The sequence below is a fragment of the Sebastes fasciatus genome, chromosome 17 (genome assembly GCF_043250625.1).
Source record: "Sebastes fasciatus isolate fSebFas1 chromosome 17, fSebFas1.pri, whole genome shotgun sequence".
Taxonomy (NCBI): domain Eukaryota; kingdom Metazoa; phylum Chordata; class Actinopteri; order Perciformes; family Sebastidae; genus Sebastes; species Sebastes fasciatus.
The window spans coordinates 32,729,139-32,793,916 of NC_133811.1; the positions used below are offsets into that span (position 1 = coordinate 32,729,139).

General features: G+C 50.3%; 1 protein-coding gene across 1 annotated transcript; it reads right to left on the reverse strand.

Moving 5' to 3' along the window:
* Positions 1 to 9,368: 9,368 nt before the first annotated feature.
* LOC141753762 (PHD finger protein 14-like) lies at positions 9,369 to 60,475 on the reverse strand. The gene is made up of 4 exons (XM_074612305.1): positions 60,402 to 60,475; positions 53,476 to 53,597; positions 35,281 to 35,398; positions 9,369 to 11,851 (listed from the first exon to the last, which is right to left on the reverse strand). Exons 2-4 carry the CDS (start codon positions 53,556 to 53,558, stop codon positions 11,777 to 11,779), a joined length of 276 nt encoding a protein of 91 aa, XP_074468406.1. The 5' UTR covers positions 53,559 to 53,597; positions 60,402 to 60,475; the 3' UTR covers positions 9,369 to 11,776.
* Between the last annotated feature and the right edge of the window lie 4,303 nt (positions 60,476 to 64,778).

Sequence of the window (64,778 nt, forward strand, 5' to 3'; positions counted from 1 at the left end):
GTGCTCGGGGAGCGAGGAGCCGGTGGTTCTGTGCTCGGGGAGCGCGGAGATGGTGGTTCTGTGCTCGGGGAGCGAGGAGCCGGTGGTTCTGTTCTCGGGGAGCGCGGAGATGGTGGTTCTGTGCTCGGGGAGCGAGGAGCCGGTGGTTCTGTGCTCGGGGAGCGCGGAGATGGTGGTTCTGTGCTCGGGGAGCGAGGAGCCGGTGGTTCTGTGCTCGGGGAGCGCGGAGATGGTGGTTCTGTTCTCGGGGAGCGAGGAGCCGGTGGTTCTGTGCTCGGGGAGCGCGGAGATGGTGGTTCTGTGCTCGGGGAGCGCGGAGATGGTGGTTCTGTACTCGGGGAGCGAGGAGCCGGTGGTTCTGTTCTCGGGGAGCGCGGAGATGGTGGTTCTGTGCTCGGGGAGCGAGGAGATGGTGGTTCTGTGCTCGGGGAGCGCGGAGATGGTGGTTCTGTGCTCGGGGAGCGAGGAGCCGGTGGTTCTGTTCTCGGGGAGCGAGGAGCCGGTGGTTCTGTTCTCGGGGAGCGAGGAGCCGGTGGTTCTGTTCTCGGGGAGCGAGGAGCCGGTGGTTCTGTTCTCGGGGAGCGCGGAGCCGGTGGTTCTGTTCTCGGGGAGCGAGGAGCCGGTGGTTCTGTTCTCGGGGAGCGAGGAGCCGGTGGTTCTGTGCTCGGGGAGCGCGGAGATGGTGGTTCTGTGCTCGGGGAGCGAGGAGCCGGTGGTTCTGTTCTCGGGGAGCGCGGAGATGGTGGTTCTGTGCTCGGGGAGCGAGGAGCCGGTGGTTCTGTGCTCGGGGAGCGCGGAGATGGTGGTTCTGTGCTCGGGGAGCGAGGAGCCGGTGGTTCTGTGCTCGGGGAGCGCGGAGATGGTGGTTCTGTTCTCGGGGAGCGAGGAGCCGGTGGTTCTGTGCTCGGGGAGCGCGGAGATGGTGGTTCTGTGCTCGGGGAGCGCGGAGATGGTGGTTCTGTTCTCGGGGAGCGAGGAGATGGTGGTTCTGTGCTCGGGGAGCGCGGAGATGGTGGTTCTGTTCTCGGGGAGCGAGGAGCCGGTGGTTCTGTGCTCGGGGAGCGCGGAGATGGTGGTTCTGTTCTCGGGGAGCGAGGAGCCGGTGGTTCTGTGCTCGGGGAGCGCGGAGATGGTGGTTCTGTTCTCGGGGAGCGAGGAGCCGGTGGTTCTGTTCTCGGGGAGCGAGGAGCCGGTGGTTCTGTTCTCGGGGAGCGAGGAGCCGGTGGTTCTGTTCTCGGGGAGCGAGGAGCCGGTGGTTCTGTTCTCGGGGAGCGCGGAGCCGGTGGTTCTGTTCTCGGGGAGCGAGGAGCCGGTGGTTCTGTTCTCGGGGAGCGCGGAGATGGTGGTTCTGTGCTCGGGGAGCGCGGAGATGGTGGTTCTGTTCTCGGGGAGCGCGGAGATGGTGGTTCTGTTCTCGGGGAGCGCGGAGATGGTGGTTCTGTGCTCGGGGAGCGAGGAGATGGTGGTTCTGTGCTCGGGGAGCGAGGAGCCGGTGGTTCTGTGCTCGGGGAGCGAGGAGCCGGTGGTTCTGTACTCGGGGAGCGCGGAGATGGTGGTTCTGTTCTCGGGGAGCGAGGAGCCGGTGGTTCTGTTCTCGGGGAGCGAGGAGCCGGTGGTTCTGTTCTCGGGGAGCGAGGAGCCGGTGGTTCTGTTCTCGGGGAGCGAGGAGCCGGTGGTTCTGTTCTCGGGGAGCGCGGAGATGGTGGTTCTGTGCTCGGGGAGCGCGGAGATGGTGGTTCTGTGCTCGGGGAGCGCGGAGATGGTGGTTCTGTTCTCGGGGAGCGAGGAGATGGTGGTTCTGTGCTCGGGGAGCGCGGAGATGGTGGTTCTGTTCTCGGGGAGCGCGGAGATGGTGGTTCTGTGCTCGGGGAGCGCGGAGATGGTGGTTCTGTACTCGGGGAGCGAGGAGCCGGTGGTTCTGTTCTCGGGGAGCGCGGAGATGGTGGTTCTGTGCTCGGGGAGCGCGGAGATGGTGGTTCTGTGCTCGGGGAGCGAGGAGATGGTGGTTCTGTGCTCGGGGAGCGAGGAGATGGTGGTTCTGTTCTCGGGGAGCGAGGAGATGGTGGTTCTGTGCTCGGGGAGCGAGGAGATGGTGGTTCTGTGCTCGGGGAGCGTGGACGGAGCCGGAGATAGATGGAGGTGGAGAGTTACAGTATGTGAAGCAGCAAAGTAAGATTTGCTTTCATGGTGACATTTAGCAGAAGATTTGAGAGTGTTCTTATTCTGTGTCTCCGTTTTAATTGCTGGGGATAATTCCTGAGATAACATCTCCTCCATGTGCTGAAGATGTTTGGATGACCTTTTCCAGCTTTACTTTAATGACAAACTGTGCTGCTTTATAGCTGCGGCTGCTGTCTGTGTGCACTAGAGAGCGTGGGTTGTGTAACCACACACAGCTCAGTGGTGTGTGATGTATATACTGTCTCTGCAGAGCTTCTGACAGCAGCCTCTCTGCCTCCACACACACATCAACGATCACTGAGTCTCTACTGTACGGACGCTGCTGAAACCACCACAGAGCAGCTGCAACCTCAAACTGATAGAAAGTGAGTGTTAAAACAGACCAAACAGGGACTACTAAAAGACACAATCAGCAACGAGTGTCCAGATAATCAGAGAGGCATTGGTATTGATTAGTGATTAGTGATCAGTACATTTACATATCATATATATATATATAATATGTAAATGTATATATTCCGTGTGCTTCATTGAAGATGTGCCGGCTCTCTGCTGCAGTCAGTGATTGATCATCAGATCCTCTCTGGGAGGAAGGACCCATAAAAACATGGAAAGAAGTTTATAGCACCAGAAGTGCACCAAAATATATTTCACAAATTCAATCTGTTTAAAAAGTTTTTTTGTCCACGTGCGTGCGTGCGTGCGTGCGTGCGTGCGTGCGTGCGTGCGTGCGTGCGTGTGTGTCCACCACGTGTTGGATGTTCACCCACCTCAGTTCTTCCTCTCATCAGACCAACAACCTGTAATCGTGTGTTCATGTACCTGCAGCCTTTCTGACAGATCCAACAAGCAGCAATCAGACCTCTGAGGCAGACGGCGTTATACTTAACGTACATTTACACAGTAGATTCCCTCCTTACTGTACACACCGTACAGCTGCTGGTTACATGTAACGGCTCAAAGAGAAGCACATTCCTTTAATTATGTAAAAGAAAACTAAAAACCCTCTTTCCTCTGCGTGTTTAATAACTGATGTCCTCTGAATCAGGTGAATCTGATGGTGCAATAACATATATCTTTATGTTTAGGTCCGACCGTCTGGGTCATAAAGGCAGATTCTGCCTCAGATATGATGTTCAATATCATTCAGTTTATTTACATTTTGTTTATTTACATTTTGTCTCTGAAGTGAGTTTGAACTATATATATACATATATATCTATATATAGATATATATGTATGTGTATATATATATATAACCCTAACCCCTGTGAGTCAATAGAAAAAGGAAAGACATCTGGAAAGAGGCTCGTCCTTGGTACACGTCAAATTTACACCCACATAAAAAGGTAAATAGCCTGCAAGGCTGCACAGATACAAGCTGCTGATTGTCCTTCCTATTACAGCTTTATGGAAGGTGTAATTCATACAGACATCAGACACCAGTGAGCCTCAACCTGGAACCGTCTCCCTCTCATCAGCTCATATACAGTATACCTCCAAAACACCTCCGCCAGTAACAGAGCCTATAGAGGAGAGGAGAGAAGATGGAGGGTTATATATACTGTATATATATATATATATATGCTGCTCACGTTATCTGCTGCTGCAAACGGAGGTTTCCTCTTTTTCTACTTCTGTTTTATGTGTTTCTTATTTTCAGTGAAATAATGTTTAATCAGGGCTGTAAATCCACCGTCTGAAGAGCTGAAGAGCAGCGATCTGCAGTAAACTGTACACACACACACACACACACTGAGTGAGTGATGTGTGTGGTATAGGGCCAAGGCTCACGGTTGGGGGGGGGGGGGGGGGGGGGGGTTGGCCACACAGTTTCCCTCCATCTCATAAAACATCGTCCTCAGAGGACGCTGCTGCTGAGCACTGCAGACCAGCTCCTCCATTCTTCTCCATCCTCCAAGGACACGCGCACACGCACACGCACACACACACACACACACACACACACACACACACACACACACGCACACACACACACACACACGCACACACACACACGCACACACGCACACACACACACACACACACACACACACACACACACACGCACACACGCACACACACACACACACACGCACACACACACACGCACACACGCACACACACACACACACACACACACACACACTGATGTCACCTTTCCCTCTCGTCTGCTGTCCAAACACACAAACACATCGCTGCTCCACTACACAGGGGTTGAACCGCTAGATATATATATATATGTATATATATATATATATATATATATATATATATATATATATATATATATATATATATTCGGGTTCAACCCCGATTCATATCATATATATATATATATATATAACAGCCAACAACATTATATATATACTGTATATCTATATGTAATATTGGTTTGGAGGGACTGTCCAGATGAGGGTTAAAGGGACATGTCAAACTCATTTCCAGGTTCATACTTGTATTTTGTGTTTCTACTAGAGGTGAGGCGGTTCGGCAACCTTTATTATCAAAAGAGACATTTTTAGCCAAAAAAATAATAAACAAATCAGTCTGCAACCACAAAACGTATTTGAGCCTCATAATGAAGGTAACAAAGTCTATTAAAGGGACTCTATGTGAGAATCCTAAATGTCTTGTTAACAGCTTCACCTGTCTCCGTTAAGTCAACTAAAGTCAGCGTCCTGTTGCTGGCGCTTGTGCTCGCTCTACATAGACATGAAGGAGCATCGCTCACAAGACACGGGAAACCTCTGTTGGTCTGGAGGAGCTGCAGCAGTTATTTCTGCACAAACGTCCACTGAACATTCACTAGATATTCTCAGAGCTAAACTAACTCTTCTGCAGTGTGGAGTGAGCAGCATGCACGTGAGAGGTGGAGAGAGAGAGAGAGAAGGAGCACGGTGTGTGAGTGAAGGCAGGCAGAGGAGCAGAGGAGCAGAGGAGCAGAGACTCCGGTCCTGGAGACCAAAGCTACGGTCTCCTCCGCGTCCTCCGACCGCGGCCAACACTGTTTAACAGCTTCACTAGATACAACCAAGAGGTTTTCATCAGGTGCTTTACAAGGTGGACATCAAAACAATAAAGGATAGAATCATGTGTTCATCTACACCTGAACAGGTAACATCACAGAGCTGTTTTCAGTAGTGTACTTGTGTTTAACCTCACATCGTTTAGTTGCTTCTCTATGAATCCTGTTTCTTTGGTTTCAGTTACCTGGGCTGTTGATGAGCTGACTTCCTGGTTGGAGAGAAAGAGGCGGAGCTAAAGGCTGAGGATGTTAAAACCTGGAGCCGGCCGGTCGGGCCGAACCATCTGCTGCCGTGTCACGGGGGGTGTGTTTCAAGATTCCAGAGTTTTACTTTCCATTTGCATTCTGAGCAGTTTACTCCGAGTCAGTTTTAACAATAGAACAAGTAGAAAAGACACGAGGTAATTACAGTACAGAATATAAGAAGCACATTCAACTCAACACAATGAATAAATAGATTATTAAAACATCAAACAGCCTCGGTGTAGTCAATAAATAGACTAAACTACCCTCTGCAGAGGAAGGATACCCCCACAATACTAATATACAGTATCTTTGGAAAAAATGCTGACTATATTTCAGAGGATTGTTCTGAACGAACTAACGGATGGATGCAGCGGTAGACCAGCTGCTCTCCTGTATTCTGAGAGGGATGGTTACTGGTTTTGTTAACGGAGTCTGGTGGCGTTGGAGGGAGCAATAGAACAGTCTGGGGGTCAAACTATTCTAACTATAGTATACTCTTAAACTGATATTGATTTGTTAGGTGGCCTTCTTTTAGATGTCTACAGTATGTATATTTTCTGCTGCTCTCGTCCAGCAGCTTCACCTCGCCGTTAGAGACGCCGTTATATCGCCGTCTTCACCTGACTGGTCTGGTCATTTGACCTCTCAGAACGCCGGAGTACAAACCCACTTACATCCAAACTAACCCTTTCGGTTATTTCCAAACTTGGCATCGGACCACAGCGACATTACTTTAGACTTGACTTGCTGCAGACACCTCTGATGCTATAATGAAATACGACTGCATCAATACTGTGTTTCATTGTTTTATAGACGTACAGTGACTCAGGCTGTTTATACGTCGGTCATTACCTGCAGCGTGTTCAGAGCCAGCCTGGCCTTCAGAGGGAACATTAGATCATCTAAAAGCCCTTTAATGCTTCACTTGTCTCCAGATAAAAGCCTGATTTAAACTCATAGGCATGTGGATTTCTTTTATTCAAATGACTAAATGTCTGGACTTTATATTTCCTGTCTATTTGAAGATTGTATTTCTTGTATCTGCTCTTTGAAAACGTTTTCCCACCTCGTGCATCCAGAGATCCATAATGCAGAGCCAACAGGTCGGTGTCTTGGTGGCTTGTTTCAGAGTCAGGCCGAGGTTACTCCATCTCACTTTAGGTCTCGTCCTGCCAGTTTGTTGGAGTACTCTTATTAAATCGCCATACTGTTGTAGCTCTCTCCATGACCTGCCAAGGATAAAAAATCTGTTTACTGTAAATTGCACCCCGCTCCCTCTCAAATACCATCTGCTGCCCGAACCGCGCCTCGCTCACAACCTCTAAAAATAGCCCTCCTGATTGGCTCCTGAGGAGACGGGGGGTCCACAACAGCCTCAAACCCTCAGCGCTGCTTTCTGACGTATGGCTGTTTTCATCTCCTCTAGTCCGACATTAAACGCACCAATCTGCTTCATGTCTAATGAAACGGGGGGTTTGCAGTCAGGTGGGACCGACTGGAGCCAGCTCGTCTGTTTCTACACGTTGAAAGAGAAGTTACCTTCTAATGAAAGATATTACATTAAAGGCTTCTCTTATACAATCAGCATCATGACATGTGTGTTGTGTGATGGTTGTGTGATGGTCGTGTGATGGTTGTGGGGATGCACCGATACCGGTATCGGGTATCGGGTCCGATACTGTGCTCATGTACTCGTACTCGCAAAACGGCTCTGATACAACGGCAACGATACTACTTTACGGCAGCGTGACGTTAACCTCTCGTCACCATCTTTGGGGTCCTATCGCACGCGCTCACGCTCCACCTCCCCGACGGTGCGGGCGAGACGGGCCGGTGGTGCGCCTGAGCGCCGGCCCTCACTTTCATTCTGTTCGGGGTTTTGTTTGCACCCTCTGACTCGCGCGTGCATCTGACTCCTTGGTCCGTGTTTCAAGACGGGTCAGATGGGTTGCAGACATCGCCGCAGAGGACAGTCCGCCCCGGTGACACTTTGTCCACGGCCCCGGGAAGCACCTTCGCCCCGAGCCTTTCCAAGCCGACCCTGAGCCGGTGGTGGCGCGCCGCCTCGTATGCCTGCCTCCCCAGCCTGCCGTGTGTCGCTCACACCCTCCAGCTGGCTGGTTGTGAGGATGTAACACGGATGTGAAGACCCAACAGAGTGAAGGTTGTCTGTGTTGCCGTGAAGCAGCTCTGCTCTCTCTCTGTATTATTGTGATCATCAGGAGCTGTTTAGTATGCTGTGGGTGTAAATGGGAGATTGGCGGGGCACTGGGTGGCAGAGCGGGCCACTCTGTCATTAATGTGCCCATCGCTGTTATCATACGCCTAATGACATCGCTCTCAGACGGCATGCTGGGAGGCTGACTGCGGGGAGCCCAGCTCAAACGTCTGCAGGCGCCGACGCCTCCCGTCATCAATCCTACACGTCTCTTCTCCAAAAATGTGAGACCTCCCGATAATGTCTTTCACGGTTCAGGAGTCTTACAGGGCTTCCCTCCCGCCTGGCCTCGGAATGGGCAAATTAATAGTTCCTTTGAAACAAACTGGAATTACACCCCTCGATGCCTTAATGTCAGAACGCGAGGAGCGCTGACGTCCCGCGTCTGACTGCTGATGGAATATGAAGATGTGAGAACGTCTCTGGAGGGAGGACGCTGTTTAGATATGCAGGACCCCCCCCCCCTCTCCCTGCTCAGCGTGGACCTGTACAGTACCACTGTGTGATCTGTGTGAACGGAAGGATGGAAGTGTTTAATCCTCAGCATTAAGAGGGAAACCCTTCGGCCCTGTAATGCACTGTGAGACTGAATAATGTCACGAGTCATTATCCAGCACCGCCTGACGATAGATCATTTATTAGAGAGCTGTTCACATCAACAAACACTCTGAAAGGACAATACGTCTCTCTGGATGTCTGCTGTCTGCAGCCGGGTTAAATACATAAAGCTACAGAGGTAGACCAGCGGAGACGGAACCACCTGGGACACCATACCGACGTCTCCGCCTTCATTCTCCACTGACGAATAATCTATCAGTTTAAGCAAAACCCTTTTCTACTTCTTCTTCTTCAGGCGTCACACTGTGAGCTCTACTGATGGAATTATGTAATAGTATAATATAATATAACAGTAAATGCACTTCTATGGATAGAAACTTAGAGGTACACTTTTAAAAAGTGTCTCTGTGGACTGGACTTGGATGAAATCCTCCTAAAACAGGAGTTCTTTGGGTCCTGACCCAGCCCTCATGACCAGAGGTGAGAGGAGGAACGAAGACTGACCGGTAGATCGAGAGCTTTGCCTTCCGGCTCAGCTCTCTTTTCATCACAACGGTGCGGTAAAGTGAATGCAATACCGCCCCCCCGCTGCTCCGATTCTCCGTCTCCAATCTCATGTTCCATCGTCCCCTCAAGACCCCGAGGTACTTGAACTCCTTCACTTGGGTTAAGGACTCATTCCCTACTCGGAGTAGGCAATCCATCGGTTTCCTGCTGAGAACCACGGCCTCAGATTTAGAGGTGCTGATCTTCATTCCGGCCGCTTCACACTCGGCTGTGAACCGATCCAGTGAGTGCTGGAGGTCACAGACCGATGATGCCAACAGGACCACATCATCTGCAAAAAGCAGCGATTAGATCCTCAGCACACCGAACTGCAAACCCTCCTCTCCTCGACTACGCCTCCATATCCTGGCCATGAATATCACCAACAGGATTGGTGACGAAGTGCAGCCCTGGTGGAGGCCGACCCCCACCGGGAACCTTTCTGTGCTGTTATTCTGGATGTTCTACATCAATAGAACTGAGACTTTAACTGCTATCGTTGGTTCACTACTAAACAGGCCGAGAACCACCTCGATCAATAGATTTCAAACATGTAACGTGCATCGAGTATCAGTGATAGAGAAGCAAAAAGACGTTCGCAGTTCAGATTTATTGGCACTTTAAGGGTTAATTCCACATTAACTGTGAGAGTGACTCTTCTCTGGCCTGACAGCAGTCTCTGGTCACATCTAATGATCTGCCAGCTCTCTGATAACAGTCATGGAGGCTAAATGTAATCAGCACTTCAGATCAATTTTACGTTACTCTTAATCTGCCGTATTTAGTATCAGATTACATGTGGTAGTTGGTTTGAGAGAATTAAGCCTCGGCCACACCGAGAACGTCAGCAGCGTGGCGGCTGCGTTACCTGTTTTATTTAGACGTCCGTGTTAACCAGTTAGAGCAGCCACACTGACCGCGTGAGCCGCGTCTCATCTCGGCTCGGCAGCGTCTCTTTTAGAGATTCGAGGTCTCGTCTATTTTTACCGCGAGCCGCGCGTATCACAGCAACAACAGACAGTGAAGGTGATCTGTTGACTGTATATTAACATAATATCAGCAACATTACATCATTAAATCAACACTTCCTGCTTTCATTTCAAAATAAAAGCCCTCAAGTGTTTTTTTCCGTTGACAGAATTCCTTCATTTGTTAACACGAGGCTTTTATTCTGAAATATGTGCAGGACAGTGTTGTAGAACATGCAGTGACTTGCAGAGCTCCATGAATGAATACAGTACGGAGATTTAATTGTGGATTATTACTATTATTTATTAATTACCACACCTTTCTGAACCTTTCTGTCTAAAATAAATATAAATTACGTTTATAATGAAGTGAAACGACCATTATGAAAGGAGAACTCTGTAGAAAGAAAGGGCAGCAGCAGAAACGCTGCTGGTGTGAACACCCGACGCGTGAATCACGCAGCCGCCGCGCACGCGACGCAGCCGCCAGGCGCAGCTGACGTTCCCAGTGTGGACGAAGCGTTCGGCTATGAGCACATTGATTTTCCGTTTGCTGAGCAGTGAGAGGTGATTCAGGGAGCTCAGAGAGCCGGTCTGGACCTCAGACTACCAGCAGGTCAGAGAGGAAAAGAAGAAGGATGTAAATACAATCTCTGAGTAGACACGGTTCCTAAATATGGAAGATTTTATTACAAATCCAATGACAAAATAGATCGGTACTGTGTGTTGCACTTAAAGAAACGGTAAATCAAAGATTTAAAAAAGGTTTCTTTTCAAACACAAAGAATCAATACTTCACATACTGATAGTGTAAACTAGAGAGAACAGAAGTAGAGATTTAAAATGAGGGGAAGGAAGAAGAAGATATGCATGACATATAAAAATAAAATCCTCCAGTCAAACGAGTGAAATGTGTTTCGGAGACGGTGGGAAGCTGCTGACGTCACACCGGCGGGAGGAAGAGGAAGTGTTCTGTGGACTCTGCTGGGGTCGTCTTGTAAACAGGACTCTCTGTCTGTCTGTCTGGTGATCATTAGTGTATGAAAATAGATTGAATGTAAAGTATCATAAATACATCAGGTGGCTGGTGGCTGGGCGTTAACAGCAGACAGAAGCAGCGTAGTGGTGTGTGTGTGTGTGTGCGTGTGGCTTCATGAAGATGTCTGAGATCTGAGAGATGTCCGTCCGTCCGTCCGTCCGTCCGTCCAGCCTCGTTCATAAAAAGTACAAACTCTACCCTTGAATCTAGAGATATGAACATTTAAATAGTGTTCTCTGCTTGCTGCTCTGTGTGGAGTCACTGTCTGACCGGCTGCTGCTCTATGTGGAGTCACTGTCTGACCGGCTGCTGCTCTATGTGGAGTCACTGTCTGACCGGCTGCTGCTCTATGTGGAGTCACTGACCGGCTGCTGCTCTGTGTGGAGTCACTGTCTGACCGGCTGCTGCTCTGTGTGGAGTCACTGTCTGACCGGCTGCTGCTCTATGTGGAGTCACTGACCGGCTGCTGCTCTGTGTGGAGTCACTGTCTGACCGGCTGCTGCTCTGTGTGGAGTCACTGTCTGACCGGCTGCTGCTCTGTGTGGAGTCACTGTCTGACCGGCTGCTGCTCTATGTGGAGTCACTGACCGGCTGCTGCTCTATGTGGAGTCACTGACCGGCTGCTGCTCTATGTGGAGTCACTGTCTGACCGGCTGCTGCTCTGTGTGGAGTCACTGTCTGACCGGCTGCTGCTCTGTGTGGAGTCACTGTCTGACCGGCTGCTGCTCTGTGTGGAGTCACTGTCTGACCGGCTGCTGCTCTATGTGGAGTCACTGTCTGACCGGCTGCTGCTCTATGTGGAGTCACTGACCGGCTGCTGCTCTGTGTGGAGTCACTGTCTGACCGGCTGCTGCTCTGTGTGGAGTCACTGTCTGACCGGCTGCTGGCTGTCTGGAGACTTTGGGAGGCTAGTATAGAAAGTTACGTGTGCTGTAGTCACAACAGAGACGACTGAGACTGGAGGACGTGTCTTTGTATCCTCTCGCTCAGGTTCAGTTTGGGATCTCCTGCTCTGCCGTTTCCTCTTTAACGGAGTCCTCTTCCTCCAGCTGCTCCTCCTCTTCCTCCTGGAAACACAGGACACATCACACAGGTCAGAGGTCACAAACCTGCAATCAATGGTCGTCTTTTCATTTCAAGCTGCTGCAGCCGTGGAACTGAGCTCACGCACAAGTCTAAACCATTAGTGAGATTAGTGCTGCCTCGTAGTGAGACTAGCTCACAGTGCTAGCTGCAGCCGTGAGGCAAATTCACAGACATCCCCCTCCCTTCTGACAATAAATGATTATTTTCCGATCAGCCGACAATTAAACAAGTTGAGCTGCGTTCAGATTTCATGACATCAGCGACGCAGTAACATCAGGAGACGTCAGCAGACCAGCGAGCGAACACCAGATCTGACAACGACCGCAGGAAATAGCCAGGCCAATAAAAAGCAAGAAATATACTATTGTAATGAGGAATGGGTGAGGACAGATGTGTGTGATGACAGATGTGTGTGATGACAGATGTGTGTGAGGACAGATGTGTGTGAGGACAGATGTGTGTGAGGACAGATGTGTGTGATGACAGATGTGTGTGATGACAGATGTGTGTGTCTCACATGCGGTGTGAGCGTGTCAGTCGGTAGAAGATGTAACGTCGAGCGCCGCTTCACCAAAGTCCACGGCAACTTTCCACGGGACTTTCCGTCTGGTAGCGGTCTACCAACGGAGAAGGTAAAGGAGCTGAAAGCAACGCTTAAAAGACGTCAGAAGAAGGCCAACGCTGCAGCAGAGGCTTCGTGTAGTGGACACATCCTAACGAAGCACAAAGCCCTTCACTTCTATGGAGGGATTGTAATAGAAGTGATGACAGCTGGTGGCTGAAACTTTATTAAAGGACCATGAAAGTAAGACAGAAATGATGTCTGCTGTTGGCGACGGACCACTTGGTGGCGCTATGAGGAGCTCTCGGCCACTTTCATTTTGTCAAATTAGCTCTCAGAGGAGAAAAGGTTGGAGACGCCTGTGATGGACCAACAGAGAAGGTACCGGACCCAAATGAGATGTAAGTTGTGAGTCACTGAGAGGACACAGAAGAGAAGTAGAGGCTGGATAAAGATGAGCACACACAGAACCACTGAAGCCAACAGAAACCCAGAGAGACGACTGAAGGTGTCGACCCTCTGCAGACACACAGCCGACCTGCTGATATAGATGATGCCACAAACAGTAATAACATTATTCCAACACATTCTAACACATTAACATGGACTGTTTTATGAAATGATGGACCGGTTCCCAGACGTCCGGTACGTGAGTCTCACAGGCAGCAGAGAGAAGGTGACACCCAGAGAGCAGAGAGTCGGGGGGGCGAGCGTTCAGCCGGCTGATTTAGTAAAACAGACAAAGTGAAAGTGACGGCGGTGAGAGCTGCAGAGGTGATTAAACGACTCTGACAGATACAATTATCCCCCCCCCTCCAGAGGTTAATAAACACATCTACACAGCAGAATGTGTGATCACCAGGTGAGGACCTGCAGACCCACGACGCCTCACGAATCCACATTCCTCCGGCTAGCTGCTAGCTGATAATGCTCCGTCCATCACAGACGCTTTCACCCCCATACGGAGGCTTTGTGTCCTCACATACATGTTCATTATTAATACAGATTATAATACTGTCAACGTTTCCTTTATAGACTCACCCTGACACAATCTGGTCCAGAACATGTTGGTAATTCAAAAGTACTTTAAAAACCCAAACCACCCCGACCGTGTGCTCGCTGATTAAACTACAGAACACATCTTTAACATTAGATTGTAAACTGACTCATTTAACACCGTTAGACTTTACAAATCATTTGGTCTAAAGATTCTTTAGGTTTTTATTAAAGTATCTTTGTAGCTTTATAACAACAATAGCTCCAATAGTTAACAATCACTAACCTTCAGTATAAGATATGTTTTATAAAGTCTTAAAGGTCCTGTTAGTAACTTCTTCACGTATAAATCATTGCTGGTCGGTGTCTCCTGGTCTCTCTTGTGTCTCCTGGTCTCTCGTGTGTCTCCTGGTCTCTCGTGTGTCTCCTGGTCTCTCTTGTGTCTCATGGTCTCTCGTGTGTCTCCTGGTCTCTCGTGTGTCTCCTGGTCTCTCTTGTGTCTCCTGGTCTCTCGTGTGTCTCCTGGTCTCTCGTGTGTCTCCTGGTCTCTCTTGTGTCTCATGGTCTCTCGTGTGTCTCCTGGTCTCTCGTGTGTCTCCTGGTCTCTCGTGTGTCTCCTGGTCTCTCGTGTGTCTCCTGGTCTCTCGTGTGTCTCCTGGTCTCTCGTGTGTCTCCTGGTCTCTCGTGTGTCTCGTGGTCTCTCGTGTGTCTCGTGGTCTCTCGTGTGTCTCCTGGTCTCTCGTGTGTCTCCTGGTCTCTCGTGTGTCTCCTGGTCTCTCGTGTGTCTCCTGGTCTCTCGTGTGTCTCGTGGTCTCTCGTGTGTCTCCTGGTCTCTCGTGTGTCTCCTGGTCTCTCGTGTGTCTCGTGGTCTCTCGTGTGTCTCGTGGTCTCTCGTGTGTCTCCTGGTCTCTCGTGTGTCTCCTGGTCTCTCGTGTGTCTCGTGGTCTCTCGTGTGTCTCGTGGTCTCTCGTGTGTCTCATGGTCTCTCATGGTCTCTCGTGTGTCTCGTGGTCTCTCGTGTGTCTCGTGGTCTCTCGTGTGTCTCCTGGTCTCTCGTGTGTCTCCTGGTCTCTCGTGTGTCTCCTGGTCTCTCGTGTGTCTCCTGGTCTCTCGTGTGTCTCCTGGTCTCTCGTGTGTCTCCTGGTCTCTCGTGTGTCTCCTGGTCTCTCGTGTGTCTCCTGGTCTCTCGTGTGTCTCCTGGTCTCTCGTGTGTCTCGTGGTCTCTCGTGTGTCTCCTGGTCTCTCGTGTGTCTCCTGGTCTCTCGTGTGTCTCCTGGTCTCTCGTGTGTCTCCTGGTCTCTCGTGTGTCTCGTGGTCTCTCGTGTGTCTCCTGGTCTCTCGTGTGTCTCCTGGTCTCTCGTGTGTCTCGTGGTCTCTCGTGTGTCTCGTGGTCTCTCGTGTGTCTCCTGGTCTCTCGTGTGTCTCCTGGTCTCTCGTGTGTCTCGTGGTCTCTCGTGTGTCTCGTGGTCTCTCGTGTGTCTCCTGGTCTCTCGTGTGTCTCGTGGTCTCTCGTGTGTCTCGTGGTCTCTCGTGTGTCTCCTGGTCTCTCGTGTGTCTCCTGGTCTCTCGTGTGTCTCCTGGTCTCTCGTGTGTCTCATGGTCTCTCGTGTGTCTCATGGTCTCTCGTGTGTCTCCTGGTCTCTCGTGTGTCTCCTGGTCTCTCGTGTGTCTCCTGGTCTCTCGTGTGTCTCATGGTCTCGTGTGTCTCCTGGTCTCTCGTGTGTCTCCTGGTCTCTCGTGTGTCTCCTGATCTCTCGTGTGTCTCATGGTCTCTCGTGTGTCTCATGGTCTCTCGTGTGTCTCCTGGTCTCTCGTGTGTCTCCTGGTCTCTCGTGTGTCTCCTGGTCTCTCGTGTGTCTCGTGGTCTCTCGTGTGTCTCGTGGTCTCTCTTGTGTCTCCTGGTCTCTCGTGTGTCTCATGGTCTCTCGTGTGTCTCCTGGTCTCTCGTGTGTCTCCTGGTCTCTCGTGTGTCTCCTGGTCTCTCGTGTGTCTCCTGGTCTCTCGTGTGTCTCCTGGTCTCTCGTGTGTCTCGTGGTCTCTCGTGTGTCTCGTGGTCTCTCGTGTGTCTCCTGGTCTCTCGTGTGTCTCCTGGTCTCTCGTGTGTCTCCTGGTCTCTCGTGTGTCTCCTGGTCTCTCGTGTGTCTCCTGGTCTCTCGTGTGTCTCGTGGTCTCTCGTGTGTCTCGTGGTCTCTCGTGTGTCTCCTGGTCTCTCGTGTGTCTCCTGGTCTCTCGTGTGTCTCCTGGTCTCTCGTGTGTCTCCTGGTCTCTCGTGTGTCTCCTGGTCTCTCGTGTGTCTCCTGGTCTCTCGTGTGTCTCATGGTCTCTCGTGTGTCTCATGGTCTCTCGTGTGTCTCATGGTCTCTCGTGTGTCTCCTGGTCTCTCGTGTGTCTCCTGGTCTCTCGTGTGTCTCCTGGTCTCTCGTGTGTCTCATGGTCTCTCGTGTGTCTCCTGGTCTCTCGTGTGTCTCCTGGTCTCTCGTGTGTCTCCTGGTCTCTCGTGTGTCTCATGGTCTCTCGTGTGTCTCCTGGTCTCTCGTGTGTCTCATGGTCTCTCGTGTGTCTCATGGTCTCGTGTGTCTCGTGGTCTCTCGTGTGTCTCATGGTCTCTCGTGTGTCTCCTGGTCTCTCGTGTGTCTCGTGGTCTCTCGTGTGTCTCCTGGTCTCTCGTGTGTCTCCTGGTCTCTCGTGTGTCTCGTGGTCTCTCGTGTGTCTCCTGGTCTCTCGTGTGTCTCCTGGTCTCTCGTGTGTCTCCTGGTCTCTCGTGTGTCTCATGGTCTCGTGTGTCTCGTGGTCTCTCGTGTGTCTCATGGTCTCTCGTGGTCTCTCGTGTGTCTCATGGTCTCTCGTGTGTCTCATGGTCTCTCGTGTGTCTCGTGGTCTCTGGTGTGTCTCATGGTCTCTGGTGTGTCTCATGGTCTCTCGTGTGTCTCATGGTCTCTCGTGTGTCTCCTGGTCTCTGGTGTGTCTCATGGTCTCTCGTGTGTCTCATGGTCTCTGGTGTGTCTCATGGTCTCTCGTGTGTCTCATGGTCTCTCGTGTGTCTCATGGTCTCTCGTGTGTCTCATGGTCTCTCGTGTGTCTCATGGTCTCTCGTGTGTCTCATGGTCTCTCGTGTGTCTCATGGTCTCTCGTGTGTCTCATGGTCTCTCGTGTGTCTCGTGGTCTCTCGTGTGTCTCGTGGTCTCTCGTGTGTCTCGTGGTCTCTCGTGTGTCTCGTGGTCTCTCGTGTGTCTCGTGGTCTCTCGTGTGTCTCCTGGTCTCTCGTGTGTCTCATGGTCTCTCGTGTGTCTCATGGTCTCTCGTGGTCTCTCGTGTGTCTCCTGGTCTCTGGTGTGTCTCATGGTCTCTCGTGTGTCTCATGGTCTCTCGTGTGTCTCATGGTCTCTGGTGTGTCTCATGGTCTCTCGTGTGTCTCTTGGTCTCTCGTGTGTCTCATGGTCTCTCGTGTGTCTCATGGTCTCTCGTGTGTCTCATGGTCTCTCGTGTGTCTCGTGGTCTCTCGTGTGTCTCGTGGTCTCTCGTGTGTCTCGTGGTCTCTCGTGTGTCTCGTGGTCTCTCGTGTGTCTCCTGGTCTCTCGTGTGTCTCATGGTCTCTCGTGTGTCTCATGGTCTCTCGTGGTCTCTCGTGTGTCTCATGGTCTCTCGTGTGTCTCCTGGTCTCTCGTGTGTCTCATGGTCTCGTGTGTCTCGTGGTCTCTCGTGTGTCTCGTGGTCTCTCGTGTGTCTCCTGGTCTCTCGTGTGTCTCCTGGTCTCTCGTGTGTCTCGTGGTCTCTCGTGTGTCTCCTGGTCTCTCGTGTGTCTCCTGGTCTCTCGTGTGTCTCCTGGTCTCTCGTGTGTCTCCTGGTCTCTCGTGTGTCTCCTGGTCTCTCGTGTGTCTCGTGGTCTCTCGTGTGTCTCCTGGTCTCTCGTGTGTCTCCTGGTCTCTCGTGTGTCTCCTGGTCTCTCGTGTGTCTCCTGGTCTCTCGTGTGTCTCCTGGTCTCTCGTGTGTCTCGTGGTCTCTCGTGTGTCTCGTGGTCTCTCGTGTGTCTCGTGGTCTCTCGTGTGTCTCCTGGTCTCTCGTGTGTCTCATGGTCTCTCGTGTGTCTCATGGTCTCTCGTGTGTCTCATGGTCTCTCGTGGTCTCTCGTGTGTCTCCTGGTCTCTCGTGTGTCTCATGGTCTCTCGTGTGTCTCATGGTCTCTCGTGGTCTCTCGTGTGTCTCGTGGTCTCTCGTGTGTCTCATGGTCTCTCGTGTGTCTCGTGGTCTCTGGTGTGTCTCATGGTCTCTGGTGTGTCTCATGGTCTCTCGTGTGTCTCATGGTCTCTCGTGTGTCTCCTGGTCTCTGGTGTGTCTCATGGTCTCTGGTGTGTCTCATGGTCTCTCGTGTGTCTCATGGTCTCTGGTGTGTCTCATGGTCTCTCGTGTGTCTCATGGTCTCTCGTGTGTCTCATGGTCTCTCGTGTGTCTCATGGTCTCTCGTGTGTCTCGTGGTCTCTCGTGTGTCTCGTGGTCTCTCGTGTGTCTCGTGGTCTCTCGTGTGTCTCGTGTGTCTCGTGGTCTCTCGTGTGTCTCCTGGTCTCTCGTGTGTCTCATGGTCTCTCGTGTGTCTCATGGTCTCTCGTGGTCTCTCGTGTGTCTCATGGTCTCTCGTGTGTCTCATGGTCTCTCGTGTGTCTCGTGGTCTCTGGTGTGTCTCGTGGTCTCTGGTGTGTCTCGTGGTCTCTCGTGTGTCTCCTGGTCTCTCGTGTGTCTCGTGGTCTCTCGTGTGTCTCGTGGTCTCTCGTGTGTCTCGTGGTCTCTCGTGTGTCTCGTGGTCTCTCGTGTGTCTCGTGGTCTCTCGTGTGTCTCGTGGTCTCTCGTGGTCTCTCGTGTGTCTCGTTGTCTCTCGTGTGTCTCCTGGTCTCTCGTGTGTCTCCTGGTCTCTCGTGTGTCTCGTGGTCTCTCGTGTGTCTCGTGGTCTCTCGTGTGTCTCCTGGTCTCTCGTGTGTCTCCTGGTCTCTCGTGTGTCTCGTGGTCTCTCGTGTGTCTCCTGGTCTCTCGTGTGTCTCATGGTCTCTCGTGTGTCTCCTGGTCTCTCGTGTGTCTCATGGTCTCTCGTGTGTCTCATGGTCTCTCGTGTGTCTCATGGTCTCTCGTGTGTCTCCTGGTCTCTCGTGTGTCTCATGGTCTCTCGTGTGTCTCCTGGTCTCTCGTGTGTCTCATGGTCTCTCGTGTGTCTCCTGGTCTCTCGTGTGTCTCCTGGTCTCTCGTGTGTCTCATGGTCTCTCGTGTGTCTCATGGTCTCGTGTGTCTCCTGGTCTCTCGTGTGTCTCATGGTCTCTCGTGTGTCTCATGGTCTCTCGTGGTCTCTCGTGTGTCTCCTGGTCTCTCGTGTGTCTCATGGTCTCTCGTGTGTCTCATGGTCTCTCGTGGTCTCTCGTGTGTCTCATGGTCTCTCGTGTGTCTCATGGTCTCTCGTGTGTCTCGTGGTCTCTGGTGTGTCTCATGGTCTCTGGTGTGTCTCATGGTCTCTCGTGTGTCTCATGGTCTCTCGTGTGTCTCCTGGTCTCTGGTGTGTCTCATGGTCTCTCGTGTGTCTCATGGTCTCTCGTGTGTCTCATGGTCTCTGGTGTGTCTCATGGTCTCTCGTGTGTCTCGTGGTCTCTCGTGTGTCTCGTGGTCTCTCGTGTGTCTCGTGGTCTCTCGTGTGTCTCGTGGTCTCTCGTGTGTCTCGTGGTCTCTCGTGTGTCTCCTGGTCTCTCGTGTGTCTCATGGTCTCTCGTGTGTCTCATGGTCTCTCGTGTGTCTCATGGTCTCTCGTGGTCTCTCGTGTGTCTCATGGTCTCTCGTGTGTCTCGTGGTCTCTCGTGTGTCTCGTGGTCTCTGGTGTGTCTCGTGGTCTCTGGTGTGTCTCGTGGTCTCTCGTGTGTCTCCTGGTCTCTCGTGTGTCTCGTGGTCTCTCGTGTGTCTCGTGGTCTCTCGTGTGTCTCGTGGTCTCTCGTGTGTCTCGTGGTCTCTCGTGTGTCTCGTGGTCTCTCGTGTGTCTCGTTGTCTCTCGTGTGTCTCCTGGTCTCTCGTGTGTCTCCTGGTCTCTCGTGTGTCTCGTGGTCTCTCGTGTGTCTCGTGGTCTCTCGTGTGTCTCCTGGTCTCTCGTGTGTCTCCTGGTCTCTCGTGTGTCTCCTGGTCTCTCGTGTGTCTCATGGTCTCTCGTGTGTCTCATGGTCTCTCGTGTGTCTCATGGTCTCTCGTGTGTCTCCTGGTCTCTCGTGTGTCTCATGGTCTCTCGTGTGTCTCCTGGTCTCTCGTGTGTCTCATGGTCTCTCGTGTGTCTCCTGGTCTCTCGTGTGTCTCCTGGTCTCTCGTGTGTCTCATGGTCTCTCGTGTGTCTCCTGGTCTCTCGTGTGTCTCCTGGTCTCTCGTGTGTCTCATGGTCTCTCGTGTGTCTCATGGTCTCGTGTGTCTCCTGGTCTCTCGTGTGTCTCCTGGTCTCTCGTGTGTCTCCTGGTCTCTCGTGTGTCTCATGGTCTCTCGTGTGTCTCATGGTCTCTCGTGTGTCTCATGGTCTCTCGTGTGTCTCCTGGTCTCTCGTGTGTCTCATGGTCTCTCGTGTGTCTCCTGGTCTCTCGTGTGTCTCATGGTCTCTCGTGTGTCTCCTGGTCTCTCGTGTGTCTCCTGGTCTCTCGTGTGTCTCATGGTCTCTCGTGTGTCTCATGGTCTCGTGTGTCTCCTGGTCTCTCGTGTGTCTCATGGTCTCTCGTGTGTCTCATGGTCTCTCGTGGTCTCTCGTGTGTCTCCTGGTCTCTCGTGTGTCTCATGGTCTCTCGTGTGTCTCATGGTCTCTCGTGGTCTCTCGTGTGTCTCATGGTCTCTCGTGTGTCTCATGGTCTCTCGTGTGTCTCGTGGTCTCTGGTGTGTCTCATGGTCTCTGGTGTGTCTCATGGTCTCTGGTGTGTCTCCTGGTCTCTGGTGTGTCTCATGGTCTCTGGTGTGTCTCATGGTCTCTCGTGTGTCTCATGGTCTCTGGTGTGTCTCATGGTCTCTCGTGTGTCTCATGGTCTCTCGTGTGTCTCATGGTCTCTCGTGTGTCTCATGGTCTCTCGTGTGTCTCCTGGTCTCTCGTGTGTCTCATGGTCTCTCGTGTGTCTCGTGGTCTCTCGTGTGTCTCATGGTCTCTGGTGTGTCTCATGGTCTCTCGTGTGTCTCATGGTCTCTCGTGTGTCTCGTGGTCTCTCGTGTGTCTCCTGGTCTCTCGTGTGTCTCATGGTCTCTCGTGTGTCTCATGGTCTCTCGTGGTCTCTCGTGTGTCTCGTGGTCTCTCGTGTGTCTCGTGGTCTCTCGTGTGTCTCCTGGTCTCTCGTGTGTCTCATGGTCTCTCGTGTGTCTCATGGTCTCTCGTGGTCTCTCGTGTGTCTCATGGTCTCTCGTGTGTCTCATGGTCTCTCGTGTGTCTCGTGGTCTCTGGTGTGTCTCGTGGTCTCTGGTGTGTCTCGTGGTCTCTCGTGTGTCTCCTGGTCTCTCGTGTGTCTCGTGGTCTCTCGTGTGTCTCGTGGTCTCTCGTGTGTCTCGTGGTCTCTCGTGTGTCTCGTGGTCTCTCGTGTGTCTCGTTGTCTCTCGTGTGTCTCGTGGTCTCTCGTGTGTCTCCTGGTCTCTCGTGTGTCTCGTGGTCTCTCGTGTGTCTCCTGGTCTCTCGTGTGTCTCGTGGTCTCTCGTGTGTCTCGTGGTCTCTCGTGTGTCTCCTGGTCTCTCGTGTGTCTCGTGGTCTCTCGTGTGTCTCGTGGTCTCTCGTGTGTCTCGTTGTCTCTCGTGTGTCTCCTGGTCTCTCGTGTGTCTCCTGGTCTCTCGTGTGTCTCGTGGTCTCTCGTGTGTCTCGTGGTCTCTCGTGTGTCTCCTGGTCTCTCGTGTGTCTCCTGGTCTCTCGTGTGTCTCGTGGTCTCTCGTGTGTCTCCTGGTCTCTCGTGTGTCTCATGGTCTCTCGTGTGTCTCCTGGTCTCTCGTGTGTCTCATGGTCTCTCGTGTGTCTCATGGTCTCTCGTGTGTCTCCTGGTCTCTCGTGTGTCTCATGGTCTCTCGTGTGTCTCCTGGTCTCTCGTGTGTCTCATGGTCTCTCGTGTGTCTCCTGGTCTCTCGTGTGTCTCCTGGTCTCTCGTGTGTCTCATGGTCTCTCGTGTGTCTCCTGGTCTCTCGTGTGTCTCCTGGTCTCTCGTGTGTCTCATGGTCTCTCGTGTGTCTCATGGTCTCGTGTGTCTCCTGGTCTCTCGTGTGTCTCCTGGTCTCTGGTGTGTCTCATGGTCTCTCGTGTGTCTCATGGTCTCTCGTGTGTCTCATGGTCTCGTGTGTCTCCTGGTCTCTCGTGTGTCTCCTGGTCTCTGGTGTGTCTCATGGTCTCTCGTGTGTCTCATGGTCTCTGGTGTGTCTCATGGTCTCTCGTGTGTCTCATGGTCTCTCGTGTGTCTCCTGGTCTCTCGTGTGTCTCCTGGTCTCTGGTGTGTCTCATGGTCTCTCGTGTGTCTCATGGTCTCTGGTGTGTCTCATGGTCTCTCGTGTGTCTCATGGTCTCTCGTGTGTCTCCTGGTCTCTCGTGTGTCTCCTGGTCTCTGGTGTGTCTCATGGTCTCTCGTGTGTCTCCTGGTCTCTCGTGTGTCTCATGGTCTCTCGTGTGTCTCCTGGTCTCTCGTGTGTCTCCTGGTCTCTGGTGTGTCTCATGGTCTCTCGTGTGTCTCATGGTCTCTCGTGTGTCTCCGCTGTTCAGACTCAGACTCCAACACAAACTCCAGTGAAGCAGCAAAACCTCTTGGTTGTATCTAGTGAAGCTGTTAAACAGTGTTGGCCGCGGTCGGAGGACGCGGAGGAGACCGTAGCTTTGGTCTCCAGGACCGGAGTCTCTGCTCCTCTGCTCCTCTGCTCCTCTGCCTGCCTTCACTCACACACCGCGCTCCTTCTCTCTCTCTCTCGCTCCACCTCTCACGTGCATGCTGCTCACTCCACACTGCAGAAGAGTTAGTTTAGCTCTGAGAATATCTAGTGAATGTTCAGTGGACGTTTGTGCAGAAATAACTGCTGCAGCTCCTCCAGACCAACAGAGGTTTCCCGTGTCTTGTGAAGTGACGGGGCTCCGCAGAGAGAAACGTTATCGTCTCCCCCGTTCCCTCCGGCCGCGGTCGGGAGGCTGAGGCGGGAAAAGCCAACACTAGGATCAGCATTGATTCATGGAGAGACCTTGGTCTGGTCAGCTAACATTACTGCCAAGCAGCTGGAATATAGAGTGATATTGTGCTTTTAGCTGACGTGTGTCTCCTCACTGTGTTGAGTGATGCTCCTTCATGTCTATGTAGAGCGAGCACAAGCGCCAGCAACAGGACGCTGACTTTAGTTGACTTAACGGACACAGGTGAAGCTGTTAACAACACATTTATGATTCTTACAAACAGGCTCTTTAAGGGAAGATTCTCAGCGAGCCTTTAGTAGTAAAACAGACATCATGTGAAGCAGCGTCTGATAATTCAGATTGAAATGTAAAGTGTCACATGAAGATGAAGATGAGCTGAACTGGTGTATCTGCTGGATCTTACTGTGTAAAGTAATCAGAGTGTAGGAACTATCCGTGTAGAACCAGTAGATGAAGGTGAAGGGTTAATGCTAAGACCCCGTATATCATCTCTTTACTAACAGGACCCTTGTCGCTGCCTCCGAGCCGTCCTGATATGCGGTCTCTTTCCCTCCTGGAGAGAAGAATGTGCTACTTTTTGCTGAAGTCTTTCCTGATACGTTGCGGCGCCGGTCCAGAGGGCTGATATAAATCTGGCTGTGGGGTGACACCTCATGAACTCCGCCGTCGTATACACTCGTCCCATCCACCAAATCTCCCTGACAAGCCTGCCAATTTTCCAATTACCTGTGGCGCCATCCGTTATCGGAGGGCCAGTCAGCTCTTAAATGGGAAACAAGAGCAGAGGAGGGGCCACGGCATGCTAACTATCTCATAAAGCCAGCGATGTGCCCCCCCCACCCCGTCCTCTGATTTAGTGTGTGTCCCTGGGGAGCCGGGTGACACCGGCGGTCCCTCCTGGCCTCTCAAGGCCTTCACAGGATGTCTGTGCTCTTTATCCTGCAGCCCCTCAGACACCCATCACAGACAGGTGTCGGCACTCACAGAGCTTCACCGAGCTTCACCGTGGCTGGATGGTATTATCCTGCAGAGCCCCCCCCCCCGGCCCTATCTTCATCTGTTTTCATGTTCCTTCGCCTCTCCGTGCTGCGAGTGGTGCTACAGCTTCAGATTGCCTCCGTCAGGCCCCCCCCATCATTTATCTGCCCTCGTAGTCGGCTTATGGAGTGAGTCTACACACAAATTGCCGGAGCAAGGTGCACTTTAAAGTGTCGGAGAGACGGAGAAGACGAGCTGTTAGTCATATCATGAAACGCTCGTCACCTGGGGAGCATCTCCAGAGCTGTTGGGGGGGTGTAACTCCTGTTGGAGAGCACACACCGTGTCATTACATGTGTCATAGTATTATTAATGTGGACTGAAATAACTCTGATCTGGACCTGGTTGAGCTGCGTTCCCTGGAAGACCAATAGATTGCGACATATTGCCTCTTAATGTGGGAAACGTGTCGGCAAATAATTCCCTATTTACAACATCCAGATGACACAGTGACACATCTGGACGTGTAAATAGGGAATTAATGTGGAGTTGTGCTGGTGTCCACTCAGCACGCAGAAATATTGAGATTAAAATCTAACAACAATAGTCAATATCATTTCTGTGTACCGTTAAACTGTTATTGGGCTTTTATTCTGAAAGGGTCAGTGCTGGGTTCATGGTGATGATAATACATTGGTTTTTTTCAATTTATTTTCACCTGATGGAAGGAAGACAATGACTTAAACTCCTCAGGCTCATGGGTGAACTCATCAGAGCAGGATCTGAAGGTGAGGAACGGGCCCTGAATGGCATGGCCATATGGCCGTATGGAACTCCAACCTCCTCCGACACATCAAGTCCTTCTACTGACTGTGGAGTCTGTGGACCCTGAAGCCCTACAGAAGTCTCTGGATGGATGCTACACCAGAATGCTGCATGTGGTACTAAACATCAACCAGAAGGAGCACGCTACCAGCAAGCGTCTATACGAGGGACTACCAAGGCTAAAGGGACAAAGTGGCAGCCTGGAGAATGAGACTTCTCAGTCACTGCCAAAGACATCAAGAACTCCCAGCCAGCATGCTGATGCTGCGGGAACCAACGCACGGGCATCGACCACAGGGACGTCCCACACCGACATACATGGGCGTACTGAGGACAGATGCTGGACAGTGCTGGCGAGCTAGCCAGATGTGTGGTGGACTGAGACAGCTGGAAGCTCCTCTACTGACTCAGATGCTGTTGGACTGATAACGTTAATTATTATATATAAGATCATGTTAATAACGAGTGTGGAAGAAGACGGACGGTCTCCTTCCTTGTGATTTGTAGGCGTCTTTGAAACAAACTGTGAATATGTGATGAATATGTAATCAAAGGAGGAGGACAGATCTTAGATCCTGTTTTTAGACGACAACAATGAGTCATAACTATTACTCTAAACGGAATATCATCTGAGTTCAGAACATGTTGGTGTATTTAAATGTGCAGCCACTGATCCAGAGACAGAGGACAGAGGACAGAGGGGACTGTCCTCCTGTCTCCAGAGGAGAGGAGAGGAGAGGAGGGTTGGTTCTCTAGCAGCTGGCAGCCCTCTGGCTCTAACATACATATATGATAATGAAATGCCAGATTCTTCATGTGAGTTGAGGTCTGCTTTTAAAGGGCAGCAGCAGAACGCCGTCATGTGATGCAGAGAGACGAGGACAGCTCAGACGTAACCGTGGGGGGGACAGAGAACAGTCCTGCTGTAACACTGCTCAGCCTCACAGCCCTGCTGCTCGTACCATTAACTGCACGCACGCACGCACGCACGCACGCACGCACGAAGAATCAGAGGTTCATTAGTGAGACGGATTCTCTGATCAGGTTTTCTGCTTTCACTGTTTTTATTTATTTATTTATAAACTGCACGATGTGTGTTACACTGCACGATGTGTGTTACACTGCACGATGTGTGTTACACTGCACGATGTGTGTTACACTGCACGATGTGTGTGTTACACTGCACGATGTGTGTTACACTGCACGATGTGTGTTACACTGCACGATGTGTGTTACACTGCACGATGTGTGTTACACTGCACGATGTGTGTTACACTGCACGATGTGTGTGTTACACTGCACGATGTGTGTTACACTGCACGATGTGTGTATGTATGCAGACGAGACTCTGCTTCATAGTGTCCTCTCAGCTACCCTCACAGTTACGCTTCGTCCACACTGGGAACGTCAGCAGGGCGTGGCGGCTGTATGATTCACGCGTCGGATGTTCACACCACCTGCGTTTCTGCTGCTGTCAGCTCTTTCTTTCTACATAGAGTTCTCCTTTCATAATGTCCGTTTCATTTCATTATAAATATCATTTATAATTATTGTAGACAGAGAAAGGTTAAGAAACGTGAGGTAATTAATAAATAATAGTAATAATCCACCATTAAAACCTCATACTATATTCCTTCATGGAGCTCTGCAAGTCACTGCATGTTCTACAACACTGTCCGGCACATATTTCAGAATAAAAGCCTCGTGTTAACAAATTAAGAAATTCTGTCCACAGAAAAAAAAACACTTGAGGGCTTTTATTTTGAAATGAAAGTAGGAAGTGTTGATTTAAAAACAAGTCTTTTTTTTATCTCCGTAACATATTCTACAGATAGAGACATCAAAACTGTAATCAATAGATCACCTTCACTGTCTGTTGTTTCTGTGAACCGCACGGCACGCATCAAAAATAGGCGAGACCTCAAATCTCTAGAAGAGACGCAGCAGAGATGCAGCGAGCAGTGTGGCTGCTCTAACCTGAAAAACAACAGGTAACGCAGCTGCCACGCGCTGCTGACGTTCCCGCTGTGTTCCGGGCGTAACCGTCTGTACTGATATAGATTGAAGTTCTGTAGATATTTGGCCTCTTCCCCTCTAAAACACCATCAACATATTAACACATTTAAAGGTACTGTTTGTAAATTACACTATAAATCCCCCGGGTCGGTGTCACATGCGCGCTCCAGCAACAGGACGCTGACTTTAGTCGACTTAACGGCTACAGGTGAAGCTGTTAACAAGACATTTCTGATTCTAACAAACAGTCCCTTTAACTACAGACGAGACCAGATAGAAGTGTGTGTGTGTGTGTGTGTGTGTGTGTGTGTGTGTGTGCGCCTCTGTGTGTGTGTGTGTGTGTGTGTGTGTGTGTGTGTGCGTGTGTGCTCTGGCATCTTGTTGCCATTCAGGAGATGACACAGTATCAGCGGGTCATAAACAGCGGCTTCATTAGCCCGTTCAGGCGCTGCGTTACGCGCTACATTTAACCACCTCTGCCCTCAGCACTTCTGCTCCTCAGCCCCCCCCCCACCGACCAGCCGCCACAGAGCACAATTAAATTTCATGACTGCGCATATTTGCAATTCCCATTTCATTTATTACAAAGGGCATTCTTTAATGTCCCATTTCTCTCTCTCTCTCCAAGAAACGTATTTCGGTTTTAGTGAGGCGTGACTGATACCGAGTGTAGAGTTACCAGGCGACGCCTAATTTAATCACAGGCAAAATTCACAAGCAGGTTTTTCTTTTTATCGCCTCGTCAAAGAACTACAGACGCCTCCTGGAGGAGGATCTACAGTCGGAGAGAGGAGAGCTTTTACAATAAAGCAGAGCATCATAAAGGTGTGAGTGCTCGGACACGGAGGGACAAGTGGTTGTTTATTTCTGAACGAGGCCGCGACCACACGACATTACACTACATGTCAAAGACTTCTGACTAAGAGATGAACGCATGTTACAACACGGCATAATGAAACCTAACCTGAATATACAGGAGGATGCAGGTTCCCCTAAAACCTCTACTGGACAAGTACACACATGGAAATGACAAGGTTTATACTAGTGATGTCCATAATTAACCGTTTAACCGTTAACCCACGTTAAGCATTTTAACCAACAGCCCTGGTACAGATTAATCAAATGAGATATTAACGTTGGAGTTCTTGCTCTTTAGAGCCAGGCTAGCTGCTTCCCCCTGTTTCCAGTCTTTATGCTAAGCTAGGCTAACTGATGACCTCATCTTATACTCACTAATAAGCAAATGAACTTATGTTCCAAAACGTTTCTTTAACCGTAAACAATGTTACATGTTTTAGATTCATTTGTGATATTTTTTTATTGTATTTTTAATATTATTAATGTTATAATTATGTAAACAATCTGCATCCACATCCGTAGCCAATGTAAAGTGAGTTTTGGGGCTTAGTGATGGTGAATGATCCCGCTGGGTCCAGAACAGAGACAGAAGACGTGGATCAGTAGCAGTGAGAGGAGGAACGCTGGACGCTGGTAGCAGAAGAAGGCTGCAGTCTACAGAACGGCGGTGTGATGAGACGCAGCGATGAGACGCAGCGATGAGACGGCGCTCTGCTCACCAGCTTACTGTTAAATGTGTCTGTACAGTACGAGAGGAGCTCAACACCAAACCAGATCATATTCTGGATACATCGTTATGAAATATGCTCATAATCAATACAACTATAGGCTTTATCTCATTAAACATCTGGAGCAGTTGTGAATGAATGTGCTTTGTATCATGTACTCTACCTTGTAGCACAATGCTAAATGTGACGTTATTCTTAATTCTTAATGTGCACGTGTTGATGCTACGCTGATGATGAGGTGTTTTCCGGAGCTCTCTGCAGCATCAACCTGCCGTTCTCTCTTTTGGTAAAATACGCAGATACACTTTTCTCCAACAGTCTCTCTTCTGTCTTTATAGATAGCAGAGAGCAATATACAACTTACAGAACACTCAACAGTGTTTCATTTCTTCATTGATCTCTTCTGGAATTAATACACTTTAAAGTAGAATGTCACTCAGAGAGCGCAGATCTCCGCCGAGGTGCGTGACTTTAAAACCAGATCCCAGCTCCCAGCTGGCGGTACCGTGAGGTGGTCGGCTTGTTATCAACACGGTGTGTTTCTACCGCCAGCTAGCTCTCCGTCAGCTACCGCTTTGTTCCTTCTCACCGCGGACGGACAGCAGCTCCACACACATTCACACACGTATCTCTGCTCTCAGAAGGAGGAAGGAGGCGGATCATGAGCCGGACTGTCACCAAAATCTAATGGATTGTTCATTGTGCCACAGCCCCCCCCAGCCCACCTCCAAAACATTTCATTCAAATCCATCGCGGACTTTTGGAGTAATCCTGCTAACGGACAAACCAACGGCGGTGAAAACAAGACCTCCTTCCTTGGCCTCGGTAACAGAGAAAGCATCAACATATAACCGGATCTTTCTAGTCTCACTGGACATTTCCTGTCAGCCCTCAACACACCTTAAGGCCAGAAGTGATCCTGATGTTCAGCTGTGGATCACACAAAGAGAAGTGAAAGTAAAGTTTATAGTGAATATAGGTGAGGATGTGTGGTGCTTTGTGCCTCGCAGCAGGAGCCGGGGACTGGTGGGGATGTTATCTTAACAAAGGGCCATAAAAAGAGAAAGTGACTGCTTCACTGTTTATGACCATAAACTACTGAGGGGGGGTCCGACGACGGCCTCATGTCCGCTCTCCGCTAAGAGGGTTATTAGAATGAGCCCGGTCCAGAGAAATGACTGCTGGGGGGCCACCGGGGACCCGGGCTGCAATCACACACTCCTGTTTACTCCACAAATTGGCCCCTGAGAGGGACGCGGGCGTCTGCAGCGCCTAGTTAAAGTGATTGAGGTGACTCCTCGCCATTGATTTTCTCTTCGTCTTCGGCGCCCGCCTGGCCACCCTTGACCGTGTCCCGTGCTCCCCGCAGGCTAGTTTAGCCGGCCCCCGCTCGCCTTTAAATCACATTAAACTGTGGTTAAACTCGGGCCGCATCGAGGAGACAGCCGTCATTGATGAGCTTCTCGTGCTTTAAGCACTTCATACGCTTCAGTAAAAGCCTCCACCGGACTTATTGATCACGCGCTCCTTAATGTCATTAACATTCAGCTCAGATCAGAGACTGCAAAACATTCACACTTCATCTTCATTCCATAAATACAGCGAGGATACGGATTAAACCAATCAGACGGCCTCGTTGAGAGAATGGAAACAGGCTAAAGGTGAGATTCTTCCACTCAGATAGACCCCCCCACTCTAAATACCAAAACATCTGATGAGTAATGATGCCGAGTTTTCTTTCAATTTACTGGATAACGTAAAGCAGCCGAGCGTGACGCTTCATTAAGTTAATTAGGCTAACTTAATTACAGTCTTTCACAGGTCAAGCGACGGAGCTTCTGATTGATGGCGCAGCGAGAAAAGGTAATCTTCCTCTGAATTGGGAATGACATCCAAATGAACATTAGCTGCTACAAACAAACACTTCCATTTAACTCGTAAACACAGAGAAGTGAACATAGTGAACGCAGAACTGTCATGTATACATAAACAGAGCTGAATATACGGCGAGGTCTTAACAGAACTTCAAATACAGACTGTTTCCTGAGTGGGAGTGGAGCCGTGGAGCCGTGGCTGCGGAGGAAGGAGAGCAAATGAAACTTTTACGGACGGTAATTTCAACAGTTTGCAATCCTTTTGATGACAACGAGTCTGAGTGCAGCTAAAGTAGAGCAACCCACACGAGTTCACAGCTCACTACTTTAAACACTGCCTGGGCAACTTTAAGAGCTTTTGGCATTTCAAACCTTTTATCCAAATCTTCTGGTCTGATTCACCGCGGAGGAGCCCAGCATGCCGGGCGGCGCTACGAGGGTGTAAATAAAGCCTTAAACAAGCACCCCCCCTTCGGCGCGGTAACGGGCTCGAATTAAAAGCCATCTGTATATTACGGAAACACTGTCACTTTACTACTGGAATCAATTGGGCGAGGGGCCCGGGGCGACAGCGGGGGGGGACGTGGCCTCGGTCAGAGCGAGGTTTATCTGAGCCGAGCAGGCCGAGAGAAACACAGCTTCTATAATGAAGTCAAGCCTGTCTAATAAAGCTCTTTACTGCCCCGGCTGCACAACGGAAACATGTTAGCAACACCACCGACGCTCAACTCCTGCAACACCGAACCGCCAGCTCCGCTGGGATTACTACCGCTCTGAGAACATCTCAACAATACCAGCAGATATCACCATCAACAGGACATCCTGGTATTAATCAGGACCTCACAGACAACAACCACAGACAACCACAGACAACAAGAGACAACAAGAGACAAACCATCATCACCATCATCAACAAGACAGTCTGTCATTAATCAGGACCTCACAGACACAACCACAGACAACAAGAGACAAACACTTTGGAAATATAGGAGGAACATTAGCGTCGTCTTTATTTGTATTTGGTTTGGTCACAGCCAAAACTACAAATGACCTGAACTAGGGATGCTCATTTTGAAACATTTTCTTAACCGATAACCGACCCTCGTTAACCCATTATTAACCGTTAACACACAAGATTTGTGTTGTGCCTCGCGCCAGCTGCAGTGTTTCAGTTCACCGTCCGGGAGCGTTAACTTAGCAGCTGTGATGCTGCGTTCACTGTCTCCAGTTCACCGTCCGGGAGTGTTAACTTAGCAGCTACGATGCTGCGTTCACTGTCTCCAGTTCACCGTCCGGGAGTGTTAACTTAGCAGCTACGATGCTGCGTTCACTGTCTCCAGTTCACCGTCCGGGAGTGTTAACTTAGCAGCTGTGATGCTGCGTTCACTGTCTCCAGTTCACCGTCCGGGAACGTTAACTTAGCAGCTACGATGCTGCGTTCACTGTCTCCAGTTCACCGTCCGGGAGCGTTAACTTAGTCTTGAATTTACTTTTCGTAACAATGTGATGAAGTACTTTGATTTGTCTGGATTAACCAAAACAAGCAGTAAATTGATCTAAAATGAGCGACCATGACTGAACTACAACCAGGGAGCAGTGATCTCCGTCTGTATGAGTCATTGCGTCTCTTCATGACTGCAGTCTGACTGCTAACAGGTCTTAATCATGTTGTGTTGAGATGTGGACGGACACCACTCGGTATGACTGAGAAATTAACGTTTGATGTTCATGTTCTACTTCTATACTAACAAACCTCTCCTAGGATCTTTAGTGCAACACACACAAACCGGCCGGCCTTCAAACCAGACATTGAATCTGAACTGCGGTCAGCATCCCATCCTGTAGGAGACTTTGTGCCTCTTCCTGCTTCCTACCTCTTCCCTTCAGATGTCGTATATCTTCCTCTCAGATAAGAGCGGTGGCTGCGGGGAGCTCTGACAAATCACTCCCTGCACTGTTCCAGCGCTCTCTGCAGCGGGCTGTCAGGCGGAGGGGTTGACCGTCTGCTATCTCCGCCAGCAGCTGAATGATCAGGTAATACTGTGCACTTAATGCTGGCATTTAAAAAAAAACATTCTCCCCCCACAGGCAAAAACGGTGCATGACTTGGCATTTAAAAGCAGATAATAAAACTTTCCTTAAATACAGCTCTCATCTCAAAGTGCATTTTAGATGCCCTTAGTGGAGTCAATTATCTCCCCACACTTGCTATTACTGAGCCGCTCTGAGCACCGCGTGCCTTAAAAGGTCTTTACACCAGCTTTCTCAAAAATGTCACATTCTTAACTGCCTCTCAAAATGTGGCCCTGCAACACCCGACACGGAGAACACGTGTTGGCTTCTGTCACCCGGACAAACTCACATCCAACACTTCACTACTGTAAACTCACAGATATCTTTATGAGCTACTTTCTGAAGTAGCAGTAGGAGTGATCTCCGCTGGCTGAAGGAACGGAGAGAGAAACCTTCACACTAATTTGTCACGTCAACACAGCGAACCGCTGTTCTCCCGTCACCAGCCAAATGTCGAGCTGCTCCGGGGCAGAGAGCGCCGACGGCGGGAGGGTCTCCCATTTGATGTTAACAAGTAGGAGGAAGGAGGAGGGGGAGGACGGGAGCAACTTCATAGGGACGAGATAGTCCAGAGGGAACGAGAGAGTCCCGAGGGGACGAGGAACCAAAGTCTGAGAGGTGGCAGAACGAGGGAGATGATGAGAGCTGCCTCAGAGGACTGGCTTCATACTCACTGTTTGTCTTTACTGCTAAAGGTCTACAGCAGGAACATATACACACACACACACACGAACCATGACCACGATATCTCAATACACTTAATCAAGTAGTTTCAGTTGTCTCAACTGAACAGAACCTGAACCATAAAGGTGTCACATCAGAAGACTCTCAGTCTGTAACAGAGATGGTCCTGGAAGGCAGCTGATGAACCATGTTGTCTGGTTCACATCACGAAGCTCTCACATCGTCTTGGAAGACAACGACGAAGGCTTTCTGTTGGTTTGAGGTCTTGTTGGAACTAGATCTAGTTTAGATCTAGGCCTTCAGGTACAGTCCCGTTAGTCTTTAGTTTAGGGAGGCATCATCTGTGTATGGAACTCAGAAGGATCATTATGATGTGACATGGAGCTACAGTAGAGATCGCTGTGGCACTAAAGCCACTCAGTGGGCAGTGAGTCATCCCTACAGCACTGGGGTCTGAGGTGTTGGAGGACTGGGACAGGTACACTGCATGCAGTTCCAGGAGGTTGATGTGTCGGTCCTCCACCTGAGGCCACGCTCCACCAACAGCTCCTCCGAGGCAAGTCCCCCCCCCCCGTCAGGGACGCCTCCGTGAACACCGTGATGCAGGAGGTCACTCGTCCCATCTGATGGATAATGTCTTATCATAGCAGCAATATTCACCTCTGGTTGTGTTTGTCTGGAGGACAGAATAACTTCATCTGTTGGTAAGGAACCCTCTCGACTGGAACCAGAATCAGATGATAGAATAGAAAGTAAATAGAAGTAAATATGGTTTACCAGCTGAATGAAGAGGATTCTGTGTTATCTACTGAACTCCAGTCAACAGCAGTCAGAAACTAAGACTGAGGACAGAAGTTGATCCAGATGGGCTGGTTTCTTCTCAACAGAACCGTGCTGAGCTTCATTAGAGGTTGGAGTGGACTCCCAGCGGACCAGAACCAACCCCAAATCCAGATGTTCACATCTGATACTGGAACATGCTGCCTGGACTGATGCTCAGATTCAGCTTTGATTCACGTCTTCTTCATTTGTATGAAAACTACGACTCAGTTATCACAGATCAGATCAGACCATCACGTGTGTGTATATATATCTATATCTATAGATATAGATATAGATATATATCTATAGCTATATAGATATATATTTATATAATACTGAATGCCAAATAAAAACACTGCTGTTTGAGGCACTACATTGTATATTGATGTAAAAGCATCCTAATAGTGCATTTCCATGGGGACGGGTTAACATCTGAAGAGAGCTTTAACCTTCCTGTAATACAGCTTTTATAATTCAGCATCAATCAGCCCGTTTCATAGATGGACCCTAACAGGACCGACTAGCAGATAGAAACGGGTAGAAATGGGTCCATTAGGTTGAGAGGCAGCTGAATGGTTCCCTTTACTGAAATAGAATTGAATAAAAACAAGCAAACAACAAAATGAAAAAAAGAAATGCGTTTTCATGAAGATGAAATCCTTTAGGGATCTATCTTTGAGATGGAGAGCTACTGAACGCTGTTTTACTTCTTGATTATCTATCTATCTTGTAGTTACCAGGTAGATGAAGCCTTCAGGGTTCAAATACTCAACAAGAAGTCAGACAGGATTGAACTGTAGTGATCAAACTCAGCGTCTGTGTATTCTTACAACGACCAGCTGTCATTATCACAACTTGAAGGTGAACAGATATCGTTCCTCGAGGTTCAACAAATGTCTTCCATTGATTTCACTTCTCATAAAACATTTACTAAGTGATTTAGTGGAATATCTTGACTTCTTTCTCTGCCCTTTTCTGTCACATTGGTTTTCTTTTCACTGCCACCAACTGTCAGCGAGTGGAGAGGATGAACCCATCTGTAGGAACACGGATCACATCCCTGTGTGTAACTGTGTTAGTTAACAGTAACAGCATCAACACATCGCTTCAGTGCTCCACAGGGTGCCTTTAAAGGTCCCGTCTTATTAATGACCCCGGTGGCCGTTAAGTGAACTACAGGTGAGCTATGGGCGTGAGCGAGCATCGTGGGCATCGGCCCAAACAGTCACATGACACTACAATCCTTTATCATATCCAGAATAATGTTACTATCTGTAATATTCCTGTATTTGATTTGAACCATTGGCTCCATGATACTAACTAGCTTTGCAAATTACTTTATCAGCTAACGTTACGAAGCAACCAACGCCAGATCCACACTATGGATGTCCATAATTAACCGTTTAACCGTTAACCCACATTAAGCATTTTAACTGATTAACACTATCGGTTAAAACGGTTAAAAGAAATGTTAATAATGAACTCTAAAGCTGATCGGCTCAGAGGAGCGGCTCGTCTCTTTAAGGAGAAAAGCTGGTCCACCTTAACAGTCCACCTTAAGAGGCAGAGCCGGAGTTGCAGGATACAGGAAGTCGGCTCCGGCCTCTCCGGCTCTCTTGAGCGGAGCGGAGGAGTTGTAGTTTCATAGCATTTATTCACAGACAGATAAACTGAACACACACTGCTACACCTACAGATAGAGATAACGTTCCTCTGATGGTCATTACACTTAAGACCAAATAAATCCACAGGTAAAAACAAGCAGCAGTTCATATCTCAGTACTATATCCCCCCCCCATCCATCCATCCATCCATCCATCCATCCATCCATCCATCCATGCACTCATCCAGGCGTCTCCCCACTCACCTTGGAGGAAGACGTGTCACACTCCTGGCAGATCCAGCCGTATCCCGTCTGCTTGGGGGATTTCTTCAGCGGGGGGTCCAGACACCCAAAGTGATAGCAGAGCCGGCATTCGTCACACCTGAGGCAACGACAGGAAGGGCACGCGTCAGGTACGCCTCGCATAAATAACACCCCCCCCCCCGTCCTCCTCCGATGATGAGGCTGGCTCAGGAGCTGTGATGGATGATGACGAGGCAGCTAGTTGTCAGTCATGACACTTTTATAATGCGTCCCAAAGTCCCTCTAATCGCTGCCATCCCTTGACCCGACACAGCCGTCGACTGTCCAACGGTTCAGATCAGCAGCCAGATAAATACAGGCCTGCTTAGTGTCAGATAAACGCCTGGCGGGTCTCCTGAAGCTGGACCGACTCCGTGTCCTCAGGTGAAATAACAAGAGTCAGACGAGAGGACACACTGAAGAAGAGAAGAGGAGAATATCCCTCACGTTAAAAGTCTTGAATTGAATTCATGTTTTTAATCTCAGAGAGCTGCAGGTTGCCGGTTCCCTCGTCTGGAGGTCAGTGGGTTAGATGTCTGTAATCAGGTCTGTGGTCAACACAAGCTGAAGAGATTTAAACCTTTTGATCTACGATATAAAATCCGTCAGTAAACATCCTGAAACCAGCTGAATAAGAAGACGAGGAGAGAGCTGCTTGTCTTTCAGCTCAGTGTGAAATGTGACGTTTGTGTTGAAATGGAGGAAGTCTACAGTGTTTCTGTTAATGTGATAGAAGGAGATCCGTTAACACCAACATAGAGGCCTATTAGGGAAGCAATACAACAACGGATAAGACTGGATTAATCCGGTCCAAACGGAGCTTTAGAGGAGATTCAGACGTACCCTCTGGTGTTCTCCGTTCCTCATTTGTAGTTTCACAGGTTAGACATCGAGCGACTCTCCCCTGCAGATTACTGAGTTCTTAAAAAGTGTGTGTGAGCGCTGCAGACACATTATTGTCTTGTTGTCTTTAAAGCCCTCACGCTGTCCCTCTCGGCCCGGTAATGGAGACGAATAGAGCGGGTTCAGGTTGACCTCCCCGGCTGTTAAACTCTTATCAGATTTTCATTGGAGAATGTGAATCTCCTTCATTGATTAGGACATAATTGGCTCTAATTGTGGAGTGTGTGTGTGTGTGTGTGTGTGTGTGTGTGTGTGTGTGTGTGTGTATGTGTGTATGTGTGTGTGTGTATGTGTGTGTGTGAGTGTGTGTGTTTACCAGGCCTGTTGAAGGGCAGTCAGCCTCTAAATGATTAACAGAGTGGTCGTCTCTCTTTGTGCTGCAGTCACAGGTCAACCTCTCCCGGCTCAGAGACACCCACGCTCTTAATGTACTTTACTGTGTGTCCATGCGGTATCGACTGCTTCTAGCCGTTGGGTGTTTTAGTAGCTCTGCTGTGGCAGAGCGGGTCTCCCACCAATCAGAAGGTCGGCGGTTCGATCCCCGGCTCCTCCGGTCAATTCTATTCAATTTATTTTTATATAGCGTCAAATCATAACAGAAGTTATCTGGAGACGCTTTATATACAGAGCAGGTCAAGACCGTACTCTGTAGTTTAGAGACCCAACAAGATCCACCAAGAGATCCACCAAGAGATCCAACAAGAGCACTGCAACGCACTGTGGCCAGGAAAAACTCCCCGGACTCCTCTAGACCTCTGAAGGTCTGACCCGTGGAGGCATGGACTCCTCTAGACCTCTGAAGGTCTGCTGTGGAGGCATGGACTCCTCTAGACCTCTGAAGGTCTGCTGTGGAGGCATGGACTCCTCTAGACCTCTGAAGGTCTGCTGTGGAGGCATGGACTCCTCTAGACCTCTGAAGGTCTGCTGTGGAGGCATGGACTCCACTAGACCTCTGAAGGTCTGACCCGTGGAGGCATGGACTCATCTAGACCTCTGAAGGTCTGACCCGTGGAGGCATGGACTCCTCTAGACCTCTGAAGGTCTGACCCGTGGAGGCATGGACTCATCTAGACCTCTGAAGGTCTGACCCGTGGAGGCATGGACTCCTCTAGACCTCTGAAGGTCTGCTGTGGTATCTGGCACCAAGCCGTCAGCAGCAGATCCTTTAAGTCCTGGAAGTTGTGAGGTGGGGTCTCCGTGGATCAGACTTGTTTGTCCAGAACATCCCACAGATGCTCCATTGGATTGAGATCTGGAGAATCTGGAGGTCGAGTCAACACCTCCAACTCGTTTCCATTCAAATGATGTAAAAGAAAAACGTGATGCATCAGACCGGGCCACCTTCTTCCATCGCTCCGTGGTCCAGTTCTGATGCTCATGACGTGCCCATTGTAGGCGCTTTATGGCGGTGGACACGGGTCAGCATGGGGCACCCTGACCGGTCCCCAAACGCAACAAACTGCTCCTCACTGTGTGTTCTGACTCCTCTCTATCAGAACCAGCATTAACCCTTTCAGCAGTTTGAGCTCCAGCAGCTCTTCTACTGGATCAGACAACATGAGGCAGACGCTGTTTCTATTCATTCCCGTCGCTCACTTTGAAAGCGCTGCACGGACGATGAATGGCTGATTGGTGAAGTTGGAATGAGGAGTTATGGATACGACACCTCATTTCACTACAAACACCTGAATAAGGAGGCAACAGGCTGGAGATCAGATGGAGATCAGCTGGAGATCAGCTGGTAGTTTACTGAGGCTACTGTTGGCTGGATTGTGTCGCAGTATAAAACCTGCTTTCTGTTAAAGAAAACATAAAAGGTGGGAAGAGAGCAAGTACTACTCACCATCTTTTAAGAGGTTCCGTCTCCAGTCTGACGTCGACCACGCAGATGATGGTACGTAGTTTGTGTATATATTATATAAGTGCATATGTAACGGCGTGTGGACGGAGAGCGTCCGATGTTATCAGGCTATAAGTAAATAAAAAAAGCAAATCTATCTTCTTATCTTGTTGGTTTCTCTCAGGTTGATATTATTAATACATTATTAGTTCTACATTATTATAACACTATATAGATGCGGTTGTGGAAGGCTCAGTGAGCCTCCTGAAGCTACGCCGTGCTACCGGCTGCCTCCAGGAAGCTGCTGATCCGTCTCTCCTCACCTCCGTCGATAACATGAAGAGGATTTATTGAATCAGCGGGAGATCGCCGCTCCTCCACACTGATTCTGTTTCATTTTGTTGGGATGTTCTGTCTCTTCATGCTGCGGTTTCAGAATGAATATCATGAAATCACATTATACACTCTGTTCCAAGAAGCCGTCTGAGTGTGATTTATGGCAGCCGATGTTTGGATATCAATTACTAGTCCTCAACGATGAAGCCAGCTTAGAGTTGGATGTGTGTGCTGAAAGGAATTAGGCAGTTTGATGGGAACAGATCTGATGGCTCTACAGGCATCTTCAGTCTGGTGGATTGGACCCGAGCCTCGGGCTTTCACTGAGGCTGACGTTCTACAGGACGGGCTGAGAACATCTAGTCTAGTCTGAACATGAAGGAGGGTCACTGAGTTCTGCTGTTCACTTCATCTCACATCTTCATCTCACATCTTCATCTGGGAGCAAACTCTATAATGATCTTCCATTTATTTTATAAAGTAATAAGATTTCATTTCATAACACCTACAACAGTCAAAAGAGGTTTGATATGCATACAGTTATGTTCTGAAGATACTGAGAACTGCCTCGTCTGACCAGAACACATCTGGATTCAGGAACTAAAATAGTCAGAAGTATGTCAACGGATCCATCAATAAAGTTCTGTGATTGGAGACCAATGAGAACTTTGAACTTTGTGTTGGAAGCAGAAGAAATGGGCCAGCGTAAGGAGGGCCAGCGTAAGGAGGGCCAGCGTAAGGAGGGCCAGTGTAAGGAGGGCCAGCGTAAGGAGGGCCAGCGTAAGGAGGGCCAGCGTAAGGATGTGAGCGACTTTGACGAGGGCCAGATAGTGCTGGCTAGACGACCGGGTCAGAGCATCTCCAGAACTGCAGCTCTTGTGGGATGTTCCCGGTCTGCAGCGGTCAGGACCTACCAGAAGTGGTCCAAGGAAGGAGAACCGGTGAACCGACGACAGGGTCAGACCCGAGGCTCATTGATGCACGTGGGGAGCGAAGGCTGGCCCGTGTTGTCTGATCCAATAGAAGAGCTACTGGAGCTCAAACTGCTGAAAGGGTTAATGCTGGTTCTGATAGAAAGGTGTCAGAACACAGGAGTAGGAGTCCATGCCTCCACGGGTCAGACCTTCAGAGGTCTAGAGGAGTCCATGCCTCCACGGGTCAGGAGGACCTACTGAATATTAGGCAGCTGGTCATTAGTAGGTCTGATAGCACAGGTCTACCTGTAGTGTTAACATGTTCAGCAGTAGGTCTGATAGTACAGGTCTACCTGTAGTGTTAACATGTTCAGCAGTAGGTCTGATAGTACAGGTCTACCTGTAGTGTGTACATGTTAAACATGTTTACCTGGTAGATTTAGTAAAATCAGAGTAGAGATTTAATTGGCATAGATAATTGGCATGTGATGAGTTGTAGGGCGATACGCTACCAGCTGCTGCACATTAGCACAGATATGCAGAGGCAGGTGGATCGCTCTCACACACTCCCACTGAAACACACACACACACACACACACACACACACACACACACACACACACACACTGTGTGGAGGATCCTGGATGGGCTGAGCAGGCATATCTGCCGAGGAAACGATGGGAATTTTAAGTGCCCTCCGGCCACCTAGTGAATAGAAGACAAATGACCAAAGTGTGTGCGCTCCACTAATGAGCACGCTCCTTTTGTTGCACACAAACCGCCAATTGATTTCACATGAATCTCCGACTAAGGTGAAGAAGGAAGGAGCAAACTCTTTCTCTCTCCGTCTCACTGCTGGAGACTCTTGAAGACCTTCCAAACTCACAGGAGGGCTCTTTGTATTTGGCTGTGACGACTGCACATACGCTCCTCTAATTACTTTACCTTAATGAACCCTTGTTTAATGTTTGTTGTGTATCGTGGGGGAGATCTTTGAATTAAAGCGCTGCTCGCTGATGCACACGCAGGCTCTTCTGGATGTGTGTGTGATAATGTAGCTTTTTAATCTTTATTTATCCGTGAAAGGTGGGCTGAAATCTGCTGAATTGAGCTTCACGTTGGGAGAGCTCCACACATTCAGTTAGAGACGAGCACCGCCGTGAGGCGCCTGGTAACAACAGACTACATATGTATTCTAGTCAATGTGATCAGACGCTCCTGCAGTCAGTGGAAATGCACCAGGAGCTTCATGTAGTTACATCTTGGTGAACTTTGGTGCAGTACAAAGAGCTGTTGACCAGTAGCAGAACATCTGGACAGTACTGACTAGGGATGCACCGATAGACCGAGTACGAGTACAAGTACTCTCCGATACCGAGTACCGATACGAGTACTTCTCTGTGCCTAAAGCCCCTCGTTAACAGCCAGCTGGAGGGTGTGAGCGACACACGGCAGGCTGGGGAGTCCCGCATACGAGGCGGTGCGCCGCCACCGGCTCTAGGTCGGCTTGGAAAGGCTCGGGGCGAAGGTGGCTCGCGGCCGCAGCTTTACAGTGCTCCCCGCCCGGACCTCGCCGCACCGTGACGGGGCTCCCTGCTCCCGGTGCGACTGTCAACCGGAGGGTGACAGCAGAACCCCGGCTGAGGTGGGACCCCAACTATTGGTTCCCGCGGGAACCAATAGTTGTTGGATTTCTATCTGTATATGTTTTGAACCCAAATAGAGACTGGACATGTTTAGCTTAGCGTAGCTAAAAGACCACGAGCAGACGGTGACCAGACGTCCCGGTTTCAAGCTGACGAGTCACGACAAATATCTGTCAAACACTCACATCGTCCCGGTTTTCACCACATTGAAATAATAACAATGTTATACTTACATAGACGTTTATCATGTTCAGCTCATTAATATTAAGTATATAGAGATTTATATTCAACAAAAACTATTTTTGTGTGCATTGAATAATATTTTTGTGAGAGTTTCATTTCTATATGAATCATTAAATACAGTTGTGATTCATTAACATTGAGACTGATCTGACTCCGTATAGAACCGCCAATGCTAAATGTTGTTGTACTGGAACGCGGTCGACCCGGGAGCGACGCCGTTCCCAGCTCTGATTTCCAACTTCCGAGGTAAAAGGAACGCAACGATAGCAACTGCATCATGGAAACATCCAGTTGCCTGGCTGATCTCCGTAACGTAGCCGGAGTTGTTCTCAGACTCTTCACTGTCTGAGTGGCCTGCTACCTCCAGCAGCCTATCTGCTCCCAGCGCTGCCCTTACACATCCAGCCACAGCAAGGTCCTTGATGTTATCAAAGCAATTTGGCCCTGCTTTAATCATTGGGAAAATTGAGCAGCCAGCCCCCCCCTCTCTCCCTTGCACTTTGGAAGCAGACCAAATCCAATCACTCATAAGAGAGCTTATTGATTGATGTAATCTTATTGGAGGTGAGGTGGTGGAGGGGACATGATTGATTGCTTTTGTCTGCAACACATGTTGCTCTCGGTGGCCGATTCATGTCCACTTTCATCTGGTATTTAATCTCTGTGCGAAGTTCTCAGATCCCCCCCCCCGGGACCCCGTCCTCCCCCAGCGGAGCTCAAGGCCCACAAATCTATGCTGGCTTCATTTGATCTCATCCAGCTCTTCAAACCCGCTGTCACATCGTCGTCTAGGTGTCATGAAGAGGAAGAGGAAGCGCTATCGCTGGAGGATCCGCCGCGAGCCTCCGTGTGACGTATCACCACGACCAAATGACGTCTCACTGATGAAGACGTTGGTGACACGATATTAGACGGAGTCGGTTGGATAGAAAAGAAAAGGATGTGTAGAAGTGCAGAGCAGACTGTTTAACCAGCACGAAGTAAGCCTGGCTTCACTAACCTTAACCCGGACCCACCGCTGTCCCTGAGGGAACACCTGTCCAGGGTCGGAAATTAACTTTCTTCACTTCCCGTCTCTGTGACAGTAGAGTTTTTTCTTTAGTCTGCCACTCAGAACTGTTATCTTCCACTTTTGAAATCTCTGCGCTAAATGAAGGAATAACATTTTAGATCTGAAGTCATTCAATGTTCGATATATTTAACATAAAAAACATTATATACACGGTAAATTAAAATGTTTGAATGACACCATGGAGGGAGGCTAGTGTCCACAGTACTGAACTTTGTTATTGTCATCTATAGTGGTTATTTGCATAAAAACACACAATTCAAATGATTAGGATTATTTAAATATTTGCTTTGATTAAAATACATCTTGGAAAGTTGTTAGGAAGTTAAACAGGTCATAATTCTCTCTTTAATATCTATTTTATATTGATGTGAAAACATCTCCTTCTAACAACTGGATTTATTCAAGTCTCTCACCAAAAACTACATTTTACCAGATTACATTTGAACACATCATGATAACGTTGTAATTTACCGTCACCCAATAGTCATTTTTCCTGAGCCGACTTTGAACGCCTCATAACAATAACTCAATGGCACCCCCGTTAACGTTGGTATCTCCGGTATTCATCCAGTCAGGACTGAGCTGCTAACGGCTGCTAACAGCTAACGTTAATAACATCAATAAGAGGAATCGATAGTCAGAGATTCCTCCGTGTACCACTACAGAGAGCACGCGGACCACTGCTGGTACGTGGACCAGAGTTTGAGAACCACTGAACTAAGCGATTACTCGACAAAATGGTACGAGTGTTAGTCGACGAAGAATAACTGTCCTGATTATCTTCTCTGTGGCTGAACCCTCTGAGATGTAGAGATCTAGAAAGGCATCAGCTCCCATGTTCTCGTCTGCTCATCAAAACCAAACCTGACTACAGAAACGAAGAACACCAGCGAAGCTAAATAACGTTAAGGAAGAGACACAGAACCGGTAGAGGTATGGATGGTCCTGCTCGGTACCCTCAGTCACGGCTCTGTGTATCGACGGGGAGTTTGAGGCCTCAGAAACTTCTTTTCTCTCTCTGGTGTCCCCCCCCCCCCGGTGTCAGAGCCCAAGTGGCTGAAACAAGGCAATGAATTTATCACAAGTGAGCAATGCAATTACCTCGGGGGTGGGGGGGCCATGTGACGGAGATCAATATGACACAAAGCAGTCAGCCATTGACTCTCATCCATGACAGAGTGTGCCGGTGTCTCCCCATAGAAAGGACTGGATCATTGGACCTTTATTTGATTTACTGTTTGGTCACTGCAGCATTAGAAAGGAGCCATTGTTTTACAAGAAGGGGAAGACGTGAATGGAGCGCTGAAGTCTCACCTGTACAGAGGAAGCCGAGTCAGAGCACCGGGCCTTATCAGCTCCTCTACAGAAGTCCCCTGATGCTTTGGACGGGTCTGACCAGCAGGGGGCCCCAGTGAACCGGGTAGCACCCTGGAGAAGCGTCCATCTCCCTCTTACCTCCGAGGGATTAAACTGGAGCCTCGTAGCGTCTGACCCGGCCAGAACCGCGGTCCGCTCTATCGGCACCTCGCTACAGAAACTCCACTAGAGATACAAACAGCTTATAGCCTGCTGCAACTCCATTAAAACAAGTCTATGACGAGGTAATCAATTAAGATATAAGGCTGTGTGGCTCATGTTGGGTGTGTAATGATTGTAAAACGGGTAGGAGGCGACGCGGAGCAGTTAGAAGAGGAAGAGACAGGAAGCAGTTAAGGCGTGGGAGAGGGAGAAGAGAGAGTACCTCAGGAAGCATCGGAGCAGGACTCCACACGGTGGAGGAATCAGTGGGATAAAGAGACGGGGGAAGAAGCTGGGGAGTAATAGATTTGAGCTGCTTGGCCACTCTTCCCACACAGCCGCGCTCCCAGCTCTGTGTTTTCTGTTTTAATGGGGGGGGGAAAGGGTGAAGTCAGCAAAAACAAAATGCCGCCATTAAATCATCTCCCCGGATCCGGTGTCAGAGCAGTAATGGGAAACGCACTCATCATCGGAAAGGTTACTGCTTTCCAGAACCCCCCCCCTCCCCGCTAGCTCTTCTCTCTTCTCCTCCCCCCGCCGGTCTCATCCCGACCAGGAACCAGCTGCAGCCGAGCCCGTCTCTGGTTCTGCCGGGTGCCGTTCGGTCCCCGGAGACCCCCCCGGGTCGAGGATGAGGGATCGGAGCGGGCACAGTTCACCACGGTGAGGTGGTTCCATCTCACGGAGAGACGCCACGTTACAAACCAACATGTCTCTTTCTGTCGTCTCCCACAAACGCTTAGAGAACAAAGGCTGAGCGGAACTAAGGAAACAATATTAGATATTATTTATTCTTTTGGGTCAATAATACGATAATCAGAGCACGGAAATTGTTTTTGCTAAGGTTATTTTTCCGCTGCGAGATCGTATTTTTGAGGCGCTCAGGATGCATGAAAACTCACGAAAACCATCAGAACCGGAGAAAATTGCAAAGCAATGTAGTGATTGGGCTCGGGCGTCGCCAGCGGGCTCCATAGCGCCCCCTAATGCGTGGGGGCACCCCCTCTCCAGCATCGTCCACACTGAGAATGTCAGCACAGCAGTTACCTCTTGTTCTTATTTTGGCGTCCGTGTTACCGGGTTAGAGCAGCTACACTGCCCGCCCTCGGCTGCGTATCGCTTATTTTTACCGCGAGCCGCGCGGTTCACAGCAACAACCGACAGTGAAGGTGATCTATTGACTGTATATTAACATCATACAAGCTACATTACTACAGTTTACATCTCTATCGGTAGAAAATGACACGGAGATGAAAAAAAGTAAAGACTTATTTTTAAATCATCACTTCCTGCTTTCATTTCAAAATAAAAGCCCTCAAGCGTTTGTTTTTTTCTGTGGACAGAATTCCTTCATTTGTTAACACGAGGCTTTTATTCTGAAATATGTGCAGGTCAGTGTTGTAGAACATGCAGTGACTTGCAGAGCTCCATGAATGAATATAGTACGGAGTTTTAATGGTGGATTATTACTATTATTTACTAATTACCACACGTTTCTGAACCTTTCTCTGTCTACAATAAGTATAAATGACATTTATAATGAAATGAAACGGCCATTATGAAAGGAGAACTCTATGTAGAAAGAAAGGGCTGGCAGCAGAATGTTCTATGTTCTGCGTGCTGATGCTGATTTGATGATGAAGATCTCTGTTAGAGCAGATCTGTTGTCTGATTCTTGCCTCGGTTAGATTTTGTTAAGTTTTTAGTATATGCGTTCCGTACACCCCCCCCCCCCATCTGCAGACAAAGAGCCTTGTGTTGTAGTCTCATAGCTGGTCTATGTGTTGACAGCTCTATGGTCTCAGGCTCTCTCTTTTCAGACCAATAAAGCCGATGAATTGAACTGACTGCAGTGAGAAAATCTCAGTTCTAGCCTGCACTGTTCTATCCCCCCCCACCCACCCACCCAACAAGAAGGCCACTTCCCAGGTGATAAATCACAGATGACAGAGGGCATTACACGCACAAACGGACTGCCGCTGCCGCGACTTTAGAACAATTAATTAGCCGGCTGACACTCATTTATCACTGCAGCAATAAGGTGAAAAAGTCAAGAGTTTATTAAAGCTCCGCTTAATTGTCAGGAGCTGCAGGCCAGAGGCCGACACGTCACATACACAACAGCAGCAACGTTCACATTCTTACTTCATACAGTATCACAGTAATACAGAACACAGGTAATCAGAAATATTCCCCTAAAAGCATCACGAGGCTGTAAACAAAGGTTTGGCAATCAAAAGAAAATATCACAAATCAGAGTTCAACTCTGTTCACAACACGAGCGTATGATGATATAGAATAATAATCAAGTATGTAGGCACAAAAATGTATGTTTGGCCTCTTCAATAAATACTGTACACGTCGTCACACCATGGAGCTACCTGGCATTCAGCTTCTACTACCTGGCATTCAGCTTCTACTACCTGGCATTCAGCTTCTATAAGACCACATCACGCATGTTCAGCTTTTAAATTACTGTACAGATCTGGATAAATACATAGAGCCATGCATTATAGAAGTGACATGCAGTCTTTGAGACAGACTGAGTGTGAATGATGATGAAGGACTGGTCTGGAGTCAGCATGTCAGTCTGCACTGAGACCGGGTCTCTAAAGACCAACCCAGTGGCCCCACTGCAGGGGTCTGACTGCTCTAACAGCATGCATATAGGGCCCTGTACGGGCTACAGAGGGGAACACCAGGGCACCATGTGACACTTGTCATGAAGGCCTGACAGAGCAGCGAGCAGCTGTTGTTTTGACAGCGCTGACTACGGGCCACCGGGGACACCGAGACAAAGCTGGGCTTCTTTCTGAGGACGTGTCAGTTTAACTGGCACTTGGAGATATAACGGAGACGGAGGAAGACTTCTAGAAATGCCAGAAAGACACTAAAGACTAATATTTAAGTGCTATATCACCACTAACTACACTAGTTTGTTTCTACTACAGAAGCTTTATAGCAGCGATCACTGACTGACTGCTACACACCAGAGACAGATGACTCTTCTATACACAACACAGACTTCTCTTCTACGTCTGAGAAAACACAACACAACACTCAAGTCAGTCATTAACCAAACTCACACTGAAGGGCTCAGGGTGACCTCGATCAATAACACTGATTGGTACTGATGAGACGTCGAACGGGGAAGAGATCTAAAATATATATCACATACATGTTGGATGCACCTAAAGCGGGGGTCAGCAACCTGCGTCTCTTCAGCCCCTCTAACCTGTTTTATTCATCATGGTTGTAGGTCTATGGTACGACGGTACGGTATGGTACGGTATGTTACTGTACGGTACGTTACTGTACGGTATGGTACGGTACGTTACCGTACGGTACGTTACTGTATGTTACGTTACTGTACGTTACTGTACAGTACGTTACTGTACGTTACGGTACGTTACTGTACGGTACGTTACTGTACGGTACGTTACTGTACGGTACGTTACTGTACGTTACGGTACGTTACTGTACGGTACGGTACGTTACTGTATGGTACAGTACGTTACTGTACGGTACGTTACTGTACTGTACGGGAGTTATTTTACGTCTTATTTTTTTTTTTCTCGTAACGTTATGAATGTAAATCTCAGATGTGTTTTCCCTCAGTGTGGTCCTAATACTCCGTAGTACATTGTCTCTTTGTCCCTCACTGCTTTAGACTGATATACTATATACTTAGACTATAAACTAGGTTTCCTTCATCATGAGGTTCAGAGATGTTTTGCGGCTCAGGACGGAGTGCTTTAATTTTTTTTGTCCAAAAAATGTCTCTTTTGATAGTAAAGGTTGCTGACCCCTGCCCTATGCTAACTTCCTGTTAGCCCTATGCTAACTTCCTGTTAGCCCTACATGCTAACTTGAAAGGGGATAAAATAATTCAATCTCTTCTAGACGTTATGTTATCGGACCGGACTGATCAAATTCTGACAGTGAAACAAGTCTTTTCACTCAAAACCTATTTATCCAGCGTTTAACAGGACGGAGTCTACGACGGCCGAGTCTACGACGGCCGAGTCTACGACAGCCGAGTCTACGACGTCAGCACAAGTTAACCAACGTGAGTCCAGTCCTGCAACACGCACTGATCACTTCATGGATTGTTTGAGGGCCCACAGACGGCCAGTTCACCGCCTGGCTGTGGTGAGGAAGGGATGGAACTAGGGACGCTAATTTTGAAAAATGTTCTTAACTGATAACCGACCCTTGTTGACCGATTATTAATCGTTAACCCACAAGATTTTTGCCTCGCATGCAGCGGTGTATGAGCACAACAGACAACTGAGTCTCCAGTTCACCGTCCGGGAGCGTTAACTCAGCAGCTACGATGCTGCGTGTAGTGTCGCGGACATGCAGCCACTTTCCCAGTAAAAGTCTCCACCGCACATTTAGTTTAGTTTAGCAGGTTGTCAGCTGTGTGTCTGCCCGGCGGAACTTTAGTGAGTGTCCAACAAACAGTGTGTGTGTTTGTGCTACGTTAGCAGCTCTAGCATTGCCGGAGGCTTCGTGCTCGCCGCCACACGTAGTCTGAGTAACTTTAGCGAGTGTCCAACAGACCGTGTGTGTGTGTTGGTGGTGAGTGTGAGGTTGTTGGTGGCGTTCTAGTTGTGAACGTAGGTGTAGCAGTGTGTGTTCAGTTTATTTGTTGGTGAATAAATGCTATGAAACTACAACTCCTCCGCTCAAGAGAGCCGGAGAGACCGGAGCTGACTTCCTGTATCCTGCAACTCCGGCTCTGCCTCTTAAGGTGGACTGTTAAGGTGGACCAGCTTTTCTCCTTAAAGAGACGAGCCGCTCAGCTTTTGAGTTAATTATTAACATTTCTTTTAACCGTTTTAACCGATAGCGTTAATCGGTTAAAATGCCGAATGTGGGTTAACAGTTAAACGGTTAACTATGAACATCCCTAGTTGTGACTGGTGACTGACTGGGAGAACCCCTGATGCTCGGTGCTGATGGAGGGTTAGAGGACGGGTTGTGTGATTTCAGGTTGCCCAAAAAATCCTGAACATATAAATCATGACAAACGGTCAAACTGTACAATTCAGTACTGTCTAGTGCAGCACTTCTTCTCTAACATGTATAATATCTACTTTACCCAGACTTTAAGATCTTCTGATGAAATGAGCTCTTTAGAAAACATCTTCAGTGGGGAAAAGGAAACACGTCACATGTCCCGGTCTCTTTAAAGACACCGATGACTCAACGTCTTACACATTCAATCTGAATCAGTCTCCTCCTGGCTGGATGGTAAACTCTTAGTGTTTAATGCTCTCTAATAGCACCAGAGAGGTGTTGTGGTTATTTGCCAGTTTAATACATGAATAATATAAATACAGATGTTGTTCTTACTTGCAGATGCAGCAAACAGCTGCATAGAAGCAACTTGAGCCACGATCGGTCACAAAAACAGAATCAACCAAGTTACTCGTAGTGTGTGAAAGACGTTAAAGAGTCCAACAAAACATATGGACTCCATGTTTTGGGTTCAGACAGTTCCGCTCGTTGGACATGTTGTTGGTCCAGTTTGGATCAGAGGTGGCGGCCGGGCGGCGGCGGCGTGACGGTCTTGAGCGCCATTCTTCAAACACTTCAATTTGCCTCTCTCTCTGTCTCTAAGCCAACGGTCATCTGTCCCCAGTTTCTATGGGAGGTGAGGAGGCTGCCCCGGCTCTCACAACCTGTGCAATGCAAAGATAGAAAGAGTCAGGGCAGCACACCTCACACACCCCCGACCAGTAACCCAGCAACCCTCACACCCCCGACCAGCAACCCAGCAACCCTCACACCCCCGACCAGCAACCCAGCAACCCTCACACCTCAAACGCTGCCTCACGAGGATGACAGATGAAACACTAACAGCTCTGTCTGTCGTCCGTCTCCATGACGATGCTCTCTCTACTCCGTGGACGTTCTGTAGTAACAGGACGTACCGTAGTAACAGGACGTACCGTAGTAACAGGACGTTCTGTAGTAACAGGACGTACCGTAGTAACAGGACGTACCGTAGTAACAGGACTTTCTGTAGTAACAGGACGTACCGTAGTAACAGGACGTTCCGTAGTAACAGGACGTACCGTAGTAACAGGACGTTCTGTAGTAACAGGACGTACCGTAGTAACAGGACGTACCGTAGTAACAGGACTTTCTGTAGTAACAGGACGTACCGTAGTAACAGGACGTACCGTAGTAACAGGACGTACCGTAGTAACAGGACGTTCCGTAGTAACAGGACGTTCCGTAGTAACAGGACGTTCCGTAGTAACAGGACGTACCGTAGTAACAGGATGTTCCGTAGTAACAGGACGTACCGTAGTAACAGGACGTACCGTAGTAACAGGACGTACCGTAGTAACAGGACGTACCGTAGTAACAGGACGTACCGTAGTAACAGGACGTACCGTAGTAACAGGACGTACCGTAGTAACAGGACATACTGTAGTAACAGGACGTACCGTAGTAACAGGACGTACCGTAGTAACAGGACATACTGTAGTAACAGGACGTACCGTAGTAACAGGACGTACCGTAGTAACAGGACGTACCGTAGTAACAGGACATACCGTAGTAACAGGACGTACCGTAGTAACAGGACATACTGTAGTAACAGGACGTACCGTAGTAACAGGACGTACCGTAGTAACAGGACATACCGTAGTAACAGGACGTACCGTAGTAACAGGACGTACCGTAGTAACAGGACGTTCCGTAGTAACAGGACGTTCCGTAGTAACAGGACGTTCCGTAGTAACAGGACGTACCGTAGTAACAGGATGTTCCGTAGTAACAGGACGTACCGTAGTAACAGGACGTACCGTAGTAACAGGACGTACCGTAGTAGCAGGACGTACCGTAGTAGCAGGACGTACCGTAGTAACAGGACGTACCGTAGTAACAGGACGTACCGTAGTAACAGGACGTACCGTAGTAACAGGACGTACCGTAGTAACAGGACGTTCCGTAGTAACAGGACGTTCCGTAGTAACAGGACGTTCCGTAGTAACAGGACGTACCGTAGTAACAGGACGTTCCGTAGTAACAGGACGTACCGTAGTAACAGGACGTACCGTAGTAACAGGACGTACCGTAGTAACAGGACGTTCCGTAGTAACAGGACGTACCGTAGTAGCAGGACGTACCGTAGTAACAGGACGTACCGTAGTAACAGGACGTACCGTAGTAACAGGACGTACCGTAGTAACAGGACGTACCGTAGTAGCAGGACGTACCGTAGTAACAGGACGTTCCGTAGTAACAGGACGTACCGTAGTAACAGGACGTACCGTAGTAACAGGACGTTCCGTAGTAACAGGACGTACCGTAGTAACAGGACGTACCGTAGTAACAGGACGTACCGTAGTAACAGGACGTTCCGTAGTAACAGGACGTTCCGTAGTAACAGGACGTACCGTAGTAACAGGACGTACCGTAGTAACAGGACGTTCCGTAGTAACAGGACGTTCCGTAGTAACAGGACGTCACTACAGACACTAGATTCTATTCTACATCGGCTGTTTCTCCATGCTTCTGCTCTACACACACTGCGCTGTGAATGGGTGCAAAAGAAGATTCATTCTTGAATAACAGCCTCAAAGAGTCTCAGATAATGAGCATGCACGGACAAATAGCGGGTATAAATATTGGGGGGGTGAAATGACCTACCTCACATCATCACGTCATACTCACCACTCTGCTTCTCTGACCTTCTCCTTTTAACAGGAAAACATTTAGATCAGAATTCAAAGTGCTTCTGCTTTCCTACTTTACATCACTGTTGAGGGATCAAAAAAACCTTTTCATCAACTGGTCCGTTGTTTGGTTCATTTCTTTTCTTATTTTATCAAGTAGATTTTTTATTTTCCATCAATTACGTTGTTTGCCGTTTTTATGTTTAGTCTACTTTCTTTTATTGTAAAATACTCTGTGCTGCTTTTCTTGAATGAAAGGTGCTATACAAATAGTGTATTATTATTATTATTAATAATAAGGAAAATGTTCTCTATTTTCTGACATTTATTATTTTCATTATTATTATTATCATTATTAATAATGATACTAATAATAACTCTTTCTATCTTTTCTATATTGTTAATAATAATAATTCCTTATTATTATTCTTATTAATAATAAGGAAATGTTCTCTATTTTCTAACATTTATTATTATTATTATTATTATTATTAATAATAATAATAATAATAATAATAATAATAATAATAATAATAATAATAATAATAATAATAATAATAATAAATGTTAGAAAATAGAGAATATTTTCCAAGGGCCCAGAGTCAGATCTTCACAAAATGACTTCAATGATTACTATTACTATTACTACTACATTACTATTAGTATACCATATAATGATTAGAACGTTCTGCTGATGGACTGTTTAAACTCCTTTATGTCCTTTAAACTGCTGGAATGTGAAACATCTGTGTGGGAGCTGCTGAGTTTCATCAGACAGAACGCAGTAGAAGCAGATGGACTGAAGTAGTGAGTGACGGAGTATCTGTGGTGAGGACGGCAGCACTCTGCTGCTGGTGGAATGGAACTACTGCTGCAAAATGTACATTAGTCTGTATTAATGTAGACGACGGAGGAAGACGGAGGAAGGGTTGAGTCGGAGCAGATAAGGAATCAAAATGATCCAACATGTTTTAAAAGAAGAAGAAGACGAAGAAGCTGGTCTTTAATACGAGCCTCCTGACGCTGTTAGAGAACATACAGGTGAGCTGTTCTTAAGGTAGAATGGAGAGAAGAAGTGTTGGAGTTCTGTTTCAACTGAACACAAGTCCTAACAGAGACAGTGTGAAATGCATGAAGGGACGTTTCCTAAGAGCTTCATCAGGTGACGTGTCCTGATGCGTCCTGACGAGCCGCCTGCTGCGATCTGCTTTCTTATTTTCTACCAGAATTCCAACGTCAAAGAAGAAAAGAACCGTGCTTATTATCGGGCGGACACCTGAAACCACCTGAAATCACCTGAAACCCCCAGAAAGGAGCCGGCTAAATTGTGCTATTCATTAGTCCTTAATGAACTGTGCAAATGTCTGTGGCAGGTCAATACAGGGGGCCGATAGAGGAGCCCCCACCACCACCACCACCACCACCACCACCACCACCATGCTGCAGAGCCTAATGAAGACTGAACTTTAATCATCAGGAGGATACGACCGCCTCACGAGACCACACACACTCCCTCACCTCACGAGACACCACACCCACACACACACACACACACACACACACACACACACCTCACGAGACACCACACCCACACACACACACACACACACACACACACACACACACACACACCTCACGAGACACCACACCCACACACACACACACACACACACACACACACACACACACACCTCACGAGACACCACACCCACACACACACACACACACACACACACACACACCTCACGAGACACCACACCCACACACACACACGCACACACACACACACACGCACACACACACACACACACACACCTCACGAGACACCACACCCACCCACACACACACACACCCACACACACACACACACACACACACACACACACACACACACCTCACGAGACACCACACACACACACACACACACACACACACACACACACACACACACACACACACACACACACACACACACACACTGCCTCACCTCACAAGGTTCTCGTTGTCCCCCGGTCCTCTGCAGGTCGTGCACTCCGTCCTCGTGTCGTCAGCTTTGGGTTTCTTCTGCATTGCAGACTGGCGTTGTCGGCGTTCCCGTGGCAGCGGTTCCTATGGAAACACGGATGATTAGAATCCAGAGCTGGACGGGACACTGCTGGGGGACGGGATGGAAGAAGGGGGATGAGAGAGAGAGAGACGGGGACACACCGGAGAGAGACGGGGGGACACACCAGAGAGAGAGACGGGGACACACCGGAGAGAGACGGGGGGACACACCAGAGAGAGAGACGGGGACACACCAGAGAGAGACACGGGGGGACACACCGGAGAGAGAGACGGGGACACACCGGAGAGAGAGACGAGGACACACCAGAGAGAGAGACGAGGACACACCAGAGAGAGAGACGGGGACACACCAGAGAGAGACACGGGGGGACACACCGGAGAGAGAGACGGGGACACACCAGAGAGAGAGACGGGGACACACCGGAGAGAGAGACGGGGACACACCAGAGAGAGAGACGGGGACACACCGGAGAGAGAGACGAGGACACACCAGAGAGAGAGACGAGGACACACCAGAGAGAGAGACGGGGACACACCAGAGAGAGAGACGGGGACACACCAGAGAGAGAGACGGGGACACACCAGAGAGAGACACGGGGGGACACACCGGAGAGAGAGACGGGGACACACCAGAGAGAGAGACGGGGACACACCGGAGAGAGAGACGGGGACACACCAGAGAGAGACACGGGGGGACACACCGGAGAGAGAGACGGGGACACACCAGAGAGAGAGACGGGGACACACCAGAGAGAGACACGGGGGGACACACCGGAGAGAGAGACGGGGACACACCAGAGAGAGAGACGGGGACACACCGGAGAGAGAGACGGGGACACACCAGAGAGAGAGACGGGGACACACCGGAGAGAGAGACGAGGACACACCAGAGAGAGAGACGAGGACACACCAGAGAGAGAGACGGGGACACACCAGAGAGAGACACGGGGGGACACACCGGAGAGAGAGACGGGGACACACCAGAGAGAGAGACGGGGACACACCGGAGAGAGAGACGGGGACACACCGGAGAGAGAGACGAGGACACACCAGAGAGAGAGACGAGGACACACCAGAGAGAGAGACGGGGACACACCAGAGAGAGACACGGGGGGACACACCGGAGAGAGAGACGGGGACACACCAGAGAGAGAGACGGGGACACACCGGAGAGAGAGACGAGGACACACCAGAGAGAGAGACGAGGACACACCAGAGAGAGAGACGGGGACACACCAGAGAGAGAGACGGGGACACACCAGAGAGAGAGACGGGGACACACCAGAGAGAGACACGGGGGGACAAACCGGAGAGAGAGACGGGGACACACCAGAGAGAGAGACGGGGACACACCGGAGAGAGAGACGGGGACACACCAGAGAGAGACACGGGGGGACACACCGGAGAGAGAGACGGGGACACACCAGAGAGAGAGACGGGGACACACCGGAGAGAGAGACGGGGACACACCAGAGAGAGAGACGGGGACACACCGGAGAGAGAGACGGGGACACACCAGAGAGAGAGACGGGGACACACCGGAGAGAGAGACGAGGACACACCAGAGAGAGAGACGAGGACACACCAGAGAGAGAGACGGGGACACACCAGAGAGAGAGACGGGGACACACCGGAGAGAGAGACGAGGACACACCAGAGAGAGAGACGAGGACACACCAGAGAGAGAGACGAGGACACACCAGAGAGAGAGACGGGGACACACCAGAGAGAGAGACGGGGACACACCGGAGAGAGAGACGGGGACACACCAGAGAGAGACACGGGGGGGGACACCGGAGAGAGAGACGGGGACACACCAGAGAGAGAGACGGGGACACACCGGAGAGAGAGACGAGGACACACCAGAGAGAGAGACGAGGACACACCAGAGAGAGAGACGGGGACACACCAGAGAGAGACACGGGGACACACCAGAGAGAGAGACGGGGACACACCAGAGAGAGAGACGAGGACACACCAGAGAGAGAGACGGGGACACACCAGAGAGAGAGACGGGGACACACCAGAGAGAGAGACGGGGACACACCAGAGAGAGACACGGGGGGACACACCGGAGAGAGACGGGGACACACCAGAGAGAGAGACGGGGACACACCGGAGAGAGAGACGGGGACACACCAGAGAGAGACACGGGGACACACCGGAGAGAGAGACGGGGACACACCAGAGAGAGAGACGGGGACACACCGGAGAGAGAGACGGGGACACACCAGAGAGAGAGACGGGGACACACCGGAGAGAGAGACGAGGACACACCAGAGAGAGAGACGAGGACACACCAGAGAGAGAGACGGGGACACACCAGAGAGAGACACGGGGGGACACACCGGAGAGAGAGACGAGGACACACCAGAGAGAGAGACGGGGACACACCAGAGAGAGAGACGGGGACACACCAGAGAGAGACACGGGGGGACACACCGGAGAGAGAGACGGGGACACACCGGAGAGAGAGACGAGGACACACCAGAGAGAGAGACGGGGACACACCAGAGAGAGACGGGGACACACCGGAGAGAGAGACGAGGACACACCAGAGAGAGAGACGGGGACACACCGGAGAGAGAGACGGGGACACACCGGAGAGAGAGACGAGGACACACCGGAGAGAGAGACGGGGACACACCGGAGAGAGAGACGGGGACACATCGGAGAGAGAGACGGGGACACACCGGAGAGAGACGGGGACACACCAGAGAGAGAGACGGGGACACACCGGAGAGAGAGACGGGGACACACCGGAGAGAGAGACGAGGACACACCAGAGAGAGAGACGGGGACACACCGGAGAGAGAGGAGGACACACCGGAGAGAGAGACGGGGACACACCGGAGAGAGAGACGGGGACACACCGGAGAGAGAGACGAGGACACACCAGAGAGAGAGACGGGGACACACCGGAGAGAGAGACGGGGACACACCGGAGAGAGACGGGGACACACCGGAGAGAGACGAGGACACACCAGAGAGAGAGACGGGGACACACCGGAGAGAGAGACGGGGACACACCGGAGAGAGACGGGGGGACACCGGAGAGAGAGACGGGGACACACCGGAGAGAGAGACGGGGACACACCGGAGAGAGAGACGAGGACACACCAGAGAGAGAGACGGGGACACACCGGAGAGAGAGACGGGGACACACCAGAGAGAGAGACGGGGACACACCGGAGAGAGACGGGGGGACACCGGAGAGAGAGACGGGGACACACCGGAGAGAGAGACGGGGACACACCAGAGAGAGAGACGGGGACACATCAGAGAGAGAGACGGGGACACACCAGAGAGAGACACGGGGGGACACACCGGAGAGAGAGACGGGGACACACCAGAGAGAGAGACGGGGACACACCGGAGAGAGAGACGGGGACACACCAGAGAGAGAGACGGGGACACACCGGAGAGAGAGACGGGGACACACCAGAGAGAGAGACGGGGACACACCGGAGAGAGAGACGAGGACACACCAGAGAGAGAGACGAGGACACACCAGAGAGAGAGACGGGGACACACCGGAGAGAGAGACGGGGACACACCAGAGAGAGAGACGGGGACACACCGGAGAGAGAGACGGGGACACACCAGAGAGAGACACGGGGGGACACACCGGAGAGAGAGACGGGGACACACCAGAGAGAGAGACGGGGACACACCGGAGAGAGAGACGAGGACACACCAGAGAGAGAGACGAGGACACACCAGAGAGAGAGACGGGGACACACCAGAGAGAGACACGGGGACACACCAGAGAGAGAGACGGGGACACACCAGAGAGAGAGACGGGGACACACCAGAGAGAGAGACGAGGACACACCAGAGAGAGAGACGGGGACACACCAGAGAGAGAGACGGGGACACACCAGAGAGAGAGACGGGGACACACCAGAGAGAGAGACGGGGACACACCAGAGAGAGACACGGGGGGACACACCGGAGAGAGACGGGGACACACCAGAGAGAGAGACGGGGACACACCGGAGAGAGAGACGGGGACACACCAGAGAGAGACACGGGGACACACCGGAGAGAGAGACGGGGACACACCAGAGAGAGAGACGGGGACACACCGGAGAGAGAGACGGGGACACACCAGAGAGAGAGACGGGGACACACCGGAGAGAGAGACGAGGACACACCAGAGAGAGAGACGAGGACACACCAGAGAGAGAGACGGGGACACACCAGAGAGAGACACGGGGGGACACACCGGAGAGAGAGACGGGGACACACCGGAGAGAGAGACGAGGACACACCAGAGAGAGAGACGGGGACACACCAGAGAGAGACGGGGACACACCGGAGAGAGAGACGAGGACACACCAGAGAGAGAGACGGGGACACACCGGAGAGAGAGACGGGGACACACCGGAGAGAGAGACGAGGACACACCGGAGAGAGAGACGGGGACACACCGGAGAGAGAGACGGGGACACATCGGAGAGAGAGACGGGGACACACCGGAGAGAGACGGGGACACACCGGAGAGAGACGAGGACACACCAGAGAGAGAGACGGGGACACACCGGAGAGAGAGACGGGGACACACCGGAGAGAGAGACGGGGACACACCAGAGAGAGAGACGGGGACACACCGGAGAGAGAGACGGGGACACACCGGAGAGAGAGACGGGGACACACCGGAGAGAGAGACGAGGACACACCGGAGAGAGAGACGGGGACACACCGGAGAGAGAGACGGGGACACACCGGAGAGAGAGACGAGGACACACCGGAGAGAGAGACGGGGACACACCGGAGAGAGAGACGGGGACACACCGGAGAGAGACGGGGACACACCGGAGAGAGACGAGGACACACCAGAGAGAGAGACGGGGACACACCGGAGAGAGAGACGGGGACACACCGGAGAGAGACGGGGGGACACCGGAGAGAGAGACGGGGACACACCGGAGAGAGAGACGGGGACACACCGGAGAGAGAGACGAGGACACACCAGAGAGAGAGACGGGGACACACCGGAGAGAGAGACGGGGACACACCAGAGAGAGAGACGGGGACACACCGGAGAGAGACGGGGGACACCGGAGAGAGAGACGGGGACACACCGGAGAGAGAGACGGGGACACACCAGAGAGAGAGACGGGGACACACCGGAGAGAGAGACGGGGACACACCAGAGAGAGACGGGGACACACCGGAGAGAGAGACGGGGACACACCAGAGAGAGAGACGGGGACACACCAGAGAGAGAGACGGGGACACACCAGAGAGAGAGACGGGGACACACCAGAGAGAGAGACGAGGACACACCAGAGAGAGAGACGGGGACACACCGGAGAGAGAGACGAGGACACACCAGAGAGAGAGACGGGGACACACCAGAGAGAGAGACGGGGACACACCGGAGAGAGAGACGGGGACACACCGGAGAGAGAGACGGGGACACACCAGAGAGAGAGACGGGGACACACCAGAGAGAGAGACGGGGACACACCGGAGAGAGAGACGGGGACACACCAGAGAGAGAGACGGGGACACACCAGAGAGAGAGACGGGGGGACACACCGGAGAGAGAGACGAGGACACACCAGAGAGAGAGACGGGGACACACCAGAGAGAGAGACGGGGACACACCAGAGAGAGAGACGGGGACACACCAGAGAGAGAGACGGGGACACACCAGAGAGAGAGACGGGGACACACCAGAGAGAGAGACGGGGACACACCAGAGAGAGAGACGAGGACACACCAGAGAGAGAGACGGGGACACACCAGAGAGAGAGACGGGGACACACCAGAGAGAGAGACGGGGACACACCGGAGAGAGAGACGGGGACACACCAGAGAGAGAGACGGGGACACACCAGAGAGAGAGACGAGGACACACCAGAGAGAGAGACGGGGGGACACCGGAGAGAGAGACGAGGACACACCAGAGAGAGAGACGAGGACACACCAGAGAGAGAGACGGGGGGACACCGGAGCAGGATGTCTCCCCCCCACAGCTCTGTTAGGATCCTGTTAGGATCAGACCGACGTGGATCCTTCCCAGCTGGTGTGAAACAGGTTGGATGTGATTAGAGCAGCTGATTGTTCTGAAGGTGGACGTTTTTGTTTATATATAAAAGAAAGAATTACAGCTGTAGCAGTGTTGAACGGGCCCTCGGCCCTTAGTGCACGTCAGAGGTACCGCTGCCATGCATTTCCATGAAAGTCAGACACTGCACTCAACAGTTAGAGAGAATGTTCTGCATGGAGCTAAAGACTCTTATTAAACATGTCGAGTTTGGGGCAGATTGGACAATCTATAGTCAATTTACAACAGACTAAATCCAGTCTGAGTCCAGTCTAAATCCAGTCTAAATCCAGTCTAAGCTAGACTAAACACCTGCTGGCTCCAGCTAACACTAGCTGATGGTTGAAAGAGTAAACTGATGGATGACAGCACATTTGATATTAGATCTGACTTCTGTAACACTAAATGATAATTACATTAATCAAAATGAATAAAAGATGAACACATGAATCAAAGATGATGAAGTGATGAGTGTCCTGGTGACTGACTGAAATATCCTTTAATCCATTTATTACCATGAAGTTGTTAATAAATTCATCAGTTCATAGTTTATTCTCCCGGCAGGTCAAGCCTCCGACCGTCCGAATGAATGATGGATATAATCCATACTGAGGGTTAGCGTGTAACGTCAGGGGGAGATGGAATCCATTCACTCATATGGGATTTTAATAAACTGTCAATAAATTGATCCAGGACAAATAAACCTGGATTACTGAAGTTAATATCAGTGAACGAGCCGAGCTGAACCGGTTCATAAAGAACCTCAAGAAGTTATTAGAACAACAAACCTCAGTTTTATCTTCTCTGTCTTCACCGATGGGAACTCTCTTCCTCTTCTGTCCTCTGGTTCTCTGCAAGACACAAACACGGGACTCAAAAACACAAACACACAGCAGGTCTTAAAGGTGCAGTACGCAGGATCGGGAGCATTTCTATCGCTTCCGTGATGATGATTATCAGCTGTAGCTAATAACCAGTGGGGCACGCTCACGTGCACTAAAAGGCACACGCGGTCGGCCCGGCGATGTCAACAAAGCACAGAGAAGCTCTGATTACAACAGAGAGGGAGAGACTTCAATCTCTGCTCAGGTAGATATTACTCCTCTATATCTTTCAACAGTTGATGATGTAATAATTCTCTGGATATCGTATAGAGAACCTTTAAGTTTAAAAACCAAACCTAGATCTTTGTGTAGACCGTTTCAATGGAGTTGCTAGGCAACAGCTTGGACCCATATTTACTTCCTGTCTGCTACACTGCAACAGGAAATAAACTGGGACACATATTAAGCTTCTGATTATTCTCAGTAAATTACAAATCCACAAGCTGCAAAAGCGGTGGGCCTCAGAGCACCACCTAGTGGGCCGTGGAGGACCTGCCAAATGGTTAGATTAACCTCTTCATAATCTGACGGCCGTTATTCTATCTTTCAGAGGTTGTAGCAGGCTCAGTTTTAAAGCTACCGGTATCATAGGAAACTCAGAAACCTAAAGAATCCATTGGTCCCAACCATGTCTTGCCATCTTGTCGGGAAGGAGACTAAATAACGCTCCAAATATACACAACATTTTGGCGAAGAAAAACTGGCATAGCCATTTTCAGACGGGTCTCTTGACCCCTGACCTCAAGATATGTGAATGAAAATGCGTTCAATGGGTACCCACGAGTCTCCCCTTTACAGACATACATGTCTCGGATGCAGTGACACAAAGTTCAGTGTTTTTTGAGACGAAAAAATGTTGTTGAAGCCCAGTTTGTAATTTATTTGGAAAGGTGGTCCTCGGAAATGTTTTTAACAATCAGAAGTGGGCCTCAGGATACAGAAGGATGAGAACCCCTGACCTAACTGACCAGCTAACCCCCTCCTCAGCTCCTCCACTGAAACATGACTGCTGAACACGCTGGGACAGCGATCACATGGTCTCTGAACACGCCGGGACAGCGATCACATGGTCTCTGAACACGCCGGGACAGCGATCACATGGTCTCTGAACACGCCGGGACAGCGATCACATGGTCTCTGAACACGCCGGGACAGCGATCACATGGTCTCTGAACACGCCGGGACAGCGATCACATGGTCTCTGAACACGCCGGGACAGCGATCACATGGTCTCTGTGGAGGCTAAACAACGCTGGACCGACGTCTAGCAACACCCCGTCTCCTCCGCCGGTCTGAAGTGTGCTTCCTCCTCTCAGCAGCAGACTGAACGGAGCATGAAAGCAAATGAAAATCAAACATCCCCTTCTTGTTGCTAGCAGGGAGAGCGTTGGAGCTGCTGGGGGGGGGGGGGGGTTAAAAGGGGAAGAAAAATCGACAACATATTTAAACAGATTGTGAAAACAATCCCATCTGTCCTCTTTGGCTCGCCACCACGTCGCCAGATGGAGCACTTATCATTAAGAATGCTAACTGCAAAGAACGCTGCCAGTTGGCTCCGACAGACCTTCACTAGTTCTCCTGCGACTGCTCCCCCAAACAAAAGGCCGTCTGACGGTGGTCACTTATTCTGCGTTAAAGTGGCGTCTGTAGAGTAACGTATAGCACGAGGCCGGGGAGAGAGAGAGGGCGGGCTGCGGTCCGGCAGCCGGTTCAGCTGAAACACGCTCAGCCACACGGCTCGGCTAATCTCAGCCTCTGCTCAGCCTCTGCTCAGCCTCTGCTCAGGCTCTGCTCAGGCTCTGCTCAGCCTCTGCTCAGGCTCTGCTCAGCCTCTGCTTAGCCTCTGCTCAGGCTCTGCTCAGGCTCTGCTCAGGCTCTGCTCAGCCTCTACTCAGGCTCTGCTCAGCCTCTGCTCAGACTAATCTCAGGCTCTGCTCAGCCTCTGCTCAGGCTCTGCTCAGCCTCTGCTCAGGCTCTGCTCAGGCTCTGCTCAGGCTCTACTCAGGCTCTGCTCAGGCTCTACTCAGGCTCTGCTCAGCCTCTGCTCAGACTAATCTCAGGCTCTGCTCAACCTCTGCTCAGGCTAATCTCAGGCTCTGCTCAACCTCTGCTCAGGCTAATCTCAGGCTCTGCTCAGGCTCTGCTCAGCCTCTGCTCAGGCTCTGCTCAGCCTCTGCTCAGGCTCTGCTCAGGCTCTGCTCAGGCTCTACTCAGGCTCTGCTCAGGCTCTACTCAGGCTCTGCTCAGCCTCTGCTCAGACTAATCTCAGGCTCTGCTCAACCTCTGCTCAGGCTAATCTCAGGCTCTGCTCAACCTCTGCTCAGGCTAATCTCAGGCTCTGCTCAACCTCTGCTCAGGCTAATCTCAGGCTCTGCTCAACCTCTGCTCAGGCTAATCTCAGCCTCTGCTCAGGCTAATCTCAGGCTCTGCTCAGCCTCTGCTCAGCCTAATCTCAGGCTCTGCTCAGGCTCTGCTCAGCCTCTGCTCAGCTTCTGCTCAGCTTCTGCTCAGCCTCTGCTCAGCCTCTGCTCAGCTTCTGCTCAGGCTCTGCTCAGCTTCTGCTCAGCTTCTGCTCAGCCTCTGCTCAGCTTCTGCTCAGCTTCTGCTTAGCCTCTGCTCAGCCTCTGCTCAGCTTCTGCTCAGCCTCTGCTCAGCCTCTGCTCAGGCTCTGCTCAGGCTCTGCTCAGCCTCTGCTCAGGCTCTGCTCAGGCTCTACTCAGGCTCTGCTCAGCCTCTGCTCAGACTAATCTCAGGCTCTGCTCAACCTCTGCTCAGGCTAATCTCAGCCTCTGCTCAGGCTAATCTCAGGCTCTGCTCAGCCTCTGCTCAGCCTCTGCTCAGCTTCTACTCAGCTTCTGCTCAGGCTCTGCTCAGCTTCTGCTCAGCTTCTGCTCAGCTTCTGCTCAGCTTCTGCTCAGCTTCTGCTCAGCCTCTGCTCAGCCTCTGCTCAGCTTCTGCTCAGCTTCTGCTCAGCTTCTGCTCAGCCTCTGCTCAGCTTCTGCTCAGCTTCTGCTCAGCCTCTGCTCAGCTTCTGCTCAGCTTCTGCTTAGCCTCTGCTCAGCCTCTGCTCAGCTTCTGCTCAGCTTCTGCTCAGCTTCTGCTCAGCCTCTGCTCAGCTTCTGCTCAGCTTCTGCTCAGCCTCTGCTCAGCCTCTGCTCAGCCTCTGCTCAGCTTCTGCTCAGCTTCTGATCAGCCTCTGCTCAGCCTCTGCTCAGGTAAATTAAAGCAAATTAAAACTGCAGCAGTTTATAAAGTCCCCGGCTAAAATCAATCTTTTAATTAAGTACATCAGTGCATCTTTAACAAGCATGAATCATTTCACACCGGATTAGAGGAATTAACAGAGCAGAGGAAGTGGTAGTAACTACATATATTAACTTCATTCTCATCATCTCCAGCTGATTAATGGCATATGTTCATATCTGAGGTTTTAATGTTACAGTAGCAGCAGGCAGCAGTAAATCATGTCCCATTAGGAGGAGCACTTTATAGTTTACACCTTCAGTTAGTCTCTCCATCCCTGAATCCTCCAGTTAGTCTCTCCATCCCTGAATCCTCCAGTTAGTCTCTCAATCCCTGAATCCTCCAGTTAGTCTTTCCATCCCTGAATCCTCCAGTTAGTCTTTCCATCCCTGAATCCTCCAGTTAGTCTCTCCATCCCTGAATCCTCCAGTTAGTCTCTCCATCCCTGAATCCTCCAGTTAGTCTCTCCATCCCTGAATCCTTCAGTTAACCTCTGGAGACAGTGAACGCAGCATCGTAGCTGCTAAGTTGATGCTTCCTGACGGTGAACTGGAGACAGTGAACGCAGCATCGTAGCTGCTAAGTTGATGCTTCCTGACGGTGAACTGGAGACAGTGAACGCAACATCGTAGCTGCTAAGTTAACGCTTCCTGACGGTGAACTGGAGACAGTGAACGCAGCATCGTAGCTGCTAAGTTAACGCTTCCTGATGGTGAACTGGAGACAGTGAAGGCAGCATCGTAGCTGCTAAGTTGACGCTTCCTGACGGTGAACTGGAGACAGTGAACGCAGCATCGTAGCTGCTAAGTTGACGCTTCCTGACGGTGAACTGGAGACAGTGAACGCAGCATCGTGGCTGCTAAGTTAATGCTTCCTGACGGTGAACTGGAGACAGTGAACGCAGCATCGTGGCTGCTAAGTTAATGCTTCCTGACGGTGAACTGGAGACAGTGAACGCAGCATCGTGGCTGCTAAGTTAACGCTTCCTGACGGTGAACTGGAGACAGTGAACGCAGCATCGTAGCTGCTAAGTTAATG

What these genes read in the sequence shown, in the direction of transcription:
- LOC141753762 (XM_074612305.1), bottom strand. Translation starts at nt 53,558, where the DNA reads ATGCAGAAGAAACCCAAAGCTGACGACACGAGGACGGAGTGCACGACC. An exon ending in GACAACGAGAACCTTGTGAG is followed by an intron (nt 35,399 to 53,475) that starts GTGAGGCAGTGT and finishes TCGTTGCCTCAG; the next exon opens with GTGTGACGAATGCCGGCTCT. An exon ending in GTGACACGTCTTCCTCCAAG is followed by an intron (nt 11,852 to 35,280) that starts GTGAGTGGGGAG and finishes CTGTGTTTCCAG; the next exon opens with GAGGAAGAGGAGGAGCAGCT.